We start from the raw sequence: 72,089 nt of genomic DNA, 5'->3' as shown, positions 1-72,089 counted from the left end.
TGGTTCACACGGGTGTCTGGGGGCCCTCGGGTGTTTCCCACTAGTGTCTGGGGGCACCACAGGCAACCCTGAGTGGTCCCTGTGGGTATCCAATGGTCCTTGGGTGCTCCCTGTGGGTGTCCAGGGGTCCACTGGTGGTCCCCATGGATGTCTGGGGGTCCTCGGGTGGTCCCCATGGATGTCTGGGGGTCCTCTGGTGGTCCCCGTGGTTCCCCTCGGGCCTGCTGTACAAATCCTGTTGTGTAAAAAAAATGTGGCATACATTTCAATAAATACACCTCCCCCGCCCCCACCAAACACATACAGTACAGTAATAACAATGATCCAGATATGGATATTAGCTCATTTGCCCATTATTAAAACTAACATTAGCTAGTCAGCATAAATAAAATAAATAAAAAACGTTCTACTTTCCCCCTGCCATAATGAAGGGCATCCTTCTCAGCATACTGCAGGGCCATGTCCTCCGATGCCAGCAAGAATACATAAAAAAAATACAATCTAATGGCCCCTAACTCCTTAATCACCATAGTGGTTAAAAATCGCTTTAGTAATTATTAAGGGGTTAACCCCCGTCCCCCGCTACGCACCTTGGAGGCCTAACCACCAACCCTGGACCCACTATACCCACCCATTACCCATTGATTGGCATAGTCGTACATCATACCCATATAATAAGGGCATGATAAGCCACTATACACTCAATGGTAACTAATAAAAACGCATGAAGGTCAAAATTCAACAATAATCAAACACAAGCACCTAAATAACACAATTCAATAAATAAAAATACTAGCCAACCAATTAAATAAATACAAGCCGTAACCAACTAAACAATAAATTAATTTCAACCTGTAGCCAACAAATCAATTAATTATTAAAACATTAATTATTAAAACGTTATCCCACACCACTTAAAAGCAGTAGCCAGGACAATAAATCATTAATTAAAACCGCTAATCAATAGAGAAAACAAAATACAAAGAAGTCAGCAAAATGACAAACAATGACTTCCACAGAATAAACAGAAATAGAAAAAATAACACTCAATGCAAAGCAAGCATTTGGTAAAAAATGCATTGGCTAATACTTAATTGATCTATACCCAAAACGGGTACAGATTAATACATTTTCAGTCAATGGGCAATGAAAAACATAAAAGAAAAAATATATAATCCAAAAACCTGAAAAAATTTTTTTTTACATACATTCAATATTTAACTGACCTTCAGAAGCGTTGGCCCTCCGAATCCAGGGGTATCAGGAAGCTCTCGTACCGTGACGTCATCCAACTCAATCCGATGCCATCCACCTTGAAGATCCAGACCAGGTAACACAATTCTTCTTTCTTTGATCTTCTAACACCTTCTTCTTTCTTGATCTGTAATTATTTCTTTCTTTTCTTCATCTTCTTTCTTCCTCTGTTAATCCAAAAACCCAATGGTAAATCCACAACATGATATTGACTTGTCGGCTTCTTGAGCTCAAATGAGGCGTCAAGACCTTAAACATGGCCTGTGACATCACATTTTGAGGTCAGATGGTACAGCCCTAGACAAATCACTGTAGATTTGTAGAGATTCGTTTTTGTATGAGATGGTATTCTTGTCTCTGCAGGCTGCTATTATCTTTTCTTTAGCCGAATAGCGGTGGAGTCTCAGGATGACGTCCCTGGTGTGCCCAGTCGATTTCCAGGTCATTCTCCCCAAAATCTTCACACAGCGATTTAAAAAGATCAGTTAGATAGGGACGAAGACATTCTAGGGGAACCGATTAAGGAATGTTTCAGATTCTGAGGTTCTGTTTTCTCTCCTCTTCCTCCTCCTCTCTTCTTCCACACCATCTTTGAGAAAGCGAAATTCCTGGCCCAGACCCATGATCTCATCGTCCGCCGCAGCTTGTAGTTGCAGGGCCTCCTCTATCTTTGATTCAAGGTCACTAGTTCTCTGTGCTAGGCCATTAATTTCCTCTTTCAGCTCATTCACAGCGACTTTCAGGTCAAGATGGAGCGATTTATGCATCTTTTCCTAAATTTTGTGAAAGAGATCCTCCAGATATGAGCGGGTGACTTCTATAACGTCTGTGGGACCAAGGATCTGCCGTTCCTGCTCTTTGTCGGTGGGCGTACGTGCTACGGTGCAATCTTGCTTCTCGGTACTATGACCTGGCCTGCGCTGTGTGGTCGTGAAATAATGAGAAACACTTTGTGCAGGTGTTTTTTTAAATCTCTTTTGCCATCGCAGGAAGTCTTTAGTAATCGGTTCATCTGAAAAACTATGGGATCAGATGGGGAAATCACCTCTTTAATCAGGTTATGTCGAGAGGGTCCCGGGAGCTCCCTCTTCATTCAGCCATACCCGGCGAAGTCCAACCAGTCCTTGCGTGGTGATCTGGTTGGATCTTGTGTATGTAGCTCTAATATTATGTTTACTGATCATAACTGAGTGCAGGGAAACCAGTGTTGTGTCTTTTTTGTATTGATCTGTTATATACAGTAGTATAGTAAAATAGTTTGACAGGTGGTCTGTTGTTCTGTATATGTCTGTCTTCACCTCTCAACCTCCCTTTGCAATACCAGCTCAGATGGTGCCTGTACCTTTAAATGAAGAAAAGCTGGCTTCTGATCATTCCCCACCTTAATCTCCGGTGCAGATCTTGTCGGCTAGTGCATCTCTCGTGAGGAGGTGGGAGAGGCTGGACTGCGTTGGGCCCGGCAGGAGTGCAGGTAAAGCAAGTGTGTCCTCTGCTTCACCACTTATAGGTCAGTGGCTGAATTGGAGCACCTCTCAGAGCCCCCGTAATGCACCCGCTCATAAGAAAGCCACACTTCCGCGCTGTCCTCACTCTGTAGGTTGCGTCTCTGTTAGCGCTGAGCGGGCAGCTCTTGTCGAGTTTACTATGTTAAATTTGAATTCTCACGTCCCTGCTCATGCAGAGCGTGGGCGCTCATGCGCGGGCACGCACGCTCTCCCAAGCTTGGTGCTTGGGAAGTATAAAAAAGTGTGTTTGAAGCGCGCTCATTAGGCTTCCCATGCACTCCCCGCCCGCGCTGGCAAAATTCGCAGGACACTCGTGCTCATGCTTGAAGACTTGGTGATGTCACCACTCAAGCATGAGCGCGGTGAGCGCCAGCTGGGCCGCACCCTTAAATAAGTGGTAGTTAGGCCATCTTCGGCTGGATGCAGGCACGCCGAACAGAGCTGCAGCTGACAGTGACCCCGTCCGTCCTGAGGGGCTCCGCCAAGCTCCCCCAGCCCAGCGATGGGGCCTGATCATCACAGGTATATGGGAAATCCTCTGCTCCGGAGCCACACCAATATAGCCCCAGCAGGTCCCTGGGGAAGATGGCCACCTCGCCTTCCTCTGTGAGCCCCACGCAGCAACCACAGGCAGGTTAGGCTAACATTGTCTTTTAATTTGCAGGCGGAGATGCGCAGTGTACAGTGGACACTCAGGGGCTAGGTGCCCAGTGAATTCTTGTAAATTAATGGCTGCAACAGTTTTGTGGCTGAGCTAACCCGAGCCGCAAGCTCTGCTTCTGCTCTCCGCCGATCCCCGCCGCTTGGGTGTCAGCCTGCGCAACTCTTCCTGTGGAGCTCCTCCGGTCTCAGTCAGTGGCCCGATCTCTCCTGGCAGTCTGATCCCCCTCACTACGCCTTTAGGTAAAATGGCCTCTCCACCTCATGCAGACCTCTGTCTCCTCTTCCACACCCCCCGGGACCTGCTGGTTCTCAAGAGACAAGTTAACACTGTCCGGCTTTTTCCAAGCTCTGGAGGGAACTTCCCCCAGTAGAATGTCCAATTGTAGGGGGAAATATTTGATTTTGCACCTATTTTCCCCCCTTTTTATTGATCTTTAGGACGGAGATACTCTGCTACACGTCCTCCCTGCTTCGTGTCTAACCACGCCGATATTTTGTAATTTTTATTAATATTAATGTATGCTATTTTAATATTTTATTTATGTATGCTAAGTTTAAATTGGTCAAAAGCCCTAAGCCTAAGACACATTTGGCTAATAGTCTATAGGTCATTACACTACAGGGGGGAGGTCATGGTTGTTAGGAAGCTAGGGAGATGGGTATCGGGACTAATTGCCCCAGGAAGGGTAGTTAGGCTCCCGATGGGAGTTAGGCCTATGGAGGAATGGCAGTAGCAGTTAAACCCTTGCTGTTACTTGCCCTGCAAAGCTTTTCTAGCCTTTTAGGTAGCCAAGGGGAATACGAAGTATAATGTTAGTCACATATTAACCCCGTTGGTTTCTGTGGCATACATTAGTAGCCACAGACATCAAAGGAGTTAATGTATTTTCTACCATAGGCTTTGTAATCATTCTTAATGTATAACCAGATGGTAGAAATATATTATACCCTTTCTCCAATGTATCGCTTGTGATAATTAACCTCTATTTACCTATATAGTTAATTACCATATCACAATTGGTAACATTTTACTACAATGTTGTTTATTTTGATCACAATGTGGTAAAAGCACCTGATTTAATTTTTTTTTTACCAGTGCGACATTAACAGAGTTTGGTGACTTCCCGACATATTTTCATCTGAACTGTATTTTTTAAACACATATTTTACCTGTAGTTCGTATTGCTATCAGTATTACTTGCACATTTGAATACAGACATATACATGAAACCAATTAAATATGTAAAAGTAAATATTGGTTGTAATACTGTAGCTAATGCTGAAAATTGAGCTATAGTAACCTATGTTGAATATATGTAGTGTATTGAATCAAATTTGAGAGTCATGGAACAAGGTATTGGAAGTTTATATTTTTACATCCCTTCTAAATTCCAGTGCTTAATAATACATTATTCATTGTTTATTAGTGGATACTGATTGTAATTAATGGTGGAATGCTTTGGAAAGCACAGAATGCAGTAATTTAAATCTCTTCTTCTCCAGCTGAACTTAAGAAGTCACAGGCTTCAAATCAGTGAAATGGATCCCCTTATATTTTGTTCCAGGCCATAACTGGATCATGCTAAAACCTATTAACGTTGAACTATGAACTGATATGTTCACAACATTGTATTACACAATTACAAACTTAGGTTCACCCTTGGTTATGACTAGGTTTGAACATGTAGTACATGGAATCATTCAGTACCTTGTCAAAATGAGTGACACTTGAAAATATGCTTCAGCTATAATTAGTGGAAAAAAAATTAAGAGAACTAGCACACCTGTAAAATACCAAACCTGTTATAGGTACTCCCGCCAGCATTATTTATACGCAATTATATCAGGAACAGAGGTAAATATGAAAAGCAAAAGTAAATTGCTTCTGCTTCTTACATGAACCCCCAGGGGTGTTTAAAACTACAGAAAATGTATTGATTTTAATAGACATGGAAAAAAATCCTATTAAAAGTTTGTATCTTTTTAAGCAGTAAGATCACGAACATAGAGGCCTTTGAGAAGAGATAGAAAAGCATTATGAATTTATTTACTTGTTATTTACATTTTGGCTTTGTTTCGTATGTATGGACATATGAATATTATTTAAAATCCATTAAATAACGCAATTTTAACAAGCCGAATAGGAAACTTTAGTTATTATTAACTCACCAACCTCCCCAATGTCCATATACCTTAAAAGGAATTTTTGCTATCTTTGGTCTTTCAATAACTCTGTTTTTTTTTCTTGATTACTACAGGTCATATTTAACAGGTCAGTGTGTTCATAAGGATTCAATCTAATTGAATGTCAGCAGAGAGTATCTTTGATGGGTCTTTGATCTGAGATTAATAAATTGGCTAACCCTTTTTTGATCCTGCCATTTTGCATCTTGGAAGACTTTGATTTTAGGAATATTAGCCTGAACTCTTTCCCCCTACAGAACATTCTACCCTTTACTAACTGATGACTTATTCTGTTTTTCCATATGATTAAGGGACCATTAGACCTTAAAGTTCAAACTAAGTTATCAACAGGTATAAAATGAAAACGGGGAATTTAACATTTTTCATTGCTGATTGTAAATTCCATTTAAATAAATATAAATAGCTAACCCTGGTGTTACTGTTCTCTTTTCTAGCAGATATGGATACATGGAGAATTTATAGTTATGAATCATAAGTATATGAGTTGCTTAGCATTTCAATTTAAATAAACAGTACATTGATTTTTGCAGAGACGTTTTTCTTTTCCCTTGATAAATCTGGCACCATTTAGATTTTGTTTTATTTTTAAGGTACCATCGCTCCCCTGGTTCTTCTGTGCTCACCATTTTTATGCACCAATTGTCCCCCCTTTTGCAGCTATAAGACTTGGATACACAACCCACACTAACATGATTGCTTCAAATATTGAGACATATATTTATTAAATCATCCAAGCTGTAAGGAAATGCAATGCAATCACCACATTTATCAAAATACATATATATTTTATTTCTGTCTTCAATAAAGTTGATTCTTTTTTTCTGCAGCTGGAAACTTTGATAGATAAACTGTGATAAACTGACCATATTTTATTCATTGAAAAGTATTGTATGTTACCAATTACTCAATTAAAAAGTTTTGGCAGGGCAGACTTCTCAATACTTAAATATCATGCTACATTCCTATAATATTTAGTTATTTCTTATGGGACCAATAAATTTGCCAGGTCACATGACCCAAAATTCAGGTCACATGACCCAAAATTCAGGTCTAATGCTATTTTCACATGGATGTATAAGTAAATTACTACTAAATTAGAACTCACTCTCTCTCTCTGTCTCTCTTCCTTTTCTCTCCCTGTTCCTCTCCCTCTGTCTAAAAAGCTATATTTCACGGGTTGGATTAAAATGCTTGCCGACTCTTTGACTTAACGGTTTGCCATCATTTTTCGTGACCGATAATAGGCAAATTTCACCATGTTTGAAAATGTAGGCAACAAATTAGCAGATTAGTAATCCTAAAATAAAGGGATGTTACCACTATGCTAATGACTGCAATTACTGCTGTTGTTTTGCATAAATTTACCTTTGTGCATTAACTGTTCTTTTTTTTCCTGCTGTATGTAATCTCACATTATCTCATAAGTCTTACCTGCGGTGGAGTGCGGTGGCAGGGTGCGGCGTCTTCCGCCATTTTCCTTTTTCTCCCCTGCAACTTGTGAGTGTCTCCCCTGCAGCTCCTGTGAAAATGGTTTCTCGGCATCAAATGACGCCACGTAGCCATGACAACGGGACGCTACGTGATGTCAAGAAGCTGCACAGCTATTTTCACAGGAGCTGCAGGGGAGATACTCGCAAGTTGCAGGGGAAAGCAGGAGAATGCTGGGAGATGCCGCAGCACCCCACCACAGGTAACACTTGACAGCGGGCAAAATGCACTCGTCCCCGGCGATATGCTGTATATCTATATATATATATATATATATATATATATATATATATTTATATAGATATACAGATAGATACATCAGTTGTGTAGTATCAGATGATAATTACGTATTTTTTCTCTCTCTTTATGTCCTTTTAAGATTTTTTTATGTATTAAGCTTTCTTGAGTTGCTATAACAACCATTTAGGGAGCTACGCCCCTTCCACTTTTTTTTTTTTTAGAAATAGGCGGTTATATTGTGTATCCTAAGAAGTAGAATCTTTGCTGATCAATTACATGAGAACAGATCAATCTGCAGCTTTTATAATTGCCTTGCCGTACATGTAAGTAACTGCTGTATTTTGATTTTTTTATTAAACGGGCAACGTAAAATTTTGCTTTAACAGACTTTTCAATATTCTCCTTTTTAACCGAGTTTATGGAACTCAAGTGCAACTTTTCATAAAAAGTAGCACCGCTAAAATAACTTGGAAATATGATCATTTAAGTCATTTGAATACACTTTGCATATCCAAATTACCATAATTCCCTGGTATCTCATTGTAAACAGGTGTCTCTCCACATTTGTACTGTATAACGGTGTATTTGGGGGGGAGGTGTATAAGTAACTTTGGACTAAATTACAGAAAGCACACAAATATACATTTCATTTTTAATCCTCATTCAGATTTGGATATTCCAACTCTCCAATACTGATGTCTCCAAAGTTATTACTCCCGTTAACATGAGTTAACACACAATAATGCATGTAATAACATGTTATCTCCTTAACAAATGTTTTCAATAGCACTAGTGTTAAATAATACTCCAACTTTACAACAACGCATCACGTTAACTTGTGCAATAACGCCTGCTACATCTGCAAATCTCTCAGTCCAACAAGAATTGATGGAGGTTCCCACCTCTTGTAATTAATTGAACCCATTTTAAGCCACTACATTTTTTAAACCATTGAGTGTCTTGTTGTGACCCATTTCATTAAAGTTTTTGACCATGGCATTCCGCTCATTTCTTTATATTAGATTTATGTTGTATTGTATTGTATGTCTTTAGTTATATAGCGTCATCAATGTGCATAGTGCTTCACAGTAGTAATACACGTGACAATCATATAAATAACAAATAATACAAATAACATACAGTAGAGGCAAAGTTTATTCTAACATTTGCCGTAAACTAGCCGGGTTACATTCTGGGTATGTGCTGGGTATGTGCTGGGTATGTTCTGGGCTAGTTTGAGGCACGTTTAAGGTATTTCTGCATTGACTAACGACCCATAGGATTAACACAGCAGGGATCCCTGGCAGTCCAATTCAGTTTGAATGGGACTGCCAGGGACCCCCACTGTTAATCTGATAGGCCATTAATCAATGAAGAAATGCTGGGGCTAGTTTAAGGAAAGTTTACGGCATGTATTCAGAATGTACCTGGGTGTTTACTGGGTTTTTGGGGGAATTGCCACTGGTTTTTGTTAGAATAAGAGTTGCCTCTACTGTATCATGGGAATAAGTGCTTCAGACATAAAAGTAACATTCAGGAAAAGGAGTCCCTGCTCCGAGGAGCTTACAATCTAATTGGTAGGAGAAACATACAGATACAGTAGGAGGGCATACTGGTAAGTGTGTCTGCAAGGAGACAAGCTTTATGTATCAGGTGTACAGTGTTAGCTACTGAGCTGCTCATATGCTTTGTTAAGCAGGTGTGTTTTAAGGTGGGTCTTAAAGGTGGAAAGAAAGGGTCCTAGTTGGGTATTGAGGGGAAGGGTATTCCAGAGGTGTGGGGCAGTCAGTGAGAAAGGTTTAAGGTGGGAGATGGCTTTAGATACAAAGGGGAAGAGAGAAGACATCCTTGAGTGGAACTCAAGAGTCGGGATGGTGCATAGCGAGAAAATAGGGCTGAGATGTAAGGAGGGGCAGAAGAGTGTAAAGTTTTAAAAGTGAGGAGGAGAATTGAATGTGTGATACTGGATTTGATAGGAAGCCAGGAGAAGGATTTCAGCAGGGGAGGCACTGAGACAGATCTAGGAAAGAGTAGAGCGATTCTGGCAGCAGTGTTTAGGATAGATTGTAAGGGAGACAGGTGAGAGGCAGGAAGGCTGGACAGCAGGAGCTTACAGTAATCGAGACGGGAGAGAATGAGGGCCTGTGTCAGAGTTTTTGCAGTCGAGCAACAGAGGAAATGCGTATATTTGTGATATTATGGAGGAAAAAACGACAGGTTTTAGATATGTTTTGAATGTGAGAGGAGAAAGTTAGACAGGAGTCGAGTGTGACCCCTAGGCATCGTGATTGCACTAGTGGGTGTATGACTGAACTTCAACAGTAATGTGTAAGGAGGTAGTGGGGCCAGGTTTTGGAGGAAGTATGACTAGCTCTGTTTTTGCCATGTTAATTTAAGTCAGTTGAGGGCCATCCATGATGATATCGCAGAGAGACATTCCAAAACTTTGGTCTATGCAGCAGGTGTGAGGAGGGTCGAAAACTAAATTTGTGTGTCGTCAGCAAATAGGTGATATTTGAACCCAAGAGATGTGATTATGTCACCTAGAGAGAGTGTGTACAGAGAAAAGAGGGGAGGTCCTAGAACAGAGCCCTGGGGTACCCCCACAGAGAGGTCAATAGTGGAGGAGGAGGTGTAGGCAGAGAGACGCTGAAAGTACAATGGGAGAGGTGAGGAGATCCAGAATAGAGCTTTGTTATGAATGCTAAGAGTATGGAGAATGTGAAGAAATTATTTATTTGAGGACTCTTATGGTACAACCTACCGGGTTAATAAAAACACGATCAAGTATAAATTAACAAATACACTAGATCACTGCCATAGTGGAGCAATTAGGCAAATCTGACATTTGTATATATATTTCTCTGGTCAAGATGTAGGTACATGTATATTAAGCTTAATGTCCACCTTTATGATTCTTGTGAGGATGAATCTGTTTTTAAAATGAATCTATTGGATAATAAAATCCCTATGTGAAACATAATTAGTAATATCTTTTATATGCTATTCTTAGGGAGGACACATTAAACCTTGGTAATTTAGTTTCTTTTTGGACCAAGTACAAATGTTTATGTATAATCTCATTAATCTTCTTGGACCAGAAACTTAGATTTGTATTTTTTTTACCTTCAGTTTGGTTTTTCACAAGTCTTCTTTGTAATGAATACGTCTCTTTACATTTGTGAATCAGAGTAGTACTGTAGGAGTGATTTATCTGAATAAATCTATGTGACATCTTTATTCTGGTTTTGCATATTCATATCTTCAACACATATCCTAACTACTATACTATACCGCCCACTTACAAAATTCTGAAGAAGATGTCTAGCATGAGAAAAATCAAAATGTTACAAAGTATTACATGTATTTGGCTTGTGACATAGAGTATTTTATTTATTTTTTATTTATAAAAATATTTAACCAGGAAGTAATAGATTGAGAGTTACCTCTCGTTTTCAAGTATGTCCTGGGCACAGAGTTAAGACAAATAATACATGGTTACAAATAGTTACATAAATGAACAGGGTATACATTATATACAAGACATTGCATGCACAGTTAAAGATAATAAATATTATGGGCGTATAAAACAGTTACAGACCAGATTAAAATGTGTGACAACCTTAGATTTGAAAGAACTTAAACTGATGGTGGATGTGAGAGGATGATGGTAGGTTGTTCCAGTTTTGGGGTGCACGGTAAGAGAAGGAGGAACGTCCGGATACTTTGTTGAGCCTTGGGACCATGAACTGTCTTTTGGAGTCTCATCTCAGATGATAGGTGCTGCATGTGGTAGGGGTGAGGAGCTTGTTCAGGTAGCTGGGTAGCTTGCCCATAAAGAATTTGAAGGCAAGACAGGAAAGGTGAACTTTGCGCCTAGACTCGAGTGATGACCAATCTAGTTCTTTGAGCATTTCGCAGTGATGTGTGTTATAGTTGCATTGGAGAACAAAACGACAAATTGAATTGTAGAGTGTGTCAAGTTGCTAAGGTGGGTTTGAGGTGCCGAGCCATATACTATGTCTCCATAGTCAATAATTGGCATTAACATCTGCTGTGCGATACGCTTTCTGACCATGACTATGGTAGTGAAGAGGCTATCTCCTGCTTTATAAATGAGAACATCCATATACTGTAACTAATTTTAGTCTTTAAATATTGTAAAAAATATAATCATTGATTTTCTGTGCCGATCCAAATGCTTTCATGGTAAGTGTCGGTGCTACTCTGAGGTGTAAATTAATTATTTAAACCAGAGAAAGAGGTTACACACAAATCATGTGACCAGAAACCTCAATGACTTAAAGCAAACAGGGCGTATCGCAAAATATAAATCAATCATTTATTACATAACACAATACAATTAAGCGAAACAATCCATAGCCTATAACAATAAAAACACTTAAAGCCATAGTCAGCAACTAGCAACGGCAATTAGTGACGTCAATCCTGCACTTAAATTTGTTCAGTCATTGAGGTTTCTGGTCACATCATCTGTGTGTACTGTAACCTCTTTCCCTGGTTTATATGTTTAATTTATACCTCAGAGGAGCACCAACACTTACCATCATAGCATGTAGCTGTATAATCAGTGTCATAGGGTTTAACATGGTTTTTATTGTTAACATTTTTTGTATTATAAGTTTATTTTCAGTCATTGAAGTTTCTGGTCACATCATCTGTGTGTGACCTCTTTGTCTGGTTTATAAAAATAAACCTAAAATGTCTAAAGAGTAGAGCATGCAATACAGACTTCTTTTCAGTGTAGACAATATTTGCAGTAATTGACTACTATCACGTAAATAGCTAGGTTGGAAACTCACTCTATGTAATAGAAATTGGTCCAGATACTTTAAGAAGCACTCCAATAAAGAGTCTGTCCTTGACACAGTAGGTATGCTCAGAGATGGGGTAGTAACTTTGTGTACTTTTGGGAGTGTATATACCAGTACTATAATACCAGTACTTTATGGTGATAAGTGGGTAAATATTTAATTTCAGCATCTGTCAGCTAGTTATTAATTTTAGCTCTTTGCAGAAACATCTGAACTTCAAATTGCATTTTAGCTGTAGGGTCATTCTTTAAAGGCTGATAAAATGCTGTATCACATACTGCAATTGTTTCATACACTGTGATACTGTTATCTCTCATCAAAGTGGCAAAAGGAATATGTTCGATGAGCAAGTCTTGACTTCACCTGGAAAAAACAAATGATCAGTGTCATCATTAACCACTCTTTCAAAAGACACTAGACATTTCTGTGAGCCGGGGGAGATTAGAGCACTTATGGACATTTACATTTCAGCAATATTTTAATAGTTACTCCTCTATTTCTCTATTTCTTGTTCAAACTAGAGTAAAATGAGTAGAGCATAGTATATATAAAAAAAAAGAATAGTCTAGACTGTTCTCCAAATAACATCTATAATTGGAATATTGTATACATTTACTTAGCCCTTAAACAGTGATTACATCAATGTAATTCATACTATAGACAGTATAGAAATGTAAATGTTATACTTAACTGAGTAATATATGGGGATTCCTTTGATATAAATATGTATTATGACACCATAATAACTGCAAATATTTTAAATGAAATTGTGTTTATGTTTGTCCATTAAACATGTTCTGATATTTCAGGTTTTCTAGTAATTTTGTTTGTACATGCAGAAGTGAGGAGGACTCACTTAAAATACACCTTTTTTAATGTATGTATGTGTACTGAAGGTCATATAAACTAATATGTAACAATCAATTGTGTGTGTGTGCGTGTGTCCAGAGAGCTACTTATGCACAAACAGTAATGGAAAAAGACGCCATCATGGTATATATAGTATATCAAAAAACGATGTAGGAGAAACTTCTTTAAAATTAACTAACTCGCAAATTTTCCACTTGTTTTAGGCATGTTACTCCACTAGAGTTGGATGTACAGTATGGAGTTTAGAGTTTGGTCTGTGTGTCACTGTTCCTCCTGATTATCAGGGGAAAGATCCAATCAGGAACAACAGGTGCAGAGCTGAATGAAGCAACAAGGACATAGTGACCAAAAAAGGTTTTTAATAGATACAAAAACATGAAAAAGAGTAGTGCTGGCTGATCTCTAACGCGTTTCACACATAGAGTGCTTTGTCAAAGAGTGATCTGTATGTGGCAGGGAGTGCTCTGATATACTGCTTCTTAGCTGGACTATTTGACGATGTCGGCTGAACGACAAGACCATTAAAAACAAGGATTGCTGAACATGCTAGGTTTATCAAAAAGAATGACACATCATCCTGTCTCGACACTTCTCTAATTTCTCACAAGGGGGCATACATAATTTTCAATTCACAGGGATTGAACATGTCAAATCACATGTTAAAGGAGGTGACAGATTAGTCACCCTGAACCAACAAGAAATGCATTGGATCACATTGAATACACTCCATCCTGGAGGTATCAATGTTGAATGGGAGCTCAAATATTTCCTTTGTGATTGAGATACTATATTATATTGAGGCTAATAATCTGTTTATTAAGAGGGGTCACATGGTATTTCATCTTTATACATGATATTTTCCAGTTCAAGTTAATATTAGACTTCATCAAGATAGACTGTCTAAATAGTTACTAAATTTTGATAATTATAATAGACATAATCATCATTTATTGATATATATATATATATATATATATAAAAAACCATAATACTGAGTTAAGTTATGGTGAGTAAAAAAAAGTGACAAAAACCCTCCACAGGAAAGCAAATATGCAAATATAACTGTATGCTCATCTGCATGTCTCTCTCTCTCTCTCTCTCTCTCTCTCTCTCTCTCTCTCTCTCTCTCTCTCTCTCTCTCTCTCTCTCTCAAAGGCTGGCGAAAGAGGGGATGAATCTTTAAGAGGGGCTGCAACAGCATGCAGAGTCAGTCCAGGGTAGAGCCTGAGTGATCTCAGGATAGACTAGGAGAGACTGGGAGTCAGGTACTCCTGCATGGAGGCGCAGTGGAGCAAGACAAAAGGGATATCCTTCCATTAGGGAGAGAGAACTGAGACAGTTCGTTGGAGCTCAGGTAGAGCCCTACCATTCAGGTAACAGGTGCAGTGAGTAAATAAAGCCGGGATCACCCGATACAAACAATGGTATCGAAGACCTTTTGAAGAACAGGCCTGACACTGATATACTCACAGAGATAAGAGTTCCTATATTGGTCCGGCACCAAGATACAGTCCCCCTTCTGAAACAAGGTCGTGATAAACAAGGGGAGACATTGGTACATGACTGTGCAGCGTTTAAATACACAGTAATTCTATGTACATAATGATGTTTATGTCTGCCTGTCTGTGATAATAAGCGGCTAATGTAAACACATTTGTCATTCAAGGCCAGGTGTTGTATCCTATTATCTGTCTTTTGGGATGCATATCCAGTACGTGGGTTAACACTATTACAACGAGGATTAAGACCTCCACCTTTGTGTATATAAGCTAGTGTAAGGGAAAGTAAAGAAGGATTACATATGTGTATACTGTATATATATATATATATATATATATATATATATATATATATATATATATATATATATATATATATATATATATATGCAGTTCAATAAAATAATAATCTAATATTCCCTAACCCCTTAATCACCTTAGCGGTTAGTAACCACTATAGTAATTAAGGGGTTAACCGACCCTCTCTCACTATCCACCCAGGAAGCCTAACCACCCTCCCCAATAGTAATTTTGCCCATTATTGTACTGTATGTGTTAGGGGGTGGGGGAGTGTATTTATTTAAAAGTATTGGCTGTTGTGTTTTTTGGGTACAGGATTGGTACCGCAGATCAGCGGGGACACCCGTGGGGATCACCCGAGGGCCCCGGACACACAAAATGGTGAGCTTTTAAAGTACAATTCACGTATCACTGCTTTGTGTGAGAGAGAGAGAGAGAGAGAGAGAGAGAGAGAGAGAGAGAGAGAGAGAGAGAGAGAGAGAGAGGGAGAGACAGAGAGAGATATTACCACCAATAATTCAATTTGCCAAGCTTGCTGGATGAAGAGAATTGGAGAGTATCTTAGTACGGACTTAAGTATATTTTAAAAGTACAGTATCTCTCCACATTGTATATGTAACAGGGTATGCCCCATTATGCCTTTCTTTCCCCCTGTTATCCCTGTTATGTAAGTACTGTTAGCTGTAGGCATTAACAGGTTAAATCTATGGGCTCTTGACCCCCTTATGCCCCTCTTATGAGTGATAGAAGTAAGGTGGTGACTCATGGCCTGTGTGGGCCTATCCGGGATAGGTATAGACCATGAGCCCGCCCCTTCTTGAGTCTCTTAGGAGGGTGTGACCAAGTTAGTGAGAGTCCTGCTTGAGCTCTTGACGAGAGATTAAGCAGAGAGCTGTGAGTCTCTCCAATAGCAGGATGAGCGTGCTCACCCCCAGCCTTTGGTTGGGGGAACATCAGATTCAGCCACAGAGGCCTGTAAGTTCATGGCCTTCACCATGGAAAGGTCTGGGACCTCTGAGACCATACACCACTGGGATGAAGAACTGCAGTGTGTGCCAGCCTGAATAAAGATCCTGTTCTAAAATACCTCAGTCTGAGTATCAGTCTTTGGGCTGAGGGTTGAAAGAGTGCAATAGTGGGGTCTGACCTCCGAACATCCTGTAGCCCACTGTTGCTGGAGGCACTAAGGGCCTCATGCAGTAAGCGACGATTATGTGAAATCGGCAAGCTTACCGATTAGTCATGTTATTGGCGATTTTTCCTCTCCGTATGAAGTAAGTGCCGAATACATTCAAAATCAAGCCGAAAACATATCCGCCCACTCTCACGATGATTTGCCGATCACACACAGGTGTATCGGCGTGCGTGGCGGGGTGCTGTTACGTTCGCCAATCAAAAATCTTGCTGATTCAGGCGAACCAAGCATGTATTGGATAGCGCGCCATATTTAAAGGCAACGTGTACTGTTAATCATTCTCTGTGTTGTTGGGAGTGAGAGAGAGAGAGACGCACAGAGCTGGGTGATTTAAGATTTGCATATTGACTGAGAGACTTGTTGTGTATTGGGAGAGCTTTGTCCTTTGTTGTTTTGTTTACATCTTTGTCTTGTTTTATATGTGGAAGTGTTTCGTGTGATTGGCTGTACATTTGTTGTCTGTTTTTTGTGAGTGCTGTAAGTATGCCCGCAAAGCGTGGGAAGAGTGATGCTGGTGGGAGTGGGAGTGCTACTCGTGCGAGTATGTGTCGGAGTGAACGTACTGTTCAGGGGAGTGATGTTGCTAGGAGTGCGAGTGCTGTTGCTGGGAGTGTGAGTGCTGTTGCTGCGAGTGGTGTTGCTGGGAGTGTGAGTGCTGTTGCTGGGAGTGTGAGTGCTGTTGCTGGGAGTGGGAGTGCTGTTGCTGGGAGTGGGAGTGCTGTTGCTGGGAGTGGGAGTGCTGGTGCTAGGAGTGCGTGTGCTGTTGCTGGGAGTGGGAGTGCTGGTGCTAGGAGTGCGAGTGCTGTTGCTGGGAGTGGGAGTGCTGGTGCTGGGAGTGGGAGTGCTGCTGGTGGCTCAGTTGCTGATGGGGTGTCTGGTGGTGGCGTGCTTGCTGGTGGCCAGCTTTTGGAGTCTCTTCCAATGGAAGAAGGAGAGTCCAGTCAGCACCAGCCAAGCTCTGAGCCTAAACCTGCTCAGAAGAAATGTGTGGAGAAGCCACGTAATCCTCGCTTCAATGACCAGGAAAATAGAGCTCTTGTCACTGGGATTCTGGAGCACTATGACAGTATCTATGGACATTTAGTAGGTAAGTGTACCTTTCCATTTATTCTTCAAATACATGTGATCCTAGGTCATCTGAGTTTTGTTCATATGCAAATATGGGTACAGAATATCTTTCTATGTTAATTAGTGTGGAAACACAGCTTTTTATCATGCCTTACAAGGACAACAAAACTCAGGCGTACAATTTGCCATAACTGCATACAATATTAATGCAACCTTGCTTACATGTATAGGTTTAGTAGTGAATGCTCATGTGCTTCACATATTACACCTTAAACAGCATGTTTGCTTTCTCTTGGAACAGCTAGCAGTGTAGGAAACTGGTGCTTGTATTATTATTAATTAACCTCATATATTTTCTATGTTTTTCAAGGGCGGACAAGTGCATCAAGCAAAAAAGAAATGTGGGACACAATAGTCATTGGTGTCAATGCGTGTGGGAATCATGTCAGGGACAAGCGGAATTGTCACAAGAGATTTGACGATATTAGGTCAAAATTAAAAAGGAAAATACAAGACCAACGCGTGCATGCTACTGGTACTGGAGGTGGGCCGCCACCACAGCGTCTGATATTAACTCCATTGGAGGAGCTGCTTCGGGGAAAATTACTTCCCGTCGTCGTGGAAGGCTTGGCTGGTGACCGTGATATTGGAATTTATCCCTCACAATTTCCACCAGGTGAGAAATATTACTGTACTAGGCGTGTCGTTGCTTACAGTTATTTTGCATATTTCCGCTGCTTTTTATACTGTCTTCACAATATAAGCATACCTGCATCTATATATGTATATGTCTGATTCTGTATATATATATATATCTCAAAATAGACATATATGTTGTAGTCCTACTAAAAGCAGTAACTAATATAGCACGTGCCATTGCGTGGTCATTTACATGTGAATTCCCAAAATGCATTGCTGCAGTGGAAGCAATTGATGGTGGGCGAAGATGGGGAACAACAGGGTAGTACACATGTGTAACACATGCTAATGAGAAATTATTACTAGCTACAGGTACAGAACATAAATATGTATAATATTATTGTGTATTTTATTTATTTTAGTCCTACAAACACGACATTACTGCCTATTTTAAGCATGCATCAAATATATTGCATGCAACGGCCTACAAACATCACTTGCACTAACACATCTATAGTTGTTTATGAAAAGGTCCATTTTTGCTTTATGTCATATACAGACAGCATAATGAGGCACACGTAGCATATGTTATGTCATTGTGTTCATAACTTAAACACTGCAGACGACTATTTAGCTCCTCTAACATTGTGTTAAAGCAGCTGCAATGAATATCTCATCACAGCATACACGTCAACAGAGGGGGTGGGGTTCAGCACACACACAAATTACAGGCTCATCTTAGGGTCAACTTAGTTCACACCATTTTCACCTGTTTGAAGTAATTGAAAGGTCTGGCTGATTAGGCTTTTTATGGGAAGGGAATACCGTTCTTACAACCTGACTAGCACAACTGAAGTTAATCACACTCATTTGAAAGCGTAACTCTAGCAACTAAATGCCCCAACAAGTCATTAGTTCACTCATATCAATAGTTGAACTACTATCAACGACACATTATCACACACTGCATGTGTTGTCTTGTTGAGTGACAGCCACATTCAGGTGTGCCACATCTTCTATTAATGTACCACACATATCCTGTACCAAAAACAAAACTTTTTGCAATATGACCACCTTCATGATAACCATTGTGAATGTTCATCTCATGATAGTTATGTACATTATGATACTGATATCACTACACAACATATGATTTTTATGTACAATTTTAATCTATTTATCCTCACGCATTACTGCAGAAACATAGTATGTTGTATGTTAGGGAACTCAAAAGTTCTAAGTACACAGGCATGTACATTGTTATTACAACTATTTATGTTCACTTTCACATACACATTTTCGGTTAAGGAACTGATGCTGTTAGGTACTCATAAATACAGAACATACAATAACTGTTTGTTCAATATTTACACATGTAAATGTAAAACTAATGTTATTGTTATATATAGTTGCCCCTGGAGGACATGTGTCACCTGAGACGGAACAACTGTCTTCACCTGGGTCATGCAGCTCAACACACCTAGAAGGTGAGTGTATCAGTTGGTGGCCATATAATATGTGCTCTTCTATATGTTATGTTGTCATGTTCATTATTTGTTTTGCACATGTTCTTTAAATAGGATTACTTTGTGTCAGTGAAAATGAAGTGTAAGGCAACATGTATTGTGTTAGTGATGTTAAGTATCATGTAGGAGTTGTGAGTTTACAGCAAGTTTTCATTCATTCATATTTCATACTGAGTCCAAACATTATTCGTAAGTCAAGGTAGTTTTTAATGTGAGGTTATAAAACGTATGGAAACATGTTAGTTGTTACTTATGACACAGTATAATTACATAGTAACACAGCAGAGATTAACATGCCATTTAATAATGTGTACATTTATTTTTAGAACATGATGATGAAGATGATGATGATGATGCCACCGCCATAGACACAGAAATACAATCAAGTGAGCATGAAGAGGTTCCAATTGAAACAGTTTTACCGCCAAATCGTCCATCAACTACCACATACGATGCAATTGTAGCTTCTGAGGGAAAAATTGTGGAAGCAGAAAATCTTCGGCATTCTGATCTGATGACAGTGCTGGAAAGGATGATTGCACTGCAGGAAGAAACGATATCACAATTGGCACATCTCCACAGAGTCTTCATTGAAGTGCCTAAACAGTTGCAAAAAATCAACACCTCATTCGAAGCATTAGTTGTTCAGCAAACCCAAGCAAATTACTTGAGAATGACTACTATACCACATTTCAACTTCAACACCTCACAGGCAGGATCTTTACATGCTGGTAATTTTTCACCACATGCATCTGATCTTCATTCCCCAGGTCCGAATGTTACCGGTCAAGTAGCAGACATTGCTGTGCAGGTTCCTGACGACATCCTACCGCTGCCATCTGTACAAAATCAGGAGCTGACACCTACAAAGGAGGCGACAAAAACAAAACAGCACAAGCAGTTACTACTGACCAGTTTTTGGACACAAACAAAAAAAGACACACATGAAACAGACCAACCATCACTTGTGCAGTGTCTACCAACTTGCTCACATGTGTCAGTGGGCACAAGCCCTGTCGGTGAGTCACTGGCCAAAAGCCCTGTCGGTGAACAGTCACTGCCCACAAGCCCTGTAAGTGAGTCACTGCCCAAAAGCCCTGTCGGTGAACAGTCACTGCCCACAAGCCCTGTAAGTGAGTCACTGCCCAAAAGCCCTGTCGGTGAACAGTCACTGCCCAAAAGCCCTGTAGGTGAGTCACTGCCCAAAAGCCCTGTAGGTGAGTCACTGGCCACAAGCCCTGCCCGTGAAGTGCCAGAGGCCACTCAAAGTGGCTCTGTTGTGGCTAAAGTTGTTGCAAAACGAAAAAGGAAAATCCAAGAGACAACAAGCAGGCCTGTTACTCGCTCTCAAAAGGAACAAAAAAAAATAATGTTATAATTCACTAAATATGTCTTTGGCCTTGTTTTGTTGACTTCAGATTATCTAATTAATATTGTATGTATGCTGAAGACTGTGTTGTTTCCAAACTTTCAAGTATGTTCTTGTACACGTGAAGTTTTGGAAATGTTAACAGTCCTAATTAATGAATAGTGTTATTAATATTGATGTATTAATCGTGTATTCAGTAATGGTCCACCAGGAGCCAGTTTCTATGTTTAGAGAAGCTTCCATTGACTTTGCAGCAAAACATTGTATTTGTATTTGAGTGTGTTACTTGATGTAATCATTGCATGTACATATTATTCACATGCAATTAAAAACACACCTATTTAACTGCAAACATCTTTCTTGTACGTGTACAGCAGGATTATGTGTTAAATATTACTTACCTTTGCCTTGGCTGGCCATTGTAATGTTGTGCTTTAATCATTTATGTGTTCGTGTTTCAAGAACATCTCTGATTTTATACTAATATATATGTAGTATGTATGGATATATGCACACACACACACACACACACACACACACAGACACACACTGTGTGTGTGTGTGTGTGTGTGTGTGTGTGTGTGTATGTATGTATATATAGTACTATCTAAACTGGTATAGATGTATTTACAAAAAACATACACTTCATGCTTCCTTGTGAAAATACAGTATTTTAATAATACAGGCCTAATGTTTGTGAACTATACTACCTGTGAGCCTATAACAGTATTGGGCTTAAACACATTTTTATTACTTAATTCACTTATGTTTATCACCATTTAAATAGGTTTCATACAAGGGATATATATATATATATATATATATATATATATATATATATATATATATATATATATATATTATTGGTTTTAACACTACAGCCCTTCTAAATAAAATAAAAAAACATTTTGATGGTAAATCACATTTACCATACAGGTCAATGCAATAGGCCATACAAGTGTAAGCCTCTATTATGTTAACCTTTAAATAAATCACTGCAATATAAAAATCCCTCTTTACATATAAGCCCTTAAAAGTTGTAATATACACACACACACATTTAAAGTTTGGTTTTACAGACATATTGTTATATATATATATATATATATTTATGAGAGAGAGATATATAAATACATATAGACACGTAGTTAAACTGATGCAGACAGGGAGTTAACCAGACTTTCAAATACACACAGAAATGTATGAGGAAAAAAACTTTTACTTTTGCAGGTGTGTGTGTGTATTTCATTATATGGCTGTGTAAGCACTATTTCCAGACAGTGCTCTATTTTATTTTTCCAGAAAACACAATGTTACTTAATTAAAAGTCTAGCTATGTTTTGAGAAACGAGATAAAAAATGATACATGTTTGTCAGACAAACGGCTATCACAAACCACAAACGTTAAACCAATTATTTCAACACATCCAATTGGTGCTTCAAAAAAGGAGTAAAAGTTGATACTTTTTATGACCTTGAAAAGGAAACACAGCAAATTGTTAGGCATTGACCAGTTTCATTCTTATGAGCAAAGAACAGAGAGCTGCAGACATCTTTTGTGTTAATCTGCAATGGCTGATGAATTGTTAAAGAATGTGAATCCGCACAGAGGGTATAAATTCATGATAGCAGAAGCTATTTTGTCGACCTCAGGACACAAAGCGAACACCGGTCAAATCTATGATTTGATTAGAGCAAAGTATCCTTATTACCAAGAACCTGGGCATGCGCGCAATTTTAAATCCTCAGTAAGATTCACTTTATCAACTAATGAGTGTTTTGAACGTGTGCAGGATAAGCTAGAAGACAGGTTTGGTTTCTGGAAGATTGCCAAGGATAAACATTTCACCGTGAAAGAGGGCACACATATTGTGCTTAATGGCATATTTATTCCTAATGCCAATAGCAATGGATCTGCTATTACTGTTCCGTGTGAATCGATACCTGCTGCAATATCTGCACCCTCCATTCCTGAAACCCACATTGTACAAGAACATAACTACTATGATTATGTACCAAGCCTTTCAGCTGAAAATGCATTGGAATGGGTACCCGAAGAAATGAACCTACCTCCGGACCAATTGTTTGAAGAAAGCAGTGGCGATTCCTATGAGCGCTTCATGGAGGAGATGTGTGTCATACTGGATTCAGCGTTTGGGTCAAGCGTGGATGCAAATGCCTTGCTTTTCTGGAGCGACCAGTTGCAGGCAGACGAAGTGTTAATTCTACAAGAATGGTAAATATAACAATCGTTATGCGTTGACTCTGTGTTTAAATTTTTTTTTTTTTTTTTACACCATTTTCACTTTCAATGCATGGATACAGCGTTACATTGCAGACTGCATAACATGTATCGATCACAAACAAATTTTTTCCTATTACAATATAGTAGAACCTGAAAGAGTAGTACACATTGCTGACGGAATAAATATACGTACTTTCCTATCCCTTTAAACATATTAGCAACATTTTAACATAACTCTAACACATACCTGTTTTGTTATCATGCAACATCTACAAAATAAAAAACCGGGCCCACCACGTATGACGTGGGACCCTTGTCATGGGCCAAAGCGTCCTTAAAAAGGATTACGGATGTAAGTCCCGCCCCCAAGCGACGTGCGCGCCTCAAAGCCTATTGGCTGTGTTGTTTTGTTATAGTTACGGTAACTGCACTGTGTCATACACTGGGGCGTACACTGGGCGTTAGCCGAATGTTAATTGAGTGGGAGGAGTGTTAGCGTGCGTTTCACGCTGGCTTAACATGACGTCACACGTATTGCATTTGCGCATTGTGTTATCGGCCGTGCTTTCTGTCCAAACACGTCTGTTTAAAAAGAATACAGATGTACTCGTTTAGAACGAATGTAGTTTCGTCTTCATTGTATTTGAAATAAACATTTTATGTTTAATGGTATTTTCAACATGTATTGAACGCACAACGTACACATTGTTTTGCGCATGCGCTAACAGTTAGTCGACCCAAGCGTGAAGTGCGTGCGCACACTAAGATGTGCGCACACATTTGTCAGTATACAGGCAACGTTCACTTCCTATACATAGTTATGCCTGCTACAAATTTAATGAAAAATTACATACTGATGTACACTTGTACTTCTAACATATAAGTGACTGACGTGTGTATGTACACAATCATATAGAGCTGTGTAACGCATTGTCACGGATACATATATAGTAAGGTGCCATCTTTGACCATCATGTGTTTGCTGTATTTCAGAGATGTCGGGGAAGATACAATCGGATCAATGTATGATTTCAGAAGAGTCTACCTTTATATGAGATGATTGTGAGGAGGAGCCACCGACTACTATACTACATATGGAACTAATTTTATATTGCTTGCAGCGCTTATTAACAAACAATTAAAAATGTGATACCCTTATGCCTATATTGCATAAGCACTTAATTAACATAATGATGTTGCAAAAGAGTGCCTCATGAATTTTTATTGAGTGTTCTTTAATTACTATTAGCATTTTATGGCATGGTGTGTTTTATATATAACAACCATTCCCACTCTGCTAACACATTTGTGTATTCTATTGTGTAATGGAACGTATGACTGTCGAAACTATGTAACAATAATAATAATAATATGAGCATGTTCATGTATAGCGCTGCTAGTTGTACGCAGCGCTTTACAGACACATTTTTCAGGCTGAGGTCCCTGGCCCGTGGAGCGTACAATTTATTTTTTGGCGCCTGAGGCACAGGGAGATAAAGTGACTTGGCCAAGGTCACAAGGAGCCGACACCGGAATTTGAACCAGAACTCCCCTGCTTCAAACTCTCAGTGCCAGTGTGTGTCTTTACTCACTGAGCCACTCCTTCTCCCAATGTAAAGGACACTTACAACCAACTAGCCATTTATTGTTAAAAATCTCTTGTTACATGGGTATGTTGATAAAATGGTTTGGGACTGTAGCAAATAATGTTATTGCCTAGATGTAGTGGTCCCCTACAATGCATGATGTTCTGAATATTACATCAACATCATGTAATGAAGTACGTTTCTGTGTATATTTCATTAACCTAACTAACTATAGTTTACTGTGTTTATTAAACGTTCTAAAAATAAATAGTACAGTCAATATGATGATATAAGCTACCATAATAAAGCTGCTGTTATCTTTTGTCGGTGTTATACATGGATCCTTTACCTAATTGATACAGACACAAACAGTTGTCTTAAAAAGTGTGTCTATGCTAATGTGCACGTGATTGACGTTACAATTGTCAGAATACTGGATAATTATCATCATGATAATGATGAAGTGACGTGATTGACATTCCAAAAATATTACCAACATTGTCATAGTGGGAAATTAGAAATGCAAAATTACAGTAACATATGCGACAAAATTGTGGTTTCTGTTAACAGTTTTACACTTGGTACATGTAGGACACATCCACACACGTGTGACTTATACATACACATGTCACAAATTTAAATTAATGTTGACTATTAATTCCTAGCATTACTAAACACCTACATTGCTAAATATAAGATGTAGTACGCATTTTTGTGATTACAGGCATTCATGCATGGAGTGTTATGATCAGTCAATTTCATCCGTGATGAATGAGCTCCCGTAAGTAAACAAATAAGTACAGTTATCCACTTTTCTCCAAACACCTCTATATTACATTAATGGAATTTATAAGGAAACATACATAAAATGTGATGAAATGTGAGTAATCATTTTCTAATACAATGCACATGAAACCTCAAGAGTAGCTAAATGCATATACATGATACAGAAAGTACATGTATGTTACATTTGCCTTTAAACCAATATGTTTGGTTTTTACTTCAAATAATTATAGGAAGATTGAGGTAGGCACATCTTATGCCAGATGTCAGCAAATATACATACCATGATCAGTCATACTGGAGATATACCTATAATGCAATGGAACAATATATAAATTGCAAACATTGACATGCCATCTTCAGTACCGTAAGCAACACAGCAAAGTGTGCATTTGCTGTTCAATGTGCAACACCATGTATATTTAATGACATTCCAAATGTAAAGCAGGCTGGTGTACACATCATATGGATGTACATGTTACACTGCACCAATAACATTGTATGTAAGCATACTAGAAGAATGAATGACTATGGGCATACTATGTGTATTGTCTTTGCATAAGGAACAACACAATGCTAAAATATTACTGCTTTGTTACCCCAGTTGTATTCACATACACACAACTAATGTACAATGGAAGAGGGATTATATAACCTGTGCAACAATAACATACCGGTGTTTGTTCATTTTCAGCAGCTACATGGGTGGGATGCTCGTCTACCAAAGGCTCAGCTAGGTCTGATTGTACATTGTGCCTGAGTGCAACATTGTGCAAAATGCAACAGGCAAGGATAATATCAGACACTTTTTGAGGCTTGTATAGAAGAGCCCCACCAGTTCTGTCCAGACACCTAAATCTGGTCTTGAGTAGGCCAAATGTCCTCTCTATAACAGATCTTGTAGATATATGGGCTGCATTGTACCTCTCCTCTGCTTCAGTTTGAGGGTTTAGCACCGGAGTCAAGAGCCACGGCCTAATTCCGTATCCTGAGTCACCTATAATGAATGGAGCACACATAAGCTGACATTAGTGATCAAATTCTACAATGCCAACATTCCTAAATAAAAATGTGTTTTGTGTTAGAACATCTAAATCTGTACTCACCCAGCAGCCAACCATGTTCAAAATGTCCCTCTTCGAACGCATGGAAGACTGAAGAGTTCCTCAGGATAGAGGAATCGTGACTGGAACCAGGGAATTTGGGTACCACATGCATTATCCTCATCGTGGCATCACATACCACCTGTACATTGAGTGAATGGTAGTGCTTACGATTGCGGTACACATGCTCACTCTGACTAGGTGCAATCAAAGCAACATGTGTGCAATCGATTGCACCCAGCACACATGGTATCCCTGCTATATTATAAAAGCCAGTCCTGACTTCCAGCCACTCTGTCGCCTCTGTAGGAAAATGAATATAATTCCTAGCGCGTCTATTGAGTGCATAGAGAAACTGGGTAAAGGCCCGCGAGAATGTAGATTGCGAGACCCCGCCCACTATGCCCACAGTTGTCTGGAATGACGCGGAAGCAAGATAATGTAATGAGCACAGCATTTTAACAAGCCCAGGGACTGCACGACCTCTGGCTGTCACAAAATCTAAATCTCCCCTTATCTCTTCATAAAGAGATAAGATTGCTGCTGAACTCAAACGATAGCGACTTACTATCTCCTCCTCACTCATCCCATCTAACAGGGTTCTCTCCCTGTACACACGCGGACGAGGCACAACTTGTCTCCTCTGTCTTCTCCTCTGATCTCCTGTCCCTCTACCTGTCCCTTGGCCTGTCCCTCTCCCTGTCCCTGTCGTATCCGCGTGCCTGTCCCTGTCACTGTCCCTCGGTCTGTCCCTCCCTTGCCCTATATCATTCTCTTGATCAGCAAGCATGTCCTAGAAAAGAATGTTCCTCCGTCTCCTAAACAATCGCAACATTTTGAAACGAGTACCTGTGAATGAGCAGGTAATGGGCATCCTTTAAATAGGTATGTGATGATGTCAGGTGACATAGTAAAATGCAAGGTGTTACATTAACATAATAAAGTACTTCTGTGGCAAGCTGTGTGCAGTTGATGTTAGAAGTATTTGTTGTGTGTATTCTGCAGGGAATGATGATATTTGCCAATGATGTGACGTGAAGCTTTGTACAAACATTGCTTGCAAATAAATAGTGTAATGTGCAATGCATGTAAAACTTCTGAACGCAACAGTCAGTCATGTAATTAGACAAAATGGCTGAGATTGACGTGGGAAAAGTTTGGTGTAACATGTGTAATTAGCCATGTTATTGTCACGTGTTGACAACAATGAATAGTCGTGTGCATATGCATGCATTTCTGTAATGAGGATAGTTGCTATAGAATGAGTTTACAAGGTGTCACAATGATGAATTACTGTACATGTGTGTATAAGTTAGGTTGAAGTGCTTGTAATGCAACGGTTATAATGTAAACATGCAATGTGATTGCGCATCCAATAAGTGACGTCATGAAAATAGGGAGGACCAAACCTAGATGTAAACATGAGAATAAAGATGTACATGAACGTTTAAAGATGCGTCACACATTACAAGCATTGTGTAATGTAAAGGAACATGAATATACGGTGTATGTGTGACATGTGTGACATCATGTAAACAATTGTCGCTCAATTCATTAAAATGTGTGATATGATGTGAGGTTCTCCTTTAAGAGTTGAGTATAGTATTTTCCCTTGACACATCATCACATGATGAGTAAGGTGACACGCAAATGCTGAAAACATGTAAAAGTACAATGTTATGCAAATAATACACGTCAGCCGTGACACAATGCAGGGAATGCCCCCCACACTGTAATGCAAATGACGTTTGTATTGTGAGCAATGAAACGTAAACAGTACTATATTGTTATACGTCCCCGCTCCATTGACTTCCATTGATGTACAGAAGAGTTTTTTTTCTAAGTGCCGTTCCGGCAGCCTTAGCGATCGTTCTCCCCTCCAACTTGCCAACTTTAGTTGGCGGGAGAAATTGGCCATAACATCTCAATTTCGTAGTGCCGATCAGCCCCGATAAGCTGATTTTGGTACTTGAATCCAGCCGATTTAAAAAAGTGGCGATCAGTGGCGAAAACAGGCTTATCGGCAGCCGACTGGCCATAACAAAATTATCGCCTACGAAAACTGGCGAAATCAAGCACTTATCGGCGCTTACTGAATCTCAAACCCAATTTTGGCTATAAAATGCCGATAAAATCCTTATCAACGCTTACTGCATGAGGCCCTAAGCTCCATGAGAAGAATCAGAGGAAGAACCTAAGTCTGTCCTGATCTCCACAATACCGCATATCAGCTCAACTCTCCTGACCCTGACAGGTATCGCACCACACACTAGGTGGCATAGGCGGTGTAATCTCCCAGAGGGGGGGACAGGGACAGTGCTACATATACTGTAGATATGTGTTTTGGGAGATATAAAAGTCAATGGGTACTCTACTAAAAATCGCTCTCACTCTCCCTCCCTCTCCCCCCCCCCTCTCTCTCTCCCTCTCTCCCTCTCCCTCCCCCTCTCTCTCTCCCTCTCTCTCACTTTCCCTCTCTCTCCTTTTCTCTCTCTCTCTCTCTCTCTCTCTCATTCTCTCTCATTCTCTCTCTTTCAAATTCTCTCTCCCTCTCTCTCTCTCTCTCTCTCTCTATCTCTCTCGCTCTCTCCCTCTCCCTCTCCCTCCTTCTTTCTCTCCCTCTCCCTCTCCTTCCTTCTTTCTCTCCCTCTCCTTCCTTCTTTCTCTCCCTCTCCTTCCTTCTTTCTCTCCCTCTCCTTCCTTCTTTCTCTCCCTCTCCTTCCTTCTTTCTCACCCTCTCCTTCCTTCTTTCTCTCCCTCTCCTTCCTTCTTTCTCTCTCTCTCCCTCTCCTTCCTTCTTTCTCTCTCCTTCTCCCTCTCCCTCTTCTTCCTTCTTTCTCTCTCTCTCCTTCCTTCTTTCTCTCTCTCTCCTTCTCTCTCCCTCTCTCCTCTCTCCCTCTCTCTCCCTCGAGCAAAAGCTTATTTATGGTTTGACCCCCTCTCTTTACCTCTTTTTCTCTCTCCAGCAAAAGTTCTACTCTAGAGTCTTTACAGAATTTGCTGGCAAACTGAAGCTCAGCCACACTTCAGTATTTTCCTGAAAAAGGGCACATTTTACCTGGTTCACAAACTAGGTGAAAGATTCACACATCTCTACTCAAAAATGCATAACTATAACTTTAGCTTGGCTCCCCTTCCATGTACATTTTTGTGGTTGCAGCACAGTTAACACATGCTGAGCTATGTCTGCAGCATCACAAATGGCAGATGCAATGAAACATTTCTAGTGCCAGCTTAATCCAATATTCACAAAGGAACCTCCCAGTGGTTGGTAATTTATTCTCTTGCACACACCCATTCACTCAATCAAACAAGCTTTTGAAAAAGAATCATGATTAACGATCTGTTTTTGGACAAATTATTTACTGGAATGAAAATCTATAAAGGTCACATACAGTTCTTCTTTTCGGTCTTATTTTATTCTCAGCTAGTTTTACAGTATCTAGATTTAGTATGTACATTTCAATTGAATGTTGCGTTATTATATATTTATATCAACTTTCTTGCCTTGTTTGTTCTTTTTTTTATTTCTTCATAAAGAGTATTTCAAATGCATGATGCCTTACTGTTTAGATATCAAATAAATAAAGTCTATATTGAAGAAAATATCAAATCAAGATAAATTGTTTGTATATTCATTTAATATATAAATGGTAGTGCACAGCAACAATGTTCTTTTATTAACTTGAATATGACATTACAGAAAAATTCTAGCTTATAATACAAACGACTGTGTCTCTCCTTAAAGATATTTATCAATTTAGCTTAGCATTAGTTGCACTGTTTCAGCAGTCTCACAGATCCAGATGCACAAAGCTTTGTTAAATCAGGACAAATAATGTAACATTACGTAAATAGGTAACAGACATTATTTTCCCTGGGTTTAATGGCCATCCACTAAGCTAATGATATGCAAAAATAGCATCCGTCACCAAAATCATTATTGTAGTGATAAATGCATTAGTGGGTACGTTAATAGTGCTGAGACATGTTAAGTAAGACAATGCGCATGCGCATTGGGAGAAATCTAACGTGCACTCCAATAAATGCACATGCGTTCACACCGTGTAGTGCATGTGCATTACCTAAATGTAACACACATGGGCAAGTTAAAATTTAAATAAATGTCCAACGTATAGGAAAGATTTGTAGCAATATTAGCCTGACCATACAGGTGTGATCATGGCTGACGAGGCTTCCACCTCTGCTACATGATGAGGATGATGATGATGATGATGGTGATGGTGATGATGATGATGATGATGATGATGATGATGACGACGACGACGACGACGACGATGAAAGAAGAATTAGAAGCATTACATTTACTGATGACTATTTGTCGATCCTAATACATTTGATCTTGGATCTCCATTCCAAACTATTAGGGGAACTAGTACTGTGGAGAAGAGCCACATTTATGCTAATATCCTCAGTAGGATAAATACCCTGTGGAATACTGTCCACACTAAGAACATGTTAAAGAAATGGTGGGCAAACAGTAAGAGGAAATTGAAAAAAAATGGCTGACCATGCTGCCCAGACAAGGCGGGCACCACAACTGACTTTGTCCACATATGAGATATGTATGATGGCAGTCATATCACCTTCCCAGGTTCTAGAAATGCCATCACTGGTGGACACAAGGGATCATTCACAGGAGACACCTGGTAAGTTAAAACAGACATCATATAGTGTACATGCATATATCATGTATATCATGTATATCATGTATATCAATGCAGTGTAAACATGTAAAAATATACACTACCTTCTATATCACACAATACAGTATTATTTGCAAGTCACTCCCACATACATGTGATGGGTAGTTCTCACAAACAGCTATATGAATGTGACATGTTTACATTAAAAACCACATATTCTTCAATTATACTACAGGTCATGCCTAACATATTGCATTCATTGAACAATAACTATAAAGTTATCAGTTGCATATTTCCTTTCTATAGGAATGCTTACTATTCCCTATTATATCACATGAATACACTCAACTATACTTACAGTGTGGTGCATAATACAGGCATACCCCGCTTTAACATACGCAATGGGACTGGAGCATGTATGTAAAGTGAAAATGTACTTAAAGTGAAGCACTACCTTTTTTCCACTTTACAATGCATGTACACTGGCGACACACTTTATCGCAGTGCGGCCAGATCCGCAAGCCGGGAGATTTCCCCTCGGCGTGCCGCGCGTCATAGACGCGCGGTCACGCGTCATCGGGAGCCTGCGCCCCCTGCACGCGTGTCCAAGGGCTCCCCGAGGGAGCCCTGGTGTCCCGCGATCGCGGGACAGCGGCAGGGGGTTCCGGGGTACCCGGCGGACCCGGCAGCGGTAGGGAGAGCGCCCCGATCGGAGGGCGCTCTTCCGCTGCTTCGGCGCGCGCCCGTCACACTCGGGCGCGCGCCAGGCTACTGCTGCGGCACAGAACGGGCAAATGCTCGAATAAACTGTGCCGCAGCAGTACTGTACTGCAAACATCATATATGTGCATAACTGATGTAAATAATGCATTTTTAACCAAAATAAATACACTCAGTCACACACTGTCACTCAGTCACACACACTCAGTCACTCAGTTCACACACTCAGTCACCCACTCACACAGTCAGTCACACACACACACATTCAGTCACACACACACACACACTCAGTCACACACTCACACACACACACAAGCAAAGATTGCAGCAGAAGATCTTCTCCTCCCCCTCACCGTTGCTCCGTAGCTCCGTAGTTCACATGCAAAGTTTCGCAGCAGGCAAGAGCGAGCTCTGAGGAAGGAGGAGGAGGGTGGAGGAGGAGGAGAGCAGAGGGAGCAGAGCCAGGGGCTGCAGCTAGTGCGGGCGGAATCACTGGTTTAGCTGCTGATTTATGGAGCAGGAGTGCAGGGGGAACGAGACAGATGGGAAGGGGAGGGCAGAGGGAACGGGGAGATCTAGCGCACCATAATAGGGACAAGCATGAAGGAGGTTGCGGGATTGTTGAGGTGCGCACGCCACCGCCGCATGTGCATGCCACCCCCTGGTGTCCATACTCACGAAGCATGCGTACGTGTACAGGGGTATGGTGCAACAAAAAATAAATGTACGTACTTGCGAGTGTACGTAAAGCGGGTGTACGTAAAACTGGGTATGCCTGTAATTATATAATCATATTATTACACTTCATCAAGGGATCTTAACATCTTCAGAAATGGGTGGTGGTTCCTATAAACTCTATAGCATTGTGATATATGTATCCAAACACTATAGTATTTAATTGTTGTATACTTGTTATCTTTTCTGTTGTACCATCAGGCAGAGAGCCTTCTCTGGAGCTGGAAATCTCTTTGCAGGAATATCCTGTTGAATTGAATCTAACCCTCATGTAGGATCGAGAAGAGGAGTATCCAGTGTCCTCACCCGGTGCACCCCACTTCCTCAGTTGCTGCACCCCTAGTTCCATCTCCCTGCTGCACCAAAAGCTCCATCACATGCTTCTTCAAGAGCTCCTTCAGCTCCTGTAGATGCGTCACAAGAGCATTATGAACAGACATTACTGTAGTACCAGCATAAATTCATGCACATATATCATTCCACGTACATATATAAGATCCATAACGACCAGTCAAATCTTTTGCGGAATTGAAACAGGCATTTCCGCCCCCTGACCAAACTGATGTGTCAGCCCACCATGAATGTGACAAACAGTTTAGTCCTGCTGACTGGTGCTGTCAATGTGCTCACCTTGGAAGTGCAATAAGCATCTGAGAACATTTGACTTTGTCCACTCCTGCTGCATCAAGTGACTCATTGGCTACCTCAGGGGTTTCAATAATGGCCAGTCCCATTGTTCTTTCTCATCCTCCTCCCCCTAGTTTTTCCTCTGGTCCACTCCTGGGCAACAAGTGGCCCAAGTTGCTGTTAGGTGTGGGAAGCCATGTTTGCCTAGCCAGCATGTCCTTTCTACTTGCATAAAGAGAAATAAATATTTATTTTAGTTTTGTGTTCCTTGTTAATTGACATTCCTTATGTTACATTTTGTTTGATAACTTTATTTTTCAGTCACAGTGCTTTAATTGTGAATATGAATACATGTTCAGTTCAGTATTTACATCTCGTAATTATTCCAATAAATAGTTGTAAAGTCATTGTGCACACATAATTTAGTTAGTACATGATATATACAGTAACATATTATAGTAACTGTTAGAAACATTTCCTACATTAACATTAGCATTCTACAGTTTATTACATAATGCACCTCTTGATGTGTTTCTGAATGGTATATAATTGTTAATATATATCTTGGTCTGACACATAACTATTTCAATGAATAGTGATAAGTACCTTAGCCAAATAATATATTAGAGTTTCAATTTTTACATCCCTTTGTTTATCCCATTATAGCTCATTGACTGAAATAACATTATGATAATCATGGTCTAATTGGGATTAATGGCAAGTTTATGTGTGACCTATTTATTTTAACATTATTTCCCTGCACATACCGTAAGAGAGTTTAGTGGATCTGTGATGTTAGGTTAATGAGTCATTAGCATCTTATTTGCATATGAATATGTCTAACGTACATATAAATGTATTGATATGTTATTTCAGTGGTTAAAATGGTAATATTAATGTTATTCTATCACAACACTAGAAAACATTGATAGAAGCTCACAATGAATGTCAGAAAGTCCACAGATGGTGTAATCTACATGGACTTCGTGTGTTGAAGATTTCCTGGATTAAATTCTGCCGGGATGGGGGCAGGGGTTGGAGGTTATGTGAGTTTCTAACTGCTAACGTGTCATGCGACTGTCAATAAAATGTAAATTGACCTAATAAAGAGACTGATTGGTGTATACAACTATTGGTGTACACATTGGAAGAACTAACTTTTCCAAAATACTGTACAGAATGCTACAGAGTTAGCGGCACCTTCCTTGAACAGTGTGCAAGCCTATTACAGTACTGCCCTGTAGCAATAAGATGTGTAAACATTTATGCTGCGTCCTCAATGAGGACGGCCATAGTGCGCACAATCGCGCGCGCGATGGAGCACGATTGTGTGGACGATTTTTCGCGCAACAAAATAATTTTTTATTTTATTTTAATGTGCGATGGCCGGGTCACGTGAGCGGTTCAGCCCATGAGAGCAAACCAGCTCCATGATGTCACGGCCACTCCTCCGCAATGCCTCCCTGTTGCGTCTCCCCCTAGGCTGGAGATTGCTTCTGCGGCAGTATATCTTTTTATTGATAGTTCTCTGCTTGCGCTTTCCTTTTTTTTGCTATAGTGCTAATTATTGACCCCACTGATCATGGGAGAACTGAGAAGCTGCAGGAGAGATCAACTATAAGGGATACTAGGAGAACTAGGGATCAGCGCGAACCAACCATTAGCAGGATACTTGCTGTAATAGACCAACTTTGGCAGGAGGCATAGCGGTATTGGTTTGTTATCATACTATAGAGCGGCTCAGGTAAGTCAGATATCACAATGGCACACGGATCCCAGTTGGAAGCGATGGGTGGAATTGGAGGGAGAAATGTGTTCTCCAGTTAAATTATACAATTTAATCTGGTCCCAAAAGTCAATATTTAAATCCTTCAAAGAACCGCTTTCCTCGATGCCCAATTCATCGGAGGTGAAGGAAGCTACTAAATTTTGATGCAGGTTAACCTCTAGGAACACGCTGATGACCCCAATATTTGATAACATTAATTTTGCTCCGGGCTTGAATAATAGAGACTTAGCAATTTCAAAACATAAAGGAATTTTTAGGCTTAATGGTTTGGGGGCACAAAGAATATTAAAACTGTTGTACAAATTAAGGCAGGAATAGAAATCCCCCACTCTGAATTCTTTAGATACCTCCAATTAAGAGCACTCTATATGACATTGTCACCCTTCTCCCCATTAACAAATATTGAGCAGCTCTGTCTTTTGAAAACAGACACACGTGGACTATCTTCCCAATTTTATAAGGAAGTGATCTGTTCTGGCCAAGAGTACTTGCAACCCTTACAATTCCTTTCCCAATGGGAGGCGGACCTGGGGGAAACCTTATATACAGAAGATTGGGATGAGATATTTGTGGCCGCAGTAAAAAGTTAAATCTGTACATCTCTGAAGGAGAATGCATATAAAGTAATGATGAGATGGTATTGCATGCCGTTAAAATTATCTAAATGTGTTGCATTGTGTCTGAAACAATGTGGTGAACAAGCAGACTTGTTACACATGCTGTGGTCTTGCACTCGGATTCAGCCTCTCTGCCAGGAAATCAACATTTGGCTACAGAGGACTTTGGACCTCGAGATCCCATTTGATCCCTGGCTGTTTCTGTTAAACAGTACAGCACAGCAGCGGTCCAGAGAATAAAACAAACCTACTGTATTGTGCACGTTGCAACAGCAACGAGGTGTGAGATCGCAGCAGTATGGTAACAAAAGGATATACTGGGATGAATATGACCACAATTTTGCCTATGGCATAGGTGCGTGTGATGGTAGGGGGTAGCCAAGCTATCCAGTAAAGGTTTAAGCCCGTTTGGTTACCCCTGATCTGTGTGTTGGGTTTATTGAGTGTCAGCTCTTAGACCCAGTGTTGTATCTACATAACCTGTAATTGTGCGGTAATAAAGTATATTATGTGTTTTTATCTTTCCAGGAGTGCCAGCAAGCAGAGGTGGCTGTTGTATGAGTTTCAAGGGGGGGTTTACGGGGGAAGTGTTGGCAGATTCTGTCTAACTAGACAGGGCCCAGAGTGGCTGGTTCCCCTAAAAGTGTACCCAGGAATCAGGTAGGATGCCTGGATGCATGTAGACGCATGGTCCCTGTAATATTTCCCCTTGAAAACACTTGTGCAACTCACCACAGGGTTTCCCTGCTTCAGCACAGACCAGAAAGGTAAAATGGGGCATAGGGATGTGAGTTATACCTGAAACAGTAAAGGGGTCCCTAGATTATTGGGGACATTCAGTAAAGGCCCAGTCACCCAGACCCAGGATAGGGGTTCAGGGGGTGCCCCAGCTATGTGATAAAGCTGTGAGGCTTTTATTTGTGTGCTAAATGTAAAGTCAGGTTTCTAAGTGTGGCAGGGATAAGGCTAGTAAGAATAGAAGGATATAGTAATCTATCCCAGACATCAGAAAATGGGACTTAGACTTTTTAACACCAAACACAGTGTCAAAGCATATTTTATTAAAGGGTACATTTAATAAAGGTATATATGTTTGATGCACTGTAAATGAGGCACAGGGATGGAAAGGGTACCTGTAGCTGCGTGGATCCCTAGGTAACATAGGGGTGTATGGTATACCCAGAATGGTACCGTGCTCCCTAGTATAATGGGTCATGGAATACTCCAGCTAGGTCATAAAGCTGAGATGTTTTTATTAAAATGTAAGTCAGGTTTTGCGTGTAAGGTATATTTTACTAGCAAAGTGTATTGGAACATATGCTTGTGCAAGCCTTAGCCGTTTTGCAAAGGAGACATGATCGCTACCCAGCCTTCTAGCTTCAAAGGCAGTCCAGGATATAGAGGTGTGAGAGCCATTTGTTCAGTATGGCTAAGTGAAGCACCCACATCCTCAGATAAAAAGATGCATGGGCATGTTCATGTGGCCTACCCCAGACAGGCAGGAATCAGTTACCGTGGGGGCATAGGGAAAAGCAGAGACAGAAGGACCTTATGTCACCTGCCCCGTGGACAGTCAGAGGTTTAAGAAACCCCTTTTAGTAGTCTCAGATTGGTTGCTAGGGAAATCTCTTAGGACCATGACAGGCAGAGGGTTTTTTTTTTTGAGAGGTTATAAAAACCCTTACGCAGCTCAAATCTGGCAGTTCTCCAAGTCCTCTCAGATTTTCATTTCTAAGTCTCTCTAAAAGGTTTTTAAAGTGTTTCAAGTGAGAAAGAAGCAAGGCTCTGATTCAGCAAAGTCTGCCTGGAATCTTTGCCGTTTCAAGACTATTGAGGGGTAAACTTCTGGATGGGAAGTCCCTGCACCTACAGCTGCTTCCGCCTTTATCCTAATGCGGCCGGATTCGCGGTGCTCTGAAAACCGCGGGCAGATGTGGTATGTTTTCTATTTTTCCGGAGCGCTTTCCGGTATGTTAGCGCTCGGATTTTTAGCGCTGTCTGCTATACTGCAATACCGTCTAAAAACACAGGTGGGCGTTCGCGAGCTGTTGTCTTAAAAGTCTAATAAGTCTAATGCATGTCTAATGCATTATGTTTGTGTGTGCGCGTGCAGTATTTGTAAAATGGAGGATTTACAGTATACAGTATTACAAAAATATAGCGTTGCGTCTTCTTCGAATATAAAATTAACACATTTCTATACAGTACTGTATGTACTGTATTACAGAATTTTGTAATCAGTACTTTTAGTTGTTTTCATACTCTTTTTATATTATGCGTGTACCGTACAGTACTGTATGTCTTATTTGAACATTGTTGAAACGCATAGGCGTGTTACAGTATCACATTTTGGCGCATACAGCGCTCTCCCTCTCGCCCCCGCACACACATGGCTAAAGTACTATTTCAACTTCTTATCTACAGTTCAGTACACCTCTCCCAGCCAGATGGCTTTCTGGCTTCAATCATCCCGAACCTGTCATCACATTCCTGCGGGTATAACGTACAGAGCCTGGTGTCACATTTCAGTGCCTGCGTGTAATCCTCTTTGGGAAGGGACCTAGTTGATGATTAATGCGCATGCGTGTAGAACTTCACAATCATGTGGAAATTCAAGTCTGGAAAAAAAAATATTTATTTTTTTTGTTTATGTTTCGTTTCCAAACATGTGTGCCTGCATAAAAATTCTTGTTATTCTGATATTTTATCGGTACTGTAGCTTTTTAATGTTACACTGGTCATTCACATGCTTTATGTGATTTTTATTGATTTGGGGGTGTGGGGATCAAAACATTATGATGAACTGTTGAAAATATGTTTTTCAACTCCAGTACAGCTAATCCTTCATGCAGCTTTACCCCCTCCCCCCCGCAGACACACACAAGGCTCAAGAATTTCAACTTCTTATCGACACCTCTCGAAAACCATTCATTTTCAAAAGCTTGGCTTTGTGCTTTAAATCGTCCCGAACCGAGCATCATATCTCTGCGTCTCTGTGTAATCCTCTTAGGGAAGGGACCTAGTTGATGATTAATGCGCATGCGTGTATAATTTCACAATCATGTGGAAGTTCAAGTCTAGAAAAAAAAATATTTCTTTTTTTTGTTTATGTTTCGTTTCCAGACATGTGTGCCTGCATAAAAATTCTTGTTATTCTGATATTTTATCGGTACTGAAGCTTTTTAATGTGACACTGGTTGTTCCCATGCCTGATTTTTATTGATTTGGAGGTGTGGGGATCAAAACATTATGATAACCTGTTGAAAATACGTCTTTGAACTACAGTACAGCTAGTCCTTTATGCAGCTTTACCCCCCTCCCCCCCGCAGATACACACAAGGCTCAAGGGAAGGAAGGGACCTTGTTGATAATTAATGCGCATGCGTGTATAACTTCACATTCATTTTCAAATGCTTGGCTAATCCCTTATGCTAATCCATTATGATGACCCCCCCCCCAACCCTTTGAGGCTTTGTTTATGGTAACGCAAGCGCATTTGTGATAAACCCTTCTCGAATTGAATATGTTAATCTGATTATGTAACCAATGAATAAAAATGTAACCAATGAATAAAAATGTAAGCCTTCTTGAAGAACCCCCCCCACACACACACACACACACACACACACACACATTCCCAGTGAATTTAAAGTTCAACGAAAAAAAATGTGAATGTAATGAAATATTTATTTTATTTTATCAGGAATAAAAAATACAAATAATAATTTTCAGTGTTTATCTTCTTTGTAGACGTACAGTAGTGTACTGTAGTTCTTCTGTCAGTTGAAATTTGAGGGCCGGTGCATAATCATGGAAGAATGAAAAATACAAATAATCATGAATAATGCACATTTATAATAATACAAACAGTAATACAAATTTTTAGTCTTTATCTTGTTCCTCATGGCCACATTGCATTCTGTAGTTCATTGAGAGAGGGGGGGTTTGTGTAAATCATGACTGTAGATACACTATATACACAGTTCAGACAAAATACACATGATACCCCTCTCCCCCCACCCGTCCTTTTGTAGTGCAGCCAGCTGTCTCTGAAAAAAAAAGAAAACATGAGTGCAGTTAAATGCATATAATTTCATTGTGTATAATAAAACTACTCCATATTGGACTACTGTATGCAGTTACTACTATCAAACTACTGTATACTGGAACTACTATACTGTCAAATACTTTGTAACAAGATTGGTAGTGCTGCTCTCTCTAAAAATTAAAAACTAATGCAGTTAAGTGCATACAATTGCATTGTGTACAGTACAGTATAACTACTCTTATTGGACTATGCAGTTACTTCTGTCAAACTACTGTATACTGGAACTACTGTACTGTAAAATACTTTGTAACAAGATTGGTAGTGCAGCTCTCTCTAAAAATTAAAAATTAGTGCGTTAAAGTGCATGCTGTATACTGTAAAACAATCTGTGCCATACTTACCTGTATCATGCAGTACTTGTGTGCCTGTACTTACCATACTACAGTACAGTACTATACTACCTTCTGATGCTTGCCCATTATGCTTTATCACAATGGACAACACAGTCGCAATATGGTCGATATATTTATTACATCGTTCCACGGTGAGCACATCGTTCCAAAAACTCATTATGCCATTCGCCAACTAATCCTTTTTGAGGGTTTCACCACTTTTCGGATATGGTCCTTCAGCTGATGCCAGACCATTTCGATAGGACTGAAGTCTGGCGATCTGTCATTGGAGGGGGAAAAAAGGAGAATTAGTTAAAGAGTACACAGTAAACAGTGTGAAAAAACAAGGCACGGTTGCCCTACTTACTCCGCTGGCGTCTTCACCCAGTTGATACCGCAGGCAAGAATATGCGCAGTTGACGCAGTGTGCTTCGGATCGTTGTCCTGGTAGAAACGGTGACCATCTGGGAATTCACGTGTGATGTATTCCACAATCTCAGGCACTATTTGCTCTTGGAAAAAAGCTTTATTCATGATTCCTGTAACAAGAAAAGAACAGTGCTCAAAATAATGCACACTACAGTAGTACAGTACAGTGCTTAAGGCTACAGCATGTGATTTTGTGCATTATTATACTGTACCATCAAAGATGACGATGCATCCTGGTCCACGCCTAGAGATGGCACCCCACACATGCATCTTCACTGGGTGTTTTGGACGCGGCTTCATAGATATGTGTCCTTTTTTGTGGAATGCAAAGGTGGCAAATCTCTCCAGAGATACTGTAGACTCGTCAGTAAAGATGCAATCCTGAAACGTTTCGCCACTGTCTATCCATGCCTGTGCCTGGACCACTCTCTTTATCTTGTTGACGTCCCTTATCATAGGGTACGCTCTGTAATGACAAAGAATAATTTTATAGGTACAGTACAGTTTATTAAACCACACTTTTCCCCTCCTGTACTGTCCAGTACTAACCTCACACGTCCATATTTCCATCCAATTCTGCGTCTCATCTTCTTAATGCTGGTCTCTGATACGTTAGATTGTGATTTTTCTGCAGAGTGTCTTTGACCCTTTCGGCACTCTTCTCATCATTCTCTTCACTTATTCTGTCAACCAGAACAGTTGACTCCCTACAGTTTAAAAGGAAAAACAACAATACGTTACAGTAGGCCACATGTACAGGTACAGTACATAATTTATGCTCAGGCCTACAGTATGGCCAAATATATATATATATATATATATATATATATATTACTTTAATATAATAGTTATACTGTATAAATATACAGCAATAACAATAATAAAAGATAGATACTGTATAGAATAGAGTTCTATAAATATACAGCGATAACAATAATAATAGATACTGCACCGACACACTTTATTCGAGCAAATACCCGGTATGTACCTGGCAGATACCTGGAATGCGCCGCTCCTCACCTCTGACAAGCCCCGTTGCATTTGCCTTCCCAGCCTGGGTTCATGCCTGGCTGATGGGCGGCTGATCTGTTAAATGATAATGATTAGGATTTAATAGGCTGCAATGCTTCGCGTGTCTACCAGATGGCATAAATTCATGAATTGTAATGCAGTATATATATATATATACTGTGCAGTATTGCAGCCAGCGGGAATAAAATGCTTCAATCCCTGCCTGGAAAATAACCCAATGCACTCGGGCAGAAAACAGTCACAAACCTCAATACACCCGGGTATACCCGAATTCGTGGGACTAGCCGAGCTCGAATAAAGTGTGTCGCCAGTGTAGATACTGTATAGAATAGAGTTATATAAATATACAGTTTATATAACAGATATAATATTAACATTAATAATAGATAATACAGTATATATAACAGATATAATATTAACAGTACTTTATGTGTCTGTGTGTGTCATAATGTGAGTAAACTGTGTACTAAAATGGGGGGTTGTGAGTGCTTGAGTCATAATGAATAATAATGAAGTGAGTGACAATTACTTTACAGTATACAGTAGTACAGTACTTACACGGTAGTTATCATTGGTGTCCTCTTTACTTTTTTGGTCTTACCGTGGGAATGATAGCCCATGGTTGCTGCTGGCACAACGAGGCCAGAAGTACTTAGCCAGCGTTGAATATCTACAATTCGTTGTCCTCTCGTATACATCTCCTTAATTCTCATGCTGAGATCCTTAGAAATCTTTTTAACAGGCATCTCTGCTTGTAGAAAGAAATACAAGCACAAGAATGTATATTCGATGTTTAGTCGATGTGTATTCAATGTGCAGTGAATCCACAAAATGGATGGTGTATTTATACTTTAATGACTCACATTAGAGTACGCCCACTTTTAACACCTGCACCTCGTCGCCATGCATAAAAGGTGACACACATTGCATAGCCTCCCACTCGATGATCTGTATCTGAACTTGCCCTTGTCCAGATATTGCATTGTGCCATCTGCTTCCATGGATCAACCCCGATTCTACGGACGTAGGAACACACTCATCTCTGCCGTTCCTGTCATGAAGAAAAAGCGAAAGGCAGCAGCCGTTTCCAAGCCAAGGCCAAATCGAAAGGCTAAGGCTAATAAAGAAAACCTTCTGATGACTCCAAAGGCTGCAGGTAAGGCTTTAAAGAAGCCTTATTATGTCAAGAAGAAATTCGGTGATGTACACTCAAAGCAAAACAAATGGTCACCTTCTGCATCAGCCCTCGCCGCCGCTGCCGCTTCTGTCCCGGAAACAAAGAGGACACCTTCTCCATCACTCCTCGCCGCCGCTCCTGCTTATCTCCTGGAAACCCACAGGACACCTTCTCCATCACTCCTCGACGACGCTGCTGCTTATCTCCAGGGAACCCCCATCTCATCCTCTAATGCACCCATCCACCCAGATGTCCACAGCACCCCATGCACAAGATCCAGCTCGTTAGATCGCATGCTGGATGGGTTAAGTGTCGATATCCCTTGGAACTCTATGCTGGTAAAGATAGATCTTCTTTTAGAGACCATGCTAAATATGGATTAACGGATGGAGAAGATGGATCAACGGATGGAGAAGATGGATCAACGGCTGGAGAAGATGGATCAACGGATGGAGAAGATGGAGACTGACATAGCGGAGATACATAATTTGCTCGGAGTTCATGCCCCTGTATCTCGGATGCCGGAGCAGGAGGGTGGCATGGATGGGATGAATGGGACCTTCAACCTTCCATCACCAAGCGCATCTCCATCAGAAGAATATGTGTTCATGTATGCCGTTGACGAGGATGACATGACAAACCCATCAAGACCACGCCAGGAGGCAACACTGACAAGACAGGAGGAAGGAGGAAGACATGAATACATGCGATTCAAAACGACACGAGGATGCCGTCCGCAGCTTGTGGTATAATTCCTGTGCTTGCTCCGGCTGAGATGTGCTCTCTCACTGCTTGGCTCATCCGGTTTGGTGTGTCTGAGTCCCCCCGCCCGGCTACGTTCCGGTTTGTAGCCGAGCGGGGGGAGAGAGCACATCTCAGCCGGAGCAAGCACAGGAATTATACCACAAGCTGCGGACGGCATCCTCGTGTCGTTTTGAATCGCATGTATTCATGTGAGTACATGTGAGTAATATTTTAACTTGTTCATGTGTTGCAGGCTTGTCTTAGCCTGTCTGTTAGGCTTGTTGAAGCCGTTTTAAATAAATTTGTGACCCCCTTTTGCAATTGTTCACTCTCCTTCTCTGGGGGCTCGTGGAGTTCGGGTGATTCTGGGAATCACGAAATTCCAAGAGATTAAGGAAGTACCCGGGGGATTCGTGGTACATACGGACGTTAAAGGGAATAAAGCACAGATTGTCTCCACTGTACCCTGAAAGAGACACTCCTGTAAGTGGACTCAGTCTGCACTGGGAAAGTTACATGTAAGGGGTTAACATCAGTAATCAGTAGTACTGCGCAATGGTGTGCCCTTCTATCATTTCCGGGTGAATAGGAAAGTAGCAGCAGTGAAGAAAAACTACAGCCATCCACTTCAAGTTTTGGACTCTGGGACATTCTTTAAAGACTGGTTTTGTTTCTTATGGACACAATGGTTTTCTAAGCGCCAGGTATCCTTATTTCATCATTACAGTATTGTATGCAGATTTGAGATAATTTGCATTGTGGTTAGCCTTTGGCAGCTTTGGCCTCTTGTTATCACAATTGGTTAGTATATTGCACATTATTGCACAGTTTATTTAATTCACGTGTAGTTCACACTTTATATAGGTTAAGCGCTATAGTTAGGGTTAATTCATCCATTTTTTCCTTGATTATACACGTAGTTGACAGCTGTTGAAGCTGGAAATCGCTTTGGTACATGCAAGCTTGCTGGTATCTGTACGTGAAATCCTGCTCAGGCTGCAGGTATCCAGGCGGTGGCTGATAGCAAAGGTTGCCGGTCAGCAGGTTTTCACAGACGGTCGGACCGTTATTGGAAGCCGGTGCAGGCGCTGGCGCATTGCTTGCCTGGGACTGACGATTCTTAGTTGGTTTTACTGTACCATGATCTCTCGCCTTTTGAACTGTCCACGATCAAAGATACTGGAAAATTCAGGGGCAACACACCAACACCCTCCTCCTGTAACTCCGGGTGCCGGAGCAATACGAAAAAAACATGGATCAATACATAACTTTTTCCTTATCGCACGCTTCCACCCAGAGCATCTGGTGAAAATTTGTAAAAGTCATAATTTTCGATAAAATATTGATAAATTTGACCAACTTTGGCCATCTTATCATCTGCTGAACTAATTGCTGACCATATTAAATAAGCGTACGTTATGTTGGGCTTTTTGAAAACGGACGGCAGTGGTGTACTCATCTCTGGACCTCTCTGGACAATGGAATAGAACACCAGACACTTTGCATTTAGTTTTTAATAGGAAACGCCTAAATAGATACAATGTTGTACAACTTCTTCAGTACCAAGGTCAATTCACAAAGGACCACTGTGGTATTTTTTAAACACCTGCAAGTCGACACGTTACTGAAGCGCATGCGCATTACAGTTCATGAATATCTGCCACCTGGCAGATACACGAAGAATTGCAACCAATTAAATCTGAAACATTCTCATTAAACAGATCAAGCGCGGGTGACGCCAGCATGATTGCGACATGAATACGGCACGAACGCCACATGAACGTGGCGAAGCGCGTGGCATTCGGAAAAGTCACCGGACAATATCGGTGAAGTTTTAGAATAAAAGGGCCGCGGCTGTCGGAAGTATAGTTTTGTTACCCCAGCCCCAAGTAAGTGTGCTTTAATCTGTATTTTGTATAACAATGTGTGTTTGCCTATTATAAGTGAATAAATTACAATTTATTTCATTACAGCGTTTTGCTCAGTGAAATGATCCTGGTAAAAAAAAAGGTGTAAGTACCTGGTCTCCCGTGACAGTGCGTTCTCGTTCGGCAACTAACCATAAGTAGTGGTTGGGTTCATCTGGTCAATGTATATTAAAACAGAGGTTTGGAAGGTCTAAGACTATACTCAGAGAGTTTAATGAGAGTACACAAGAGTGGGAGTTCTTAACTCAGAGCCGACCTGGACCCAGAGTGGAAGCCCCCATACACTTTCTCTACCCTCCCCCCCCCCCCCACACACACACTTTTAAGTTTTTTATTATTATATATACCTGTGTTAATTACGTTCTGGACGTAATGTAGTGGATGTCGGTGAATGTTAAGTATCGTATGATACTACATTGTGTCTGTGCATATTGGAAATAAAATCTAAGTTGCAAAAATATTATTAAAAGCACAATTTTAGTGACAAAACACGAAGAAGTTTGACTATGGCTAGTCCAGCTATCTTCCTGCCCCTCCTGTCACATAGGTCCCAGTAGCTACAGGCTTTGGCAGGCTATCCTATGGGGTTTACCCCCCTTACGCAGCCTCCCTGAGTGGCAGTGGATGTGGTGACATTGGGTCTGTGTTGCAGCCAATACTAGTGCAGACCCTGTGCCCTCCCCTTTTGCAGCAGGGAGGAGGCTTTCTAAATTGTAGTGTGAGTCAGTCACTTTCCACCCCTCCTGGGGAGAGGATGCACGACTCATCCTTCCCCCAGGGAAGAGAGAGCAACTCAGCCCCTCCTGGGTCTGAGAGAGAGAGAACACAATCTGTGCATGGCACAAAGCCTCAAACCATTTACTGCTGGCCACCACCATCCAAGGGCCTGAAACCCGTTTCCACTATATGCAATGCTGTATTACCATCCTGCAGTGGCTGCTACAAATAAAGACCCTCATTTATATATCTCTGGCTGAATTTTGGTCTATTATCCAGAGGTGTTGGAGAAAGGAACTGTCCGGGTAGGGACTGCCTGCAGCTGTGCTGTAAGCTGCCAAGTCTGGAGGCGCTGAAACCATGGAACGCAATTAAGGATCACCCTGAAGCCCATCTTATTCCCCACAACATCGCGGACACTCAGCTCTCCTGTACCCTCGCAGGTAACCAGCACCACATTTTCCTGTAGCTAGCGCAAGATCTCCCAATGGGGGGGATGGACGGAACAAAGGTTACACTTAGAATGTGCGTGCTTGGAACCCCCCACCCCCCTGTTTTAGCTATTTGAACTTCTAAATTTATACTAACTGTGAATTTGTCGTGTGTTTGACTGTGTGTGTGACTATGGAATTTGTATATACACTGGCGACACACTTTATTCGAGCTCGGCTAGTCCCACGAATTCGGGTATACCCGGGTGTATTGAAGTTTGTGACTGTTTTCTGCCCGAGTGCATTGAGGTATTTTCCAAGCAGGGATTGAAGCATTTTATTCCTGCTGGCTGCAATACTGCACAGTATATATATATATACTGCATTACAATTCATGAATTTATGCCATCTGGTAGACACGCGAAGCATTTCAGCCTATTAAATCCTAATCATTATCATTTAACAGATCAGCCGCCCGTCAGCCAGGCATGAACCCAGGCTGGGAAGGCAAACGCAACGGGGCTTGCCAGAGGTGAGGAGCGGCGCATTCCAGGTATCTGCCAGGTACATACTGGGTATTTGCTCGAATAAAGTGTGTCGGTGCAGTACAGCTCAACCTCGTTATAGCGCGATCCGCTACAATGTGGATCCGCCTATAACGCTTTGTTAGCGTGGCTCCCGTTTAAAAAAAATAAAAACATTTGTTGGCAAACTTCCAGCGATCTTTAGCTGTGCAGCCCCAGCTCCTCTCCTGGCCTTGTTCTCAGCTCCCCGGGCTGATCCGCTCCAGCTGAGCCAACCACGGCTGGGTATACTTGGGTTCCTCGCTCCCTGCACCGGCTGCACACACCACTGCCCCTGCCTCATCCTGCAGCTGCCTCCAACATCATAGCAGCAGCCCCGAACTGGGGAGGAGGAGCAGCCCTTCCATTCACGGATCCCTGGGCGAGGTGCTGAGATCTACAGCTGCTTCCCCAGCAACACATCACTGCCTCCTAAACACACACTCTCACACTTACACACTCACACACAAACTCTGGTTTTGCATGTCCCCTTTACTGTTGCCCTCTCTCACCATACTCCATTCAGAGGAGGGTGGTCTCAGAGCTATAGGGGCCTGAATATCTCCCCTACCCTCTCCTTGAGTGACCGGGGGAAGGGGGTGCTAAGGGCTTGGGGGTTGAGTCGCAGCACCTGCTCACCTCCACAGTCGGAATCCCTGACATGTATCCAGTGCTGGAGGCTTCCCCATGCCTCACGGCATCCTTCCCTGCAGCCGGAGCCTGCACACTCTGTGTACCGCCATCTCTCTGGGATCAGCACACACAACCTGCACTGCCAGCCAGCGTGGGACATCAACAGCAGTCATGTGCACAGCTGCCAGACCAAAGCCAATCAGAGGCCTGCCACACCGACACTTCTGTGCACAGCATGATGGGGGTTGTAGTTCACAAACACAAGTTGCTTCTCACTTGCATGTTGTGCAGAATACTTTCCTCCACTCCAACACCGTGCCAGCAGTGGGTCCCTGGAGGTAAGATGGCTGCCTCACTGCGGGCCTCGTGTCATCTCTGTGACAGCTGGAAGAGTTATCACAGCTCCGGCGGACGAGGAACCCCTGATTGCAGCGGCCATTTTTTTTCTTGCGATCCCGGTTATAACGCGGTCTCATTCTGTGGCCCCCGAGCACCGCGTTATACCGGTAATGATAACTCCCTCTTGGTACTGCTACAAATATAAACCAAATCAATGATATAACGGGAATCACAGGATTCCTCTTCAAACTGAGGAACATGCAACTTGTTCTCTTATACCTGAGGAAGGTGAGATGTTTTGTAGTTACTGCTGATACTTTTTGAAGTGTCCAGACACTTACTATGGACATTAGTAATACTGAGTCACATCTCTTATGGTAATTTACTTCTTGGTCTAACAAAGTGATTTGTGTGAGATGCATGACAAAAAGCACTGTAAATATAGGTAGGAGCTTGTAATAGTTCCTCTGTTTTATATTACAACACAGCATTTCTGAGTGATTACCAGTATTGAAATACAGGATAAAAGGTTGAGAATGTCATCATGTTACCTCACAAATATAGAGATCCACAATGTTGTCATTGGTCTGAATGCAGTTCAAGAAGAGTCCCAATGCGAGCAATACATGTATACACAATTTCCTTGACTGTCATCTCTGCAGTTAGTTCATGTATGGGAAATGCTTCAACACAACAGATGAATTGTTCTATTCAGTAATTACCGAAATGTTCTTGCTGTTGATGTTAAGAATGATGAAAAGGACATCTAGATGTATGTGGTTAATTGGTAGTGTGAAATACTGGCTTTTCCATGTAATCAGCTGCTTTATAAGATCTTCAGTGTGCAGATCTCTTTACAAACAAGATTCCATGATGCAATTTAAACTGGTTCCATGTTAGTCAGTATTTTTGCACAGCTGGACTCTCGAGGGCAACCTGTTCCCTTATTAAGAATATGTTCTGGTATTTCAGCTTGTGTCAGGTAAGAAGATCATGTTATATTCTGTGGTTATGTCATTAAGGTGAAATGGCTGCAATGTTTTGACAGGTTAGGTTGAAATAAATGGTCTGAGTTTTCAATTCAATTGCAATTAACATACTGTATGTGACTTAGTTTGTTAAATGCTTACATTTCTTCCAGTTAAAGTATGTATGACATTCAATCAAGGTACCATAATAATCTACAATACATACCACACCTCTAATTAGTAATCAATTAAAATAACAGTAAGTAAACTATCATAATGAATGTGAAATTACTTTGGCTCCAATTAAACATACTATTGCACTGCTGCAGGCCATTATTTCACAGTCACAGAATATGCAACAAGCTTTTTAATATTATTAATGAGATGTTCCTTTTAGATCAAAGCATGTATGATAATTGAGAAAATAAATAATTTATTTGTACAAATCTGCCTATATTATGTATTTGAATTTTATTTGTAACATATAATTTTAGATATCTTTAAATTTCATATTTTAAACCTTGTTGTGTCTTTTAATGATGTCACACTATGAGTAGTGATCATATAATGAATGAGACAAACCATAAAACATTCTACATTGTTAAATCAATTAGGTCAGTAAAAGACAGCATCAAGAATATTCTCACAGAAAGCCACCATTCACATTGTTGAAATGATATGTCAATCAGATGTGTTAGGTTAAGGTTCTTGACATTTTAAGCCCCTCATTTTATTCTAAAAAGGAGGACACAATATTTGAGTCGCTACTCCAGGATTTTCCCATTGATATTGTTCACTTCCGTTATTTGTTTGATGCAAAGATCTTGAGATAGTAAAGCATTCAAAATATTATTAAGATAAAGAACAGAAATGATTAGGTCAAAGACAAATTATTTAGTAAAAAAAGTGCTTTTGTGCACATACTGTAGTACTGTCATTCATAACTTGACAATGATGGATAATCTAACGTATTAACACATTGATACAATGGATTGAGTTTCAGTATATTCCATTTCATGCACTTGAAATTAAATAAAAAGGAAGGTTACACACTGTTTAAAAAATGTTCATTACAATGGTGTATTCATTCCCACAAGGAAAAGACAAAGTGGTCTGTGTATAAAGCATTGCAAAAATAAAGCAATTTTATTGTAAAGGTGAAGAAAAGAAGAGTAACAAATTAATGTGTCTAGGTGCGACAATATATACAATTGATTTTGGTGTGTGATGTGTCACGTGTATGAATTTTTGTTTTCCACTAATGAGAAAAATAACGCAGGGGGCTGGAGTTAGAAGAGGAGTTTGGATGTTGTCAGTGGCACACACATGCAAATGATATGTATAAAAAATTGCAGGTATGCTCGACTTTTGGACACCATATGTGCATCAGATTAGTCTGCAACTTTTCCTTGGCATAAAAGATAAATGCAAGGAAATTCAAACAATTATTAATGCATATTTATCTACAGTACAGTATGAACCTGAAGCATACAGATGCAGCGGCCGTTATTCCAACACTTCACGCGGTGTATACCTCGGAATACCCATGTCATGGCGCAGGATTTCTTCCAACCTTCCCGCCCCTTCCCTCCTTAAGACTTGAGTGCAGAAAATGACATTTTAGTGTTAAACAGTGTTAAACAGTGAAACTGACACAGTAGCACAGTAGCACAGTACAGTACACATTACAATTCATTCATTTCTGCCACGGATACGAAACAGAATCCATGAAATTCAAACAAAGCAACCGCGATAGACACAAGCGCCTGGGGTGATTGGCCGCGTTAATGCCGTGTGGAGTACAGCAGCTCACCCAAAAACGGCTCTGTGATTTGTTCGAATAACGGCCGCTGCATCTTTACCAATAAGACAATGGGGCCTGTTCTAGTAGCTTTGATAAGTGACTTATCGAGAATTTGGGGCACTTCTCGAGCGAGTTTGCATGTGTACTGTAGCTATTCAGAAATCTCCGATAACATGCCAAACTCCCTTGAGAAGTGCTTCTTCCTGATCGGTTGCACTCCCGCACAGACAAACCGTGTGGGAGCTCAAAAAATGCTCCAACTTTTTTGTGAAATCGAGCTATTCTAGTAGCTCCGAGATTCACTTTGCGGCTGCAACTCGCAAGCAACTCGCAAGTTGATAGGATGCACATGGGATACGCGATGTGACTGAAATTTTTTTTGATTTTTACTATACCGGAGTTGCCTTGCATTAATATCAGCTCCAGAGAACCCATGCATCCATCCTATGTAATACAAATACATTTACATGCAGCTTCATTACCTTGGTTGCTAACCGCTGAGGGAATTAAGTGGTTAAATACCAGTGCCTGCTTTCTTGGGAGTAGAGGAGGTGGGTGAAGGTGGTATTTGGCCCGTGGTGAGTGTTTATGCCTAGCGTGAGGAGTAGGAAGGAGTTAACTACCGATAAGGTAATGAAGGGGTTAACGCCCACCCCCTCCGCCCCAATAAACATTACAATACAAAAAGCAATACTAGTCCATACACCCATTGATTGCCAGTGTGGTTACCTATGCCCTCAATGGGAGCAAAGATAACCCCAATGGCAATGAATGGGCACCCTACTACACACCACTCTACCCCCAACAATACTCCCCTACCCTCCACCCCCCAAACACATACAGTACAGTAATGGGCAAAATCCCTATTATCCAGATCTGAATAATAGTGCATTTGCCCATTAAAAATAAAAAATAAGTTGTACTTACCCCTGCAAGGATGAAGGCTGCCCTCATCCTCATCGTTGTCCTCCATGACTTCCGTGGGCAGAAACATTAAAATAAAAAACTAACTACTGGCAACTAACCCCTTAATTACGTTAGCAGTTAGTAACCGCTATAATAATTAAGAGGTTAACCACCCCTCCCCCCCCCGAAACCCACCTGGGAGGCCTAACCACCCTCCCCATGGCAACTACTACGTCTGAATGCTTCCCCAAGAGCTACTGGACTGGGTTGGGTAAAGTCTTCTAACACAACAGATTGCAGGCCTATCCTACCTCTTCTAACAACATTTTAACCGTGTCCATTAATTTTACATATGCCCATAATCATATATTGTCTTTAACTGTCCATGAAATGTCTGCTAATTGAATATATTACCACTGTTCATTTAATGCAACCATGTATTATCATAACTCTGTGCCCAGAATATACTTGAAAACGAGAGGTAACACTCAATGTATTACTTCCTGCTAAAATATTTTATAAATAAATAAATTCTATGGTAAAATGGGCCCTCCAGAGGTCAAGCAGAGTGGCAGCAAAGAGGATCACCTCTTTGACTAAGACTGAAGTGGCTTCTGCTCCCTAGGCTGAGGAACGTGCAAGGTTTAAGGAGGAACTTTGAAGAGGGATAGAGCAGTAGCGAGCTCTTTGGCTGGAAGAGCTTATGGGATACCCCCTAGCTCACTACCTAAGTATGAATGCCAGCAAAATTGATGAGGTGAAGGGGGCGTTAGGGCCGGATGGAAATCAGACAGTGAACACACCTCCGGAGGCTTTGGCGCAGGCTGTGGGGAAGGACCAAGGGGAACGGTGGAGGTCCTGGCCCATTTGAGCAGCAGGAGTGCGGCCTGAGGGGAAGCTAGAGGAAATAAGTCTCATTAAAGGTACGTTGGGTGGAGTCATGGTGGGCTATGGAGGCCCCAGTAAACTTCAGGGTCCTAGAGACCTCCTGCTCCCAGCCACAGTTCCTTTCTCTGTCCACCAAGTGTGCTGCTGTTTTCTGTCTGCACTGGGGTTCCTCTGTCTGTCTGTCTCCTCGTGGTGCTCCTGTCCTTATAGTTTCCTGTTTCCTGTTCCTCCTTTGCCTTTGTTTTGGGTCCAGACTCCCATGCCCAGGATTCTGCTTCTGTCCAGTTCTGGTCTGTATTGATAAGAGAAAAGTGACAGAGGTCACAGCAGTCCCCTATTAATTGCACTCTGGCAAAATGATAGGATACCTAGATTATTTGAAGGAAACACATGGAGATTAATGTGTTATGGTAAAGCTAAACCCTAAAAGTGTCACGTTGAAGACACAACAATTTAACTAATCCTAACAAATATGTGCATTCCAGAATATATCTGGTGGTGAGTCAGTAGTATCAGTAGTATCACTCAACAATAATTATTAACAGACCTATGTACAGATGGCAGGGTCTCCTAGACCTCCTGCCTAGCCATAGCTCTTCTTTGTCCACCGGGTGTGCTGCTGCCTTCTGTTTGCTCTGGGTTCCTCTGTCTGTCTGTCTGTCTTCTTGTTGCTCCTCTCTCTGTCTTATAGTTCTGCTTCCTGTCTGTTCCCTTGCCTTTGTTTTGAGTCAGATTCCTATGCACATGCTTCTGTCTCTGATCCTGATCTGTTCCTGTACCAGTCCTATATTTGATTCTGTTCATAGTAAAGGCCCTTGCTGATAATCTGGCTTGTCCCTGTTTGTTCCTTGGTTTAGTCCCTGCTCCCCGGTCTCAGTCCCTGCTCCCCGGTCTCAGTCCCTGCTCCCTGGTCTCAGCCCCGGTCTCAGTCCCTGCTCCCCGTTCTCAGCCCCTGCTCCCAGACCTGTTCCTGCCCCCCATGTCCTGTTCCAGTCTCCTCATTGCCGACCTCTGCTTGTTACCTGACTGCTCTATCTGCCGCCTGCCTCGAACCTCTGATTGTGACCCCTACTACGCTCCTGCTGTTCCGGCCACCAAGATCCTACCCGCCACAGGAGTCTCCCGTGACAACAGATCTATAACGCACACCGAACCCTACTTGTGACCCTGATGATCCTGCTTCCTGTCTGTGACCCCAACAATCCTTGTCTGCTCCCTGCTGTTTTGGCCACCGAGGTCCTACCCGCTCCAGGAATCTCCCCTTGATAAAAACACAGCAAACTCAAAGGGAATAGAGGCCCCAGTAGCCCCTTGGAGGTGGCTGCCTCAAAGGAACGAAAAGAAAGAGAGGGTGGAACAGAAAAGGTTCGGTAATGGCAGATTTAGGAGAGGAGGAGCCCTACACCTTCACCCCTGTCATCAGAGCGCAGAGTGTGGGAGGAAGAAAGACCACCATAAGGGAGGGAAACTTCCAGTGCAGTGTCAGACTGAGTCAAGTTTCAGTTATTGCAAATAGCAGCAGAGAGTGGGAGAAAAAGAAGTCATGAACAGGCAGGAACATTTTCAAATTCAGAATCCAGGCCAGTTGATTTGCAGTTTTCCCACTTCTTATTTCACTTTGTTGAACTCCATATGAAACTGCGCATTGTATGCAACTTAAATAGGGCGACTTTAAGCAAGGCCTCTTTAACGGTAGGATGCTGCCCCCACTAGTCTGTCCCTAACTATATTGGTCTAAGAAGTCACCTGTCTCAATTAAGTTCTTCCCAGAAAGTTCAATTATCACATGTTAGGCACAGAAGACAAATATTATTTGTAATCAGACAGCTCTCATATCTCTATGTTAGCAGTTGAAACAACTAATATATAGAAACAGCAGAGGTCAGTTCAAGACAGGATTTCAGATGGCATACCTATAAATTAGCAGGTGAAATTTCAAATACTTATAGTGGTAACTACTTACCGGTCTTCATATAACTCCAGACTAAGGGCCCTTTGCACAACATAAAGGCTTGAAGGTAAATAACCAGAGCTTTCATATAGAAATATGCAGTTTTTATGGGGAATATTTTGACTATCCAATTCATTTACCAAGACCTGAGGTTGGCTTTGTTTTAGAGAATAATCAGATTCACTATTTTCAAAGCATAAATAACCTGTCAGTTCAAAATTAAGAAAACTCAAATTCATCTCTTCAAATCCATAGATATATTGTATTACTTGTTTTTTTCCTCCTAGATATGAATGCACTATTCATAAGATTACCATTGTAACCAAGAGGAGGTTGACAAGATTTGATTTGCCTGTCGAATAAAAAAGTCACAGCTCAGTGGGCACTGGAAGTAACATAAGCCAGAGTGGAAAGCCTTCCCCACTTCTTTAATATATGTGATGAAATAGTGATGACATGGAATGAAAGAAGAGAGAAATTATGTTTTGGTTCACTGACTGCTTATCCGCTCTTAACATTTTTCTACACAACAAAGATGATTTCCTAATACTAACTGACTTACGTTTAAAATATGCAGACATATTTTTTGTTTTATCATTTTTATGTTTTTGCAGTCAATAGTGCATATGTAACTATGGGTCATCTAGGTACCACTAGAAAAAAAACTCTTTCTCTCTTCATATATACTTATATATATAATCAACACACTGCCTGCATCTGAAGCAAATTAACTGTAAATATATTTGTAATCATTTTTTTGTGGCAGCTTCTTATACAGGGAACGTTACTTACTCAAACTTGATGGAGTTTTTGACTATAGCAAAAGTTTAAAAAAATAATGATGCGAAGATATCCATAATTTAAGGCATCCCATTTGTATGTATCTGTCAATAACTCCTTTCTATCTTCTCCTATTTACTCTCCCTGAACCACAGAAAACCACCCATGGCACAAAATTGGATAAAAAAATAACCTTTTGCACCACCTTTAACACACTTGTCTGCCCTTCTTCACCTTTACCTCCTTCCACTCACATAGTCAAAGACCTTTCCACCTACTTGACCAATAAGATTGAGTCCATCTCACATGACATCTCTTCATGTCAGGCTCCACACAAAGCACCTTCCATGATGCACTTAAATCCACTCTCATCTTATTTTTCCCTGAGGACGAGCTCCCGGCACTCCTCTTATCATCTCACCCTACAACATTCCCCTTGATCCTATTCCCTTGCCTCTCCTCAACTCCCTCTCTGGCATACCAAGGAACATATTCTAGTAGCTATGACCAGGTTTCCTCAGTCAGAGTGGCAGTCTGTTTTTCAAAAAAGCGGTTCTCCGCTATAAAGTGCAAGGTGTGGCAGAATGAGGACTAGTCCCATGATGCTGCTTCCATGCATCGAGGGCAAGTGGAGGTCCTCTCAGACCCCTTGATCTGAGCCCCATGGAGGAGTGGCTTAGCTCCAACCAGAGCCATGAGGGCATATTTTGCTTGCCGGACATTGGCACAGTGAGTCCGACCCAGTAATACAGTATAACACGAATCAAGGTATTAAAAAAAAGCAGACAAATTATCCAGAAGAGAGATAAGAAATCTTCTAGGAAGTGGGGCATATTTGATATTTATAAAAGATACAAAAATTGATTAGTACGCAGTACATTATGGCACACAAATCTAAAAAAAGATCTAAAAACCTAAATTGTGTGAGAGCAGATATCGTAAATAATCCTAAATATTAGATGTAATATAGCAAATAGTGCAGCAGCAATGTACATGCCCCTGATGAAGCAAAGTGTGAAATCAACGTTGGGTAACAGGGGAGAGAAGACACTCCATGCAGCATCGAGGTTTTGGCGTACTGTTATCGCTGACACCATCTTCTGAGTACTGACTCGTGACTTTTTATTTTATTTATTTTTATTCTTAGTGTTTGTAAGAAGGGGGTATCCTGAGCTGAACAAAGCTGATTTCAACCTCGGGGACCCCCTACTTCCCGAGATACAGGGCACATTATGGGGAGCCGGTATCCCCATGTTAAAATGCTGTGGGTCACGTGACCGTGGGATCTAAACAAAGCAGAGGGATACCGGCACCCCATAACGGGAGCTGTATATCAGGAAGTAGGGATTCCCCGAGGCTGAAATAAACTATGTTCAGCTCAGGAGACCCCCTGCTCTTGGCACCCTGTTTATTCCTAGAAATGTTCTTATTGGTATATAACAAGTTTGATCTATCAGTGTCCAACGCTTTTTCAAAGGCTTGTTGAATCACCTGGTCACTATATCCCCTTACTTTAAATCAATGTGTAAGTTCATCTGACTCTCTGAGAAACTACTCATTGTCTGAGCATATTCTTCTTCGGCTGCGCTTATAGTGCCGTGACGGCAAAAGTGACGACGACGGTGACGTCACACTGCGGTAGCTGGAAAAATCAAATTGACTTGACTTCCAGCGATCGCGACCAAGCATTCTCTCCATCGCACCGTTGTGTTGCTTCTACTATAAGCGCACGCGACAGAGGCAAGGCATTTGTTTTGCCGCGACGTTGCGTCGCCATCGCTGTCACTATAAGCGCAGCCTTAGTCTTAAGAATTGTGCTTTTGGTATACCCCTCAATAGGGGTTTCGGATGTCCACTATTAGCCATGAGGAAAGGAGTTGCGGGCATTGGGTTTGTGAAAAAGATCTTTGTGAAAAGAGTTTGTAAATTGTAAATTATAATCATTAGTATTAAGATAAGTAAAAAATTATAATAGTGATTTAGTACCTCCCTGCCATATGAATAGCAGATCATCAATATGGTGACGATAAAAAATAATATTGTGTCGATAAGGATTGGTGTCACCAAAAATAAATTTAGATTCCCAGAAACCCATAAAGAGATTTGCATATGAGGGTGCGCATTAAGTACCCATAGCAGTCCCCCATGTCTGTAAATAAAATTGTTTATCAAATAGAAAAAAATTGTGTTGTAATAAAAATAATATGGAATCTAGTAAGAAAGTGCACTGTGATAAGGAGAGATTTGATGAATTAAGGAAATGTGAAATAGCCTTAATGCCCAAAGGGTGATCAATACAGGCATACCCCAGTTTAAGGACACTCACTTTAAGTACACTCGCGAGTAACGACATATCGCCCAATAGGCAAACGGCAGCTCACGCATTTGCCTGTCAGCACGCCCTGAACAGCAATATCGGCTCTCTACTTGCACCGAAGCTGTGCACAAGCGGGGAGACTATAGAGCCTGTTACAAATGCGTTATTTACATCAGTTATGCACGTAAAGGACGATTGCAGTACAGTACATGCATCGATAAGTGGAAAAAAGGTAGTGCTTCACTTTAAGTACATTTTTGCTTTACATACATGCTCTGGACCCATTGCGTACGTTAATGCGGGGTATACCTGTAAGTGTATATATTGTATGGCATCTAAAGTGACTCACGTGTAAGTGCTGGGCCAAGTGAGACATTGCATAGCAGTGAGCAAATGATGAGTTTCTAAGAAATGAGGGGAGGGATTTAACCAGTGGTTGTAAATAATAATCAACATACCTAGATAGACCATCTCCCAAAGATCCAATGCTCGAAATAATTGGTCTGCCAGGACGGCATACCAGAGACTTATGGATCTTTGGGAGATAGTGAAAAATAGGTATGATGGGGTGCACAGGTGAAAGAAAAGATACTTAGTGATCATTAAGTAACCGCAACTCCTTCCCCATATCAATCAGACTGAGGAGCTCAGACAGATAAAAATTGGTAGGATTACATTTCAACGTACAGATTGAATTCTGATCATTCAGCTGCCGAAAGGACTCTTTTTTTGTAATCATCAGTAAGCATCATGCCAATTGCGCCACCTTTGTTCGCGCTTTTAATAGTCAGCTTTTTGTTTTTCCTCAATTCATACAATTTGCACCTAACTTGACAGATAAAGCTTTTTTTAACTTTTGGAAATACATATGTAGCCAGGTCCCCCTTTCAGTGCGCCCACCCTCTGGGTACTCACAGCAGCCGCTCTTTGGGAGGTGCGGGGGCATGTGCGAGCATAGCGCGCCTCTCCTAGGGATGCGGCCAGTTGCGGGGGACTCGCGTGGCCCATTCCTAGGGCCTCGGTCGCGTAGCGAAGGTCCCGGCGGCTCGCTGTGCAAGACGCCGCCATAGCGATCCTCACGCATGCGCAGTGCGGCAGATAGCAGCGGCGGCCCCTAGAGAGCTCGCGCATGCGCAGTGATCGCACGAACGGCACGGCCAATAAGCAGAGGGCTCACAGCAGGGACCACATCTCCCATGAGCCTAGGAGCGCCCCACGTGACCTCAGGGAGCCAATAGGGCTACAGCATCTCCCTGCAGGGGAGATTGGATACATTTCACGGGCTTGAAGCACGTTTGGCAGTTGGTGACCGGAGCAGCTAGGGGAAGGAGGTAGGGTGCAGGAGTCAGTGACTCCCTGCACTAGGCCAGCAGCCCCCTAGGCCCCAGATAACCCTGAGCCACCAGTAGTGTTGTGTTATTCAGGGACAGGCCCCAGGTTAGGGACCCTGCCCCTTATTATCTAGAGTCAGTTATGGACACAGCGGACGCTGCGCGTCCATCCAGAGGTTTGGGCTCAGACCTCCGCTGCGGCTGCAGCAGCCATCCGGGTGGGATCGCCCCGGATGGTACTTCCTGTATTCCCTCATCATCAGGATCCTTTGTGAAGCTCCTTGGCAGGCCCGGGCACTGGAGTGCTCGGCAGGTAATCTACAAGTGCACCAACTATATCATCTATTCATATAAGAAATAGTGGCTGCGCAGTCACACATATCAATCTCACGTGAAGGGACATATTGTGTGGGGTAACTGGACATGGGGTGGGATCACCTGGTGAAAGGGGTTAACGTCCTGCGAGACGCAGTAGTTAGTGTCTCCTCTAGAGAGGGACACCTGTTGATATATATGCATAAGTACGGTTGCTACAGTAAAGTTATTGGTTGTTTTACATGCTGTGCGTGTGATATATATATATTGTACTGCGACGAATCACTCCCCCCCTCTGGTGGGAGCCATCGCAGGTGGAGGCGCTGCACCGAGTACGAGGTTACTCCTATTATTTGTACGTGCCCCAGGCTCCCCGAGGCGGAGGTTTAGGCCTCCTGTGAGCCTAACACGTAAAGCACCACATTAAGTTCCCCGCACACACATACTATATGCTATTGGGTGGGGGAATACCCGTTACACAAAGATAAATCAGTACTGTCCTTGCAAGATGTAACTGAGTGCCCTCATAAACATGTGCTGCTCTTCGTGCACGTCCGGTATTGTCAGAACAGCTGTGTACATATGTATTGTTTCTAGTTGTAATGATCTCAATATCCTCTAAAGCAGATTCCATTGGTTCCATTATATAAAAAAATATCAAAATAACCAACCAGATGTCACCAAGAATATAATAAAATATCACAAAAGTGATGTGAAGAAATAATGCTTTAGCCCCAGAGGTTTAAATCTTGAAAAATATCCTTATTACTACTAGAGCATCCTGAATAATATTTTCATACAGCCAACAACAGAGACAAAGTCTCCAAACTCAGTGCATATGAGTTAAGGATGATAATGTATCAACATGTATTAATTAAAGTCTCAACAGAGAATGGACAGATATATGTAACACCAGTGAGTTAAACTTGCTTGAAGAACTCATTCATGGGTTAAAAAATGACTGTGTATGGAGTATTTAAAGAGGCAGCTGTCATTTTTAAACAGTTGTGATTCAATATTTCCTATTATTAGGCAAATAACCCTAGAGTATAATTTTCATAATTTCCATCTTCATAGAAAAGAATGCAGTACTCACATTACTGCTGTATACCGTCCTTAGATGTGTGCATCCAGCCAGAATGTACTGCACCGACACACTTTATTCGAGCAAATACCCAGTATGTACCTGGCAGATACCTGGAATGCGCCGCTCCTCACCTCTGACAAGCCCCGTTGCGTTTGCCTTCCCAGCCTGGGTTCATGCCTGGCTGACGGGCGGCTGATCTGTTAAATGATAATGATAAGGATTTAATAGGCTGCAATGCTTCGCGTGTCTACCAGATGGCATAAATTCATGAATTGTAATGCAGTATATATATATATACTGTGCAGTATTGCAGCCAGCCGGGAATAAAATGCTTCAATCCCTGCCTGGAAAATACCTCAATGCACTCGGGCAGAAAACAGTCACAAACCTCAATACACCCGGGTATACCCGAATTCGTGGGACTAGCCGAGCTCGAATAAAGTGTGTCGCCAGTGTAGATAGAAGGAAATCCAAAATGGAGAAAAAATGAAGCACAGTGTTTTCCAAAAATCTGGGGCTAAGCAATGATGATAATTAAAAAATAACTTTTATTAATGGGTTGACAACATGGAGGTGTACAAAAGTACCTCTGACGCGTTTCGCGCTATAATAGCACTTTATCAAAGAGTACCCTGTTAAAGATGTAATTGTTACAGTTTAAATACCTTCCTAAGACTGGAAACAATGTAACACGCGTGGTGCGATTTCTATCAACTCTATATAGTTGGTATTGGCCTCCTAAGTGTGGGATGGGACTCATTTAGATATACTTTCCATATCATTTAGCATAGCTCCCAGCCGGGTACCTCAGGTGTGTTCCTTTTTAAGCACAGGCATGCCTCCCCCGCTCCCCCCCGCGCCAAAATGATTGGTTTCTTTACATACAGTAACACTATGATACATTCTAATCCATATACATATCGGCCGTGAATGACACAAATATCACTGCCCACACTTTGTTCAATCCCAGATTTGAAACATTTCTGAGAAAGTAGTAATAAAATGACCAATTTTTAAATGGTAAATATTATTTTTAGTGTTTTTTGCATTTGTTAATGCAAATGGTTACAGATCTAATTGATAAAAATGTCTTTAATATGTACACAAATACTGTAGTGCTAAATAAATCTATTACCTATTGTCACCCCTTCAGCATAAAGATGAAAATGCACATGAATTTTGAATATTAACTGGGCAAAGGGATGTTGCCGTCACCTGCCGTGTGTAGCATATCTTTCCATACTTTTCCTGAGTATTATGGAAAGAGGGATGTCAGCTACTGGATCCCCAGTGACTGGCACACAGGCACAGGTAACTGCTCCGGGATTCACCATTCTTGCAGATAAGTCTCAGTAGTCTAGGAGGTCATAGGCACAATAACGCTGAATATTTTATATGGGCAGATTTTGAGCATCAATTTAGATATAAACAATAAATCCCAAAAAGATTGGTTTAACATTTCTAATAATTATTAGAACAGAGAATAGTAAGAATCAATCAGATAAAAAATTAGCTGCCAAGCATTTTAATAAATCACAATCCCAACACCAAACTGTTACTAAAAAATGTATTGAAAAATTGATCAAGCAAAAAGTAAAAATCTAACTAACTTCTGCAATATTTATGGAAAAAGAACTACATTGGATTTACACTTTTAAAAAAAAAATAGAAATCTCTTGGGACTTAATTAAGTTTGAGTCAAAATATGTCCTCCAGTGAAATCTTCTACAGTATACTGAATATGTTATACTTATATGTATGACATTCATTGATATTCATATGTCATAATTGATTTGAAAGCAATAATATGCTCGCGTGCCTCACATATTATTTCTCATAAAATGAATCATTCTATTTGTGCTGAAGGGCCCGGGATTATATAAAAAGTTGTATAATATTACATGAATCCAACCCTTTTTAATACAGTTTAAGTATTGTCAGTAAATAAATGTAAAAGGAGAAATAATGAACCTGCAACACTTACAACAAATTATGGAACCTGTATATTGTTGTCACATATTATACCAAGGACATGTGATAGTACAAATGTAATTTTGCAGCATTTATTATATTAATTTTATCATGGTGAAGTACCTATAATGTATATCAAGTTAATTTTTTTTTAAGAAATCAATTAAAAAAAAGTTAAAAATGTAAAAAAAAAAAATTTTTTAAATGTATATACTCACAATATAATTTCTTTGTCCAAAAGCACGTTTGACTTTGTTCAATACTTCCAATTGCAGGCTCCAGCTAACCTACATTGGTGCTTATACCTTCCATGTTCTACCTGTTTGCTGTATCGCCTGTCCTCTCCTTTAACCGGCATTGGAACAGCGTTCACTTGGCTGTGCTAGTGTATCTTTACACAAAGTTCAATGTACAGTATTTCGAGGCTATTGTTACAGTACTGCACATTATATACAGTTCTGTGTAATGAAACCCATCCCTTATTCTCATACACTCTTTCAGTGCTAAGAAACTTCAAATTACAGACACAACCAGACTTATTTTTTATAAATGATGACATATTTATAAAAGTAAATAATAGATACATGTATTGTTCTGGACATCGGTATAAGAGTTATGAACATATGTATTGTTTTATACAATAAGAGAAATAGCAAAGACGGGAAAAACAATACAATCTTCTTCCACCAACACTTCCTGGCTGTCTCTTGTACAGATTCACCTGTAAGATAAATCGAGAACAAATAGGTACATTAATTAAACACCGCTTTTTTGTCGGAACACCACTGTGCATGCACGCTCATTGTAAACTACATGGAACGTATATGCATTTCCATTTAATTTGTGCACATGCATGGTATATGTCAAATGAATAGAATGCAAATATACTGTATGTGTTTCATCTATAATGCAAACAGATGCTGAAAATGTAGATTTTACCTAAATTATCCAATAGTGATGTTCTGTGATGCTGGATGTGGTCTACACAAACAAGGCATTGAAGTTGAGAAGCCATAACAATCTTCAAAACAAGGATTAAAAAAAGGACATAATTGGAGTATTGCATGAATTCAACAACATTTGAATTTCATTTCCTTTCCTATTGTCATTTCCACGATTTCCTTTCCTATTGTCTGATTTTGCTGCACTTATTGTATAATTATTATTCCCTGTACTGTATTCTTTGTGAAGCGCTGAGTACACTTTTGGCGCTATATAAATAAAGACATACAATACAACATTAATTTTAAAAGAGCATACCCAAACTACTCCACTTGAGCACTACTGAGTTGCACCCCCCCTTTCAGACATTGATTACTCCGGCCCATAGTCCTTAGATGCCATAATAGTCTGTTATAGTGTCTTTAACATTATAGAATTCTGCAGTACTGTATTTATGCTACATTTCAGCTGGTTTTATTGTTCTTGAAGTACCTGGTGCAGGACCTGTTTTCTGGGTATGTTCAATCGCAATGGTGCTTGGTTCCAGATTATTCCCAGGTTCTTGCCCTTTGGAGTTTTGGATGCTTCCACAGAGTTGTCTTGTCCCACTTTATTATATACAGGAGTGTTTTTAGGGGTCACAGGTCATATGTTATTATTGGCAAGTATCCTGCACGTTCTTAGGGTCCTTAGTGCTGTAACTGGTACAACAATAAGCAGGTTCTTGCATCCATAAAAGCTGGATTGATCCATTGTTGAAGCAAAGATGGAGAAGAGTGATGCAGCAGACAAGTTCTAATGTAGATCACCCTTTTCTATCAGTTTGTACTGGCATGACAATCCAATTTCTGTTGACTTTATATAAAGTACAGCGGACGTCTATTCGGTTAAGTTGTCAAAAGTTGGTGACTGGGTGTCTATTGTGACAAAGTCCAAAAGACTTTCAGTAACAAATTGGAGAACATGTTAAAACAAGTGAGAATATCATTAAGACCAAAATGATGTTCAACAATTGTGCAAAGACTGCAAAGATTGAAATGCCAAACACATTGATTGTACTTGCTTTGGAAGCTTCTTTCTTTTCTTCTTTCTTCAGTAGGTCTAGTAGATGTTGCCTCGCCATCTCCTTCCTATCAAATGATACGTGACAGACTTTATATAAGTCCTGTGATGTCACATTTGACAGACACATGGTACTCCACCAATCTGGTTGGTTCTCTCTTTTAGGTTTGCTTTTGAAAGTAAATTCTTTCTACAGACAAAGGGTTCTGCTATGGGAACCAGGTTTGCACCAAACTACACCAATCTCCTTATGGGCTTTTGGGAGGACCAGTACATTTGGTCAAGAGCTGATCTTGGGACAAGCCTGGGGCTCTACTAATGCTACATAGATGATATCCTTTTTGTTTGGAAGGGAAATGCCGAGTCTCTAGATGCCTTTTTGATTTATCTTAATCAGAACCCTTTAAATTTGGTCTTTACCACCGTTTACAGCTGAGAGCACGTGAAGTTCCTAGATCTCGTTATCTATATAGATCAGGGGGGAATTCAGACTAAGACGTTCAATAAAATGGTAGATAGAAATAACTATATATTAGCCAATAGCAATCATTATCCAATGTGGCTTAATAATGTACCATATGGACAGTTCCGTCGGCTCAGATGCAACTGTTCAAAATTGGATGTCTTTGAACAGCAGGCGGATATTTTGAAAGGTAAATTCAAAGATAACAAAGAGTTATGAGAGGCGGTGCAGCTGCCTTGGAGGAAATGTATGAACCAGATCTTCAAAATCTTCTAGGTACAAAAATGTATTGCTGGCACATTTAAAAACAGTAAGAGAACACTCTTAAGCGTTTCGCTTGAAAACCCACGCTTTGTCAAAGATAAGAAATATAAAGATGAGATTGTAGAAGAGGCTTATGACAAATCAAAGTCATAGTAAGGTCAGATCTAATAAAGTATAAGGATAAAAATATGGTTAAAGAGACTAATCAAAGTGAATTTGTATTTTTTACCCAATATAGCAATCAGGCGAATGATATTAAAAGATCCTTACTAAACATTGGGAAATTTTAATTAAGGACCCGGTTCTGCAAACTTTATTGCCTAAACAACCTAGGATGATCTTCACAAATGCTAGAAACATAAAAGATCAATTAGCCTCTAGTCAAATTAAGGGGCCTGTGCACTAAAGTCCGATAAAAAATATCGCCATTGTTTTTAAATCGCCATTTTTGACAGCGTTGCTATCACGTTATGCAGAAAGCCCCGAATACCAGTGATAGCAACATTTGCAAAAATGGCGAGCAGCCGGAGACGTGAAGATCGCTCCTGAGTAAAGGGCTCATTTGGTGAGTTGTTCCTTCTGCAGAGAGAGATAGCCGCCTCTCTCTGTGCAAATCTCGGCCGGATTTTTTTTTTAAATTTTAATTGTACTACTAGTGTAGATGAGCAGGGGTCTCCGGAACAGAACCGCATTAATTTCAGGTCCGGGAACCCCCTGCTTCCCAAGATACAGGCCCCGTTATGGGGTGCCGGTATCTCCTATGCTGTTTTCAAAGAGTGAATACACAATTAAGCTCTTCATTGTAACATTTTCTTTGGGATCACTGTTTGTAGTTTTAAAAGCATTACATTGTTTAGCTTTTTATTTATTTTTTCGCAATGCCATCAGAAATTAGATTTCAATATAAGTTGCATTATTAAAGGTCTAATAAGTCTGGTACAGCAAGCTAAAACAGGTATTCTAATATTTTCCCTAGCATGATGTAGACTTGTTCTGTTGCTACAAATATTCATCACAACATAACTCATGCAGAATGTTGCCTTTAGCTTGTGCTGTCTTCTGTTTCATCACATCTTTTAGTGTAACAGTGACATTATCTAATTCAAAACAAATCTGTAAGTCTCGCCTTCTGGTTAGAACAGAAAGTTGGAAGACTGGTTGAATCAGGGCCAACTTTGTATTAGTAACCTTTTTATCTGTTTTTATCATTATTTTAGCATATCTTTTAAGCAAAAAAAGAACATTCTACAGAATGTGTTCTGGCATGTTTGTTCAATTGTCTGTACAGAAAATATGTACAGAAAAAATGCAGTCTGAAAACTATTCATCAAAAAAATATATAATTAGTAGTACATTTTTAGTAGTATATTTTTATACACATTCTGGTGTTCTTAAATCCTTTTAGTTCTGAATATAGTACAGTATACTGTACCTGTCAAGGGATAAATAGATATGTACCATGGGCACAAAAAAACCACAATTTAATTCAGATACATAAGGAAAACAATGTTGGGCAATATGCAAATAATAATATACTGTATAATAGACAGTAAAGTACAACCAACACATTTGTGGGACGAAATACTGTACATTCTATATGTAGCCCTCTTTCCTGCTGATATGGAGAGACTACTAGTGCTGGGTGTACCTGCTGGCTCATCGAGATCTGGGCCTCTGCTAACTGGGAGCCTGGGGTAATAATAGGTTCTTGGCAGCGCCTCCACTTACCCAGGATCCCCAATAAGTGAGATTCCCCTAGGTAGGAATAATGATAACACACCTCTACTTTGTAACCTTTTACTAATACGTAATTGCATAACCTTAGCTTACATCTATTAGGAATAACACACATATAATATCGTATATGAATAGCGGATATTCAGTACTGTACACCTGTGGCCTGGCCACTCTCCTCATAGAGTAATGTCACTTCCCACCACCGCGTGCACCCCACACCGTATCCAATATATAGTCAGTCCCTTGGTCACTCAACCCAGTGTCCCCAAAGAGTCCTCCCCCAAGGCGGGATCAGCGCCTGATGGTACCGGTGTTGGTGCACTTATTAAATACCTTCCGGCTACTCCTGCAGCTGGCAACAGACTTCAAAAAGGATCCGCCGATCCAGCGTAGTCTCTCATGAGTTGGTGATGTCCAGCAGCTTGAGCCCAAACCACTGTTCACACACCGCAGCTCCGGAAACACCGTGTCCCTATCTGCTACTACAGTAAGGGAATAGAATGTATCTCTCTCTCTAGGGCATTCCCTGCAGCACCACAAGCTAATGGTGACTCAGGGTCTGCACTGGGCCTGAGGGGAAATCTGGCCTACGCAGGTGGGTCACTGACCCCCTGCACACACACAACCTCTCCCTTGCTCCTCCGGTGCCCTCTGGCTAGCGTGGTCTCTCCCCCACGCTTCCATTTCCTGCCTGCCAGCAACCCTACACTCCTATTCATTCCCTGGTGCCAGGTGGCTCTACTGAGGCTCATGGGAATTGTAGTTTTACTGCAGAGCCTCCTGGTGATTGGCCAGCCATTCGCGCGCTTACTCTGCGCATGCACGAACTCTCCGGTCGCGTAGGGGTATTGCGCAATGCCCAACAACATGGCGGCGCCCTGTACTATCGGCCCACCGTGGAACCTCTGGATACTGTCACAGCACCCCCCCTGCTATGGAGGTACAGAGGGAAAACAGAACACCCCTACATTCTCCCCCTTCTGGAATCCAACGACCCCGCTTGGGAACGTAACCAATACACATATTTACACAATAAATTGCATATGAAAATACAACTTATCACTGTATACTCTACATGAGATTATACATTTCACTGAACATTCCAATCACAGATCTCACTCTATTGCGAGCCCACTGCTGAGCCTCATAATGGGGTGCCCTGAATTGATCATAAGTCAACGTCATGGGAGGTTGGCTTCTACGCAGGTGCTCTTCAGTTTCTCCTCCTGGAGAGTAACAATTATCGCTTGGCAGTTCAGTCTCTTCCCTTGAGGGGCTCAATGTTTCGACACAGTCTCTTTGAGGCACAAAGCATGGGCTCTGTGGGTCCAAAGGTTGGCTCATTTAAGTCAGCTTATCTGGCATTGGACCAAGGGGCCCTTTACCCATAGATGCCCCAGCGGTCGGAAGGCCCCTTTGAGAGGTTCCCTCCAAGGGATCCTCAGAGGTGGTATTAACTACAGTCTCTGGACCATCCTCTGTAACATCTGACTCTCCATCTAGCGAAGAAGTGGGCACTTCCAACTCTTTATCTCCTACTTGAGGTACAGGGAGGAGATGATTTCTATGCCATACCTTTACCCGGCCATCTGAGTCTTTGATACGGTATACCGGGAGGCCAGGCATCTGCCACTCTACTTCATATACACCATCTCTCCAACGGTCGGCCAATTTGTGCTTTCCGGGGACACCCAGATTGCGAAGAAGGACAGCATCCCCTGGACGAATTTCCTTATGGCGCACTTTATGATCATAGCGTCTCTTATTACTCGCATTTAGTTGAGCAGCTGCTTTCTCTGTCAGCTTATATGCCTGCTGCAAGCTGTCCTTTAATCTTTGCACATACTGAAAATGCGTCCTGTTGGATACCCCATCGGTATATATCCGTAGACGCACATCCACTGGTAGCCTAGTTTCTCGTCCAAACATTAGGAAGTAAGGCGTATACCCTGTGGACTCATGGCGAGTACAATTATAAGCATGCACTAAAGTCTCTACGTGCTTACTCCATTCAGTCTTCTGTGAGCCTTTCAGAGTACCCAGCATGTCAAGCAGTGTTCGATTAAAACGTTCAGGCATAGCGTCCCCTTCCGGGTGCTACGGTGTAGTTCGGGACTTGGTGATATTCAGTAACTTAAGCAATTCTCGTATGAGGTTACTTTCAAAGTCCCGGCCTTGATCTGAATGCAATCGATTTGGCAGCCCATAATGAAGGAAGTGGTCTTTGGTAGGAAAAGCTTGAGCATATCTGGTATAGTGATCTGTGATCACCAGTACGTTTCCGATACCCCGGGTGTCAGGTTTGATGCAAAGGAAATCCATACACACCAGATCCATAGGTCCTGAGCTCTTCAGATGAGCCATGGGTGCCGCCCGGGTGGGTAGTGTTTTCCTTTGTATACAACGGGTGCACTGCCTACAATGTATCTCCACAGATTCTCTCATTTTGGGCCAATCGAATCGATCACGAAGTAGCCCGAATGTCTTGTCAATGCCAAGATGACCATAGTCATGCAACACCCGGAGTACCATGGTTTGCAGAATCTTGGGTAGAAATAACTGCCGCCTGTCAGGATCAAACTTCCTCATCTGGAGTAGGGTGAGCCCGGGTCTTCGCGACAGAGCGTCCGCACCTATGTTCGTAGGCCCTGGCTTGTATTTGAGGTTGAATTGATAATTCGACAGTGCCGCTAGCCACCGGTGACCTGTGGCATCCAGTTTGGCAGAAGTGTTGTTGTCAGTCCTAACCTCGAATCGGACACCATACAAGTAGACGTGCAACTTATCCACTATAGCCCACTTGAGGGCTAGGAACTCCAGTTTGTGTACCGGATAGTTTTGTTTACTTGGCGTCAGGCTTCGACTGGCATACGCCACCGGCCGGAGTCCAGTGTCATATTTCTGGTGTAACACCGCTCCCAAGCCATTGAAGCTAGCATCCACATGCAGAACATACGCCCGATCAGGATCTGCATATGCCAACACCGGAGCCTGGGTTAAGTTTGTCTTCAGTCCTAGGAATGCCTGCTTACATGCAGTGGTCCACTTGTCCCCAAAAGGCGCTGGAGCTGCAGTGGCTTTCCTTCCTGTGTCTTCGGGGTAGATTTTGGGGAGGTTGTGGAGAATTTTGGCTTTACACATTAGCACATTATAATTTAGGGTTTAGTCATATTGTCCAATTATGGTATTTTCACAATCATTATATAGAATACATAACACCAATAATAGCCTTCCACAAATCTTTGGTAATAACCGCAAAATCCCAGAAATGACCGTAATTCTTGGACGTTATTGGGCCGCGGCCAGTTCACCACTGCTTCTATTTTCCCAGGGTAGGTAGCTATTCCTTCGGCCGACACAATATGACCCACATAAGTCACTGACGTGCGGCAGATCCAACACTTATCCATGGACAGCTTAAGCCTTCGTTACTGAGTCGATCCAGCATTTTCAATAATCGTTCCTCATGTTCCTCCAGAGTCTTCCCGAACACTATGATATCGTCCAGGTACACTAGGCATTCGCGAGGATTCATATCCCCAATGGTCTTTTCCATCAGACGCTCAAAGGTGGCTGGGGCGCCACATATACCTTGAGGCATACGCGTGAACTGATAAAATCCCAAGGGACAAATGAAAGCCGTCTTCTCTTGATCTTCAGAGTCCATGGGCACCTGATAGTAACCTGACCTCAGATCCAGCACACTAAACCACTTATTCCCAGAGAGGGCGTTCAATTCGCGGAAGGGTGTACTGATCAGGTACAGTACAGTTGTTCAAGGTCCTTTAGTCCACACATAAGCGTACCGTCCCATTCTTCTTGCACTCCACCACGATTGGCAATGCATAAGGACTACGTGATCCTCGGACAATACGTGATCTTCCTCCATTTCGGTTAGCAGCCTCCTCACATCTTCCACATCCCTCGGAGCGATGCGGCGAGATCATTCTCGGAAGGGCATCGTATCGTTAAGTCGGATGGTATGCTAGGCACTGCGGTTGCACCCCACATCCATGTCACCGATGGAAAATACTTCACGTCGGTTTTCCAGCTTGGTCTGTAACCTTTTTTTCCAATCCTCCATCAAGGATGAATATCCGAAATCAAACGCCAATTTAGGAGCTGCAGTGGAGACGGTAGCGGCTGGCGGCCTAGCTTCTGTCCTCCCTTCTGGAGTAACAGGATATATTCGGCCCAGCTGCTGCCCGTGATCAATGTGCATGGGATAGGGAGAAAGATTCCTCACGTAGACCTGTGTTCTATGCGGAATTCTAAACGGCCACTCTTTCACTGAGGCCACCATACTGTATCCAAACTGCTGGTCTGCAGTACTCTGCAGAGAGAATAGTCGGTCCTCCTTGCGTCTTTTGGAGTAGCAACAAGCTGCTGTCATCATCCTTCCTTCCCCTGGGGGAATCTCAGTCAATCCATGCTCAATATTGTACAACACCCCATGCTCTTCTTCGGCAGCAATCCTACAGCATGCCTCTTTTAACGCCGGGCACGCCGCTAGAGTCAGCAACGGTAGTTCACCCACCTCCTATAAGTACATATGGATCACGGCTTGTAGTATGTCAGTATTAGTCCCCATGATTATAGGGGCACTGGGGTGGTCCTGGGGTTCCGGGCACACTAACGCTTCCACTTCCATGGGGTGATGCTTGCCGATATTCAACTGTGGAAAGTCCAGATGTACTCTCACCACTCCAACGATAAGGTAGTCTTCATGGCTTAGCCCTCTTAATCTCATGGAGTCTGCGGACAATAGTGGTAGCCGGTGAAGGTGCTGATCATAGAAGGGTCGATATACAATGGTTACTTGAGAATCAGTATCCAGTAGAGCAGACGCATAGATACCCTCAATAACGACCTTGACTATAGCCGGCGGCCCGATGCGGCTGCTCATCTGGGGTGGGGCCGGCGCTTCGTTAGCCTCCAGAGCAGTACTCTCGTTGGTCACAAGGGCGGTTCCCATGGTCTGGGGGGTGCACAGCATGGATTTCGCCGGTCTGCATGCCATCCTCCATTTTACAGGACAGTGGGAAGAGATATGCCCCATCTTGCCACAGCCGTAGCACTGGATATTACTCCTTATGGGACTGTTCCTGAAAGCAGGGGAATATCTTCCCGAGGTGGAGCCTCCATGGTCACCCTCTTGTTCCTCAGGCTCCTCCTTGTCTTGACTCACTCCCCAAGCGGACCCCGCTCTAGCCTCTCCATTCTTTACTTCCTTGGGGGGAACCCCTGTTTTCTTGGCCGGATTCTAATCCCGACCCAACAGCATGGTCTCATGAGTCATCCGTAGGCTTTGGTGAGTGCATGAAGTATCCCATGCGTGTCTG

The sequence above is a fragment of the Ascaphus truei genome, chromosome 3 (assembly GCF_040206685.1).
Source record: "Ascaphus truei isolate aAscTru1 chromosome 3, aAscTru1.hap1, whole genome shotgun sequence".
Lineage (NCBI taxonomy): Eukaryota > Metazoa > Chordata > Amphibia > Anura > Ascaphidae > Ascaphus > Ascaphus truei.
The sequence above is the reverse complement of the archived record's forward strand: the minus strand, read 5'-3'. Positions refer to the sequence as shown.